This window comes from Rana temporaria, chromosome 4, assembly GCF_905171775.1.
Source record: "Rana temporaria chromosome 4, aRanTem1.1, whole genome shotgun sequence".
Classification (NCBI taxonomy): Eukaryota; Metazoa; Chordata; class Amphibia; order Anura; family Ranidae; genus Rana; species Rana temporaria.
Genome location: NC_053492.1, coordinates 50,255,395 through 50,327,483, shown reverse-complemented (window position 1 = coordinate 50,327,483; position 72,089 = coordinate 50,255,395). Strand labels below are relative to the sequence as shown.

Below are 72,089 nucleotides of genomic sequence, written 5' to 3'. Positions count from 1 at the left end.
GAATAATTTCGTATTTCGAAAATTAAAAAAATTGAAAATCGAAATTTCGAAAATTGAAAATTTCGAAAATTGAAAAATTCGATTTTTCGAATTTTTCTAAATTCGAATTTTTCACTTTTCCAATTTCGAATTTATCAAATTTTTCAATTTGGAATTTTTCAATTTTCCAATTTTCATATTTTCAAATCTTCCAATTTTCCGAATTTCGAAAATTGAAAAAATCGAAATTCGAAAATTTAAAAAATCGAAAATTGAAAAAAAAAATCAAATTTCGAATTTTTCAATTTCCGAATTTTCGTATTTTCGTATTTACGAATGTCGAATTTTTCAATTTTCGAATTTTTCAATTCGAAATTCGAAAATTTAAAAAATCGAAAATTGAAAAATTTCGAATTTTTCTATTTCCCAAATTTCCGAATATTTTCGTATTTCAGAATCTTCGTATTTCCGAATTTTCGTATTTCGAAATTTCGAAAATTAAAATAATTGAAAAATTTGAAAATCGAAACGACAATGACCTGGACCTTTTTGGTCCCCCCCCTTTTTTTTTTTTTTTTTTTTTGGGGGGGGAGGGGGGGAAGGAGAGGGGATGCTGGGAGGTGGGTGGAGGGGATATATGTATGGGTTATTCATAATATTTAGTTGTTAAGGTAAACAGTCACATACAGAAACTAGGATGTAGATAAGTTGAATATATTAATTTATGTAGTAACATACAGAAGCTATATTTGTGTGTAAATGTAACAACATAATATGGAGGAGTGTGAAAAAACAATAAAATAAAGAATAAAAAAAAAAATCGAAATTTCGAAAATTGAAAAATTCGAAAATCGAAAATTCGAAAACTGAAAAATGCAAAAATTCGAAAACTGAAAAATTCGAAATACGAAACTTCGAAAATTGAAATGTCAAAAATTCGATATTTGAAATTTCGAAAATTGAAAAATTCGAAAATCGAAATTACGAAAATTGAAAAATTAGAAATTCGAAATTTCGAAAATTGAAAAATTCGAAAAATTCGAAATTCAAAAATTGAAAAACTCGAAAATTGAAAAATTAGAAATTCTGAAAATTGAAAAATTAGAAATTTCATTTTTTTTTTTTTTTTCCGGAAATTCTGAAATTTAAACAAAAAAATTGTTTTATTCTTTTTTTTCGAAATTTCAGAATTTACGAAAAAATAAAAAAAACTAATGAAACAAAAACGGAAAAAAAGAATTTTTCGAATTTCCCGAATTTACGAAAAAAAAAAAAAATGAAAATAACATAAACGAAAAAAACAAATTTTTTGGCAGTGCACATGTCTACGGCAGCTTCAGCCAGGAATGGTTGTACGCAACCATGGCACCAACCTCCTCCCTGCCCTCCAACAATGACACTTGTTCCATGTTTGGCTCACGTCCTGAATTTGGTGGTGCAGCTGTCCTTGACCCGGTACCCAGGCTTACAAGATCTCCTGAGGCAGGCCAGAAAAGTCTGTGGTCATTTTCGCTGGTCATATAATGCCAGTGCTTGGCTGGCTGACATTCAAAGGGACTGCAACCTGCCCACCAACCGCCTCATTTGTGACATGCCCACCAGGTGGAACTCAACGTTGGCAATGCTTCAGCGGCTGCACACGCAGCAGAGGACCATCAATGAGTACCTAAATATGGCACCAGGACATGGTCAGTGGAGCTTGGCTTTTTTTTTACCACACTAGTGGCTACTGATCAAGGATGCATGCACTGCCCTGTCACCATTTGAGGAGGCCACAAGGATGGTGAGCAGTGACAATGCATGCATCATTGATACTGTCACTCTTGTCTTCCTGCTGGATTACACGCTTAGTGGAATAAGGCCGTGTACACACGATTGGTCAAAACCGATGAAAACAGACTGAAGGTCCATTTTCATCGGTCAAAACCGATCGTGTGTGGGCCCCATCGGTCAGTTATCCTTCGGTCAAAAAAATGAGAACTTTCTTTAAAATTTAACCGATGGACGCCTAACCGATAGGTCAAAACCGATCGTTAGTATGCAAAAGCATCGGTTAAAAACCTGTGCATGCTCAGAATCAAGTCGACGCATGCTTGGAAGCATTTTTTTCAGCACATAGTTGTGTTTTACGTCACCGCGTTCTGACACATCAGTTATTTAACCTATGGTGTGTAGGCACATCAGACCATCAGTCAGCTTCATCGGTTAACCGATGACAATGGTCCTTCGGATCATTCTCATCGGATGGACTAATCGTGTGTACGTGGCCTTATGGACAGGGCACAGGGCACTTTAGGCATAACATCGGGAGGACTTCCTTACAGTACCTCTCAAGGCCTACTTTATCCAGATAGTATTCCTGTGGGCCCGCCACAGGAATACTATCCACACAGGAAGAAGAGGAGGAGAAGGAGGATTGTGTCAGCATGGACGTGGAGGATAACACTCAGCAGCAGTCTTCAAGGGATCATTTTCAGTCCCCAGAAGGAGTTGTACGTGGCTGGGAGGAGGTAGTTGCGATCATGTGATCCTTAGTGATCCAGAGGACTCATGCCGCGTACACACGATAGTTTTTCGGCATAAAAAAAAACGTTGTTTTTCAGCATGTCCAAAAAACGAAGTTTTTCCAACTTCATCATTACAAACGATCTTGCCCACACACCATCGTTTTTGAAAAATGATGAACAAAGCGTGGTGACGTACAACACGTATGACGGCACTCTAAAGGGAAAGTTCTATTCGCCTTTGGGCTGCTTTCAGCTGATTCCTTGTTAGTAAAAGACGATTTGCGCTTTTTGTCTGTTACAGCGTGATGAATGTGCTTACTCCATTATGAATGGTAGTTTTACCAGAACGAGCGCTCCCGTCTCATAACTTGCTTCTGAGCATGCGCGGGTTTAAAACGTTGTTTTAGCCCACACACGATCATTTTTTACAACCCAAAAAACAACATTTTTAAAAACGACGTTAAAAAATGCAGCAGCATGAGCATAATCAGGCCCTTAATCAACCTCATAAGTGGAAAACCCAGCAAAGAAAAGAAAACTATTCATAGTGCAGACATCCCAAGAATTAGTTTAATAAAGGATAAAGAAGTCGATACACTCACATTTATGAAGTAAATATCAAGCAGATAAAAACTGAAGAAACGTCCAGCGCTTCTAACCATTAAGATGGCCACCGTGTCCCAGTACAAGCGTTGCGTCACACGTTAAAGGCTCCTCCCTACTAGTTTCATCATCACTAACGTCCCTGAAGATGTCATTGATGACAAAACTAGTAAGGAGGAGCCTGTAACGTGTGACACGATGCTGATTCAATTCCCATATAAGCGCTGCACCATTTTCTACAGGCCGTATAGTATATATACTGCTGTTCAGAGTATATAGGGCCAGGCGGGAACCCAAGCCTTTTTTTCTGGGTGCAGGGTTCCCCTTAATATCCATACCAGACCCAAAGGGCCTCGTAATGGACTGGGGGTGGGGGGGAACCCATGCCATTTTTCTCAAAGTTTTTTTATCTATATTGCTGGGACCTGACAATACATTACAGCCGCTAGCAATTTTAAATTACCTTTTTTTAGGGCTGTGGAAATTAACTATTAATTCCTCGATTAATCGCAAATTTTTATGATCGATCAAAGGAGTTCCGTCGGAGATCCGGTGACGTCACGGACACTGGCGGGGCTTGCCATGTTCATCTAAAGGGCTCCTTTGCTGTGCCTTCATATCTGCATGCTGGAAGGACCTTACTATATGCCACATGCAAGGGCTGTTACACTTCCCTCTATCACTTCCCTCTATCAACCTGGGATTCTACAACCATCCACTGGGAGTTGTGATAGTTCCCTTCACGGGACATCTACATGCTGATGGACTGATGTTAACACCTCCTCATCTGGATTCAGCAGTGGTATCGTTGTACACATTTTTATACCCGTATCATACTTAGCTACATGTTTTTATGACTGCTTTTGCTACCGTTTGGTATTACTCGCCCCATTTTTACAGTTTATGTAGCTACATCAATTTTATCTCCAGTGCAATATTTATTTTGTTACCTACTTGAAGACTATAAAAGTTCTAATGCTATTCCCATCGAGCGCTGCCTTTTTGTGTTTTTTGTATCCTGCTATCCATTTTTCCAGTGGTTGGTAGCTGCACTGGGAATCAGCCTGCAAGGAGATCAGCTAAAAGTAGTTGGATTTGTATGTGTGTTATAATTAATCAAAATTAGTCAATTAATCAATTTAAAAAAATCGATTAATCGAACACCAAAATTTTAATCAGTAACAGCCCTACTTTTTTTCCTTTAGAAATGTCATTTTGCTATGGTATCGTTCTAAACACGGGAAAACTGTTCCACTCTACAGACATACTATAGACACCCCACAAGCATGATATTTAAAGGAATATTTCATTTTTATTGTTTCACTTTAAGCATTATTAAAATCACTGCTCCCGAAAAAAACGTTAGTTTTTAAAACTTTTTTTGCATTGATACATGTCCCCTGGGACAAGCCCAAAGTCCCCAAACACTTTTTATGGCAATAACTTGCATATTAGCCTTTGAAATTAGCACTTTTGGGTTTTCACATTTGTGTCCCATAGACTTTAATGGTGTTTGCATGAAACTAACTTTCGAACTTCTGTGAACCGGGGAGGGGGGGGGGGTTTGTTAGGCTCATCCCTAATCCTTATAGTTACTTTTTTTTAATTACTATAGTGTAAGAAAAAAAAACTGAGAAATAATAATAATAAAAAAAAGAGAAAGATAGAGATTGCTTACCTTTCAGCCACCCTCTTCTTTATCTTTATTACAGATTATGAATTTAGGTGACACATTTATGCATTAACCACTTGCTTACTGGGCACATATACCCCCCTCCTGCCCAGGTGAAATTTCAGCTTTCGGCACTGCGTTGTTTTAACTAACAATTGCGCGGTCGTGCGATGTGGCTCCCAAACAAAATTGACGTCCTTTTTTCCCCACGAGTAGAGCTTTCTTTTGGTGGTATTTGACCGCCTGTGCGGTTTTTATTTTTTGCGCTATAAACAAAAAAGTGCGACAATTTTGAAAAAAATACAATATTTTTTACTTCTTGCTATAATAAATATCCCAATTTAAAAAAAAAAAAACACATTTTTTTTCTCAGTTTAGGCCGATGCGTATTCTTCTACATATTTTTGGTGAAAAAAAAAATAAATCGCAATAAGCGACTGGTTTGCGCAAAAGTTATAGCGCTTACAAAATAGGGGACAGAATTATTATTTTTATATTATTTTTTTTTACTAGAAATGGCGGCGATCTGTGATTTTTATTGGGACTGCGACGTTATGGCGGACACATCGGACACATTTTTGGCGCCATTCACATTTATACTGCGATCAGTGCTATAAATATGCACTAATTACAGTATAAATGTGACTGGCATTGAAGGGGTTAACACTAGGGGGTGAGGAAGGGGTTAAATATGTTTCCTATAAAGTGTTCTAACTGTAGGTGGAGGGGGGTGACTGGGGGGGGTGACCGATCTGTGTCTCTATGTACAAGGGACACAGATCGGTCTCCTCTCCAGAGACAGCACCGCTGTCTCTGTGTAAAACGGCAATGAGAGATGATCTCATATGTTTACATATGAGATCATCTCTCATTGGCCGCACAGATCGCATCGCAAACGGCCACTCTGATTGGCCGTTCGCGGCGATCTGTAATTGGCTGTGTCCAATTGACGTCCACTTGGATTTTGGGATCCGCGCTGTAGCCGTCAATTGACGGCTAGCGGGTCCCAAGTAGTTAAGCTGTTTTTTTTTCTTACAGGTTGATTTATGTCTGTTTCCCGGAGATTGCTTTTTAAAAAACAAATTACACCAAAGTGAAGTGTTCTCAGCCAAGTGTGACCCTTGTGACAAAACTTTCTTCATAAATTACCAGCTTTCTATTGTTATTTGTGCACTACCTAAATATCAATTAAAACTAAAAAGTCACCATGAACTTTTGTGAGAATAACACACAAAGAGTTCCATTAAATAGTTTTCACATAGAACTTGGCAGCAAAATCTGAAAACATGTGGCGTGTAGAGGTGTTTAAAGGGGGGGGGGGGGGGGTGGAGAGAATTTACTCCCCAGGTGATCAGCTGAGTCAGCCATGCAAGCCCAAATATTAGCAAATCTGATAGTTTGAACGTTGCTGATTGGTTTGTCAGCATGTGAAATTTCTGGTAGGCATCCCCCTTATGGTTGTCATCTTGAGGTAGATGACTGAAATTGGGGCAGACAATATTTAGTATAGTGGACAGACAGGAGAATTCTGATGATAGGGTAAGGTGGAAGAAAAAAATGACATATGACATTGAAAAATAGGTTTACCTTCATATATGGAAAGGCTTCTTCACTCTAATGCCACGTACACACGACCATTTTTCATGACGAGAAAAATGCAATTTTTTTAATTGGTCATTAAAAACGACCGTGTGTGGGCTCCAGAGCATTTTTCTTGTTGTAAAAAATGGGCATTAAAAATTTAGAACATGATCTAATTTTTCTTGTCTTGTCGTTGTGAAAATTGGTCGTGTGTAGGCATCAACGACGGGAAAAAAACGTGCATGCTCAGAAGCAAGTTATGAGACGGGAGCACTCGTTCTGGTAAAACTAGCGTTTGTAATGGAGATAGCACATTCGTCACGCTGTAACAGACTGAAAAGCACGAAGGTTGAAAAGCGCAAATCGTCTCTCACCAAACTTTTACTAACATGAAATTAGCAAAAGCGGGCCAAAGTGTGGGGCCATCCGAATGGAACTTTCCCTTTATAGTGCCGTCGTAGGTGTTGTACGTCACTGCGCTTTGACCAAGCATTTTTTTTTTCACGATCGTGTGTATGCAAGGCAGGCCTGACAAGAATCACGTTAAGAAAAACTTCGTTTTTTCCATGACATTAAAAATGGTGTTGTGTCCGCGGCATAAGAGCTGTGAAAATCTGAAATAGGTTCCTTTAAGATCTAGGTCTGGCCAGCTATATGGATTATTGTAATTACTAAATGCACAAAATATAACTGGATATTAACATTAATATGTATTATCACCAGATATATCCAGGAATATTTTAAAGCCTTCAGGATAGGAAAATCTGACCATGTTTTGTTATTTTTCTCCTCTGGATCAGCTGTGGGTATAGGAGTGTGTATATAGAGTTTTTCTTTTTATTTATTTTTTCTGTTGGCTGAACAAGATGGACTTGTGTCTTTTTTTTTTTAAAAAACTCAACTATGTAATTATGTAATTTGTAGATGCATTTTAACTGCTTGAGGACCGCCGCACGACGATATATGTCGACAAAATAGCACGGCTGGGCACAAGGGTGTACATGTATGTCCCCTTTAATATCCCAGCCATGGGTCACGAGCGCGCCGCCGGTGGCATGCTTGCGACCCGGTCCTCTTCTCCGTGAGCGTCCCTGCGGGAACAGCAGACCCGTTCGCCGCCGGTGTCCCGCGATCAGATCACAGAGAGGAAGAACAGGGAGAGGTAAGTGTAAAAAAACCTCTCCCCGTGCTTCCTAGTGAGCCTGTCACTGATCGTCTGTTCCCTGTCATAGGGAACGACGATCAGTGACGTCACACGTCCAGCCACGCCCCCCACAGTAAGAATCAAACATTAGGGGACACTTAACCCCTACAGTGCCCTCTCCTGGTTAACCCCTTCACTGCCAGTGTAATTTTTACAGTAACCAGTGCATTTTTATAGCACTGTTCGCTGTAAAAATGACAATGGTCCCAAAATAGTGTCAAAAGTGTCCGATGTGTCTGCCATAATGTCCCATTTACAATAAAAATCGCTGATGGCCGCCATTACTAGAATAAAAAATATTTATAAAAATGCAATAAAACTATCCCCTATAAGGTAGATGCTATAAATTTTATTGCGTTTTTTTACCAAAAAATATGTAGAAGAATACGTATCGGCCTAAACTGAGGAATAAAAAGTTTTTATATATTTTTGGGGGATATTTATTATAGCAAAAAGTAAAAAATATAGAATTTTTTCAAAATTGTAGCTCTATTTTTGTTTATAGCGCAGAAAATAAAAACAGCAGAGATGATCAAATACCACCAAAAGAAAGCTCTATTTGTGGGAAACAAAGGATGCTAATTTTGTTTGGGCGCCACGCACGACCACGCAATTGTCAGTGCCAAATCGCAAAAAGTGGCCTGGCCTTTAAGCTGCATAACACCGCTATTTTACCGCGATTTTAAGGCTCCGCTATAGGCGTATCCAGTGTGAAAGGGGTCTAATGAAGAAACATCTGTGGCTTTCCTAGCTTCATTCAGCAAGAGCCCACAGCGTAGCACTCGCCGCATGTCACTGGAGAGCACATTGAACACATTTTATAAGTGGTCAGAAACGTGTAAATAACTCATGAAATAATAAAGTTATGTTAAAACCAAGCACACCATTGTTTTTCTTGTGAAATTCCCAATAGGTTTGATGTGTCACACGACCCTCTTCCTATTGAAAAAACAAAAGTTGGATTCAAAATGGCCAACTTCAAAATGGCCGCCATGGTCACCACCCATCTTGAAAAGTCCCCCCCACCCCTCACATATACTAATGTGCCACAAACAGGAAGTTAATATCACCAACCATTCCCATTTTATTAAGGTGTATCCATATAAATGGCCTACCCTGTATATAGGAAGGGCACTGAAAGTTAGAATGAAAGAACACATATACAACATACATAAGGGCTATGTAAAACACCACCTTTCTAATCATTTCTGTAAGGTTCATAACAAAAGTAGGAAGGACATGCAATTTTGGGGCATAGAAACACGTAAAAGTCAATGGAGGGGTGACAATAAAATTAGGGAGCTGCGCAAAAAAGAATCAACGTAGATTCATGAACTGAGCACCCTGGCGACAAAAGGAATCAACAAAGAATTTGATCTGACATCAATGTCATCTGACATCTGAGTGAGGTAGAGAGAATTTTCCATTGCTATCCACCTTATTATTTACAGAGAATATTCCATAAATGTAATCTCACCTATTGGGGATTTATGTATTTAATTTTATATTAGTTGCCTCTATTTATGTTGTAGAGGATTAGAGATTAGAACAAGGGGGGAGTTTATCAAGTAAATATAGGTGTCATTTGGGAATAGTTAGACACATTTACATAGGATCTGGAGTGGTAAAAACTTAGCCCTAATGACACCATGTTAATACGTTGTTTTTAATAAAAAAAATAAAACATTGCTTTTTTTAATTTTTTTTTTTTTTTAGATTTTACTGGATTTATTTTTTTTAAAATATTTTATTATTCTATTGTTTTTGCATTTTACCTGCATTAGAAAATGTGGTCATATATAATAGCATGATTTCTATAACATTAAATGCTAACCACACATGGATAATCATAAAATTGGTGGAATATTGTTCATTGTTTATTATATGTCATTTGTTGATTGACACACTGGCAGGGTATCTCGTGGGGACACATATATGCAGCACAGACAAGATTGTGATGGGATTGTACATCAGATCTCACTGCGTGTTGTGTATAGAGCAGTATATGGAGCTTCGGATCCACAGAAAAATGGTGTTAACTCTGGCCACTAGAGGTCCGGTGACTAAGGCAAGATGGCCCCTTATGTTGTTGTGGAACCGGAGCTTCAGGAAAATGGCACCCAATCAGACTATATGTTTTATTTTATTTTGTTGTTTCAGGTACTTATAAAGTATACAGAATAATCCCGCGCTGCCTTTCAGATAAGCTGCTAACGCGATAAATAGCGAGAATGTGGAAACAAGAAGTGTATCGCTAATCATAAATGAAATAAACAAATGAATACCTAAAGACTTATGTAGTGCTCAAATGGTGAATATGAACAATAAGAATATGAATGTCCCCATAAGTACACAATTACATGTCTATATCAGGAAATTCTATACAAGTGCAAAATTGCACAACTGTCTGTCCATAAAGTGACAAAACATCAATATTTGCAAAGTTCAAAACTTGGTGATGGCTTCAAACAGAAACAAAGTGATGAAGGTGAAGAGGTGATGAAGTGAAGAAAACCACCACCGATAGGTAAAAGGCTTACCAGAACATTTGAACCCGAGAGAACATATGTTTAGAAGGTCAAACAGGCTTTGTGTGGTGGAAACACAGTGGGACCTGGACAAACCTATATACTTCAAGTTGCTGTGCTGGGGATAACCAAACGCCAGTAGGATGGAATAAACCACCGAAGAGGGTGACTTCTTAACAGGTTATCTCATGAGAAGTGGTGGTCCGGGAAATCCTGAATTGATATGGAAGGGTGTGTATCATAAAATGGGAGAAACAAAACACTTACATTTATGATGATATAAAAGTGCTTTGCAAAGTGATGTGGCACTGTTGTCACTTTATGGACAGACACTTTATGGACTCCGCTGTTGCCACATCACTTTGCAAAGCACTTTTATACCATCATAAATGAAAGTGTTTTTGGCAGATACAGGATTAACTAAACATGGACATGCCTATGTGTTGGTAACTACATTTAAATGCTATAACTGCATTCAGTGTAATGTTAAGAAGAGGATTCTCAGCAGCTGGTTACACATATGGACTCAGGGACACTAGTGTGGGCCATAAGAACAACCTTTTTAGGGTGTCCAACACAGGTGATTCAGTGGATACTTGGGGTGATTCTATGTGTGAAACTTGACCAAAATAGATAAATGTTCCAGCTTTGGTAAGGGATACAATCATGTGTTCAGCTTGTAAACTCTGCCAAAACAGACAATTGTACCACACGGGCAAACAAATGTTTCATATTCCTCTTTCTGGCCTCAAATATTATTTTGCTAAAGTATACCTTTTGTTTCATTTTCATAAGGGGTTCAAAGAGTTTCAAGACTGGAGCCCAGGAACCCCACACCTCCAAGAGACCCCCAACCAAAGGATGTGGAGGAAGGAGAAGTGGAGGAAGGAGAGGTGGAGGAAGTGGTGAAAACTGGCACCACAACAGGTCAGTCTGATACACCACAGATTCTGGTAATAGATGTATGCCTGCATATTTACAATACATGGTGTGTTTTTGATTTTTAGGTGATGTTCTGCTTGTGGAACAAGAACCTACCCCTTTCACAAGTCATAGTGCCCAGTTAATGACCCAGGACATAATGTTATGCTGTATAGATTTGGACATTATGAATGAAAACAAAAGCAGGTGCAACAAAAACTCAAAAACATGATAGATGTTCTAGGGGAGGATCTAAATTTGCCAAAAACCCCAGTTTTCTTTGTGTTGTTTTATAATGTTCTTAAATTTTTTGTAAATGTAAAAGCCACATTTTAGAGATGCCCACAGTGTGTCAACATGTGCTATCTGCTATCAGGGGATATCAATGGACGTGTTTTGTGAGTGCAACCCCTTCCTCGCAACTGAAGTAGGTGAGAGGAAGGGGTTGCACCCCCAAAACACATCCATTGATCCCCCATGATGGCAGATAGCACATGTTGACATTTAGGCATGGGATCAGGATGCAAATCCCCTTTTTTACTACACCATGTTTTAGTCATCTTCAAAATTTGGCTTTTTTAGGGGTGACATTACCCCATCTTTTTTGAAGGCAAGATAAAAACATTTTAAACAGAATAGAATGTCTGATCTTGCCTTAAAATTGTACATGTTTGACTTTATAAGCCAGAGTTGAAAATGTTTTTATGTTTTAAAACATACCTGTTTATGCGTTTTACCCAAAACTTTACAACAAATCTTTTGTAACAAAAGTTCTATTTTCTATTCCAAAAATAAAAAAACACAATTTAAATGTGCAAGGAGTAAAGGCTTTGGTACTCAACAATGTGTGCTTCTTTTATATCACTCTTCAATAAAAATGTTATGGTTATTTACTATAGGAAAATACACTTGGCACTACAAGTGCACTAGAAGAACCTAGGCTAGGAGATAGCTAAAAGAAAAGCAAGCAAAAAATTTAATTCAAGATGCTTTCAGCACAATTTTTTTTATTTCCAACAAATCAAGATTAGTCTGGCATAACAATGGCCCCCTTACCCATAAAATAGTCAACATATTGTTGGAGCACATTACAGGCGCTTTGGGGGAAAATCCAGTACGGCCAACTTCCAGGGCCGGCAATGGATTTTGGCCCTAAAGTGCGGCCTCAGGCCCAACGGATGACATATAATTTGGGGAATGTTCCCTTAAAAAAATGTGCAGCACACAGCATGCCATTACAACATGGTTGAGTTTATACTCAGCAAGATTGATGGAGGTCTGAAACACGCGGAACCGGCTGGCCATTCTGCCAAATGCATTTTCAACCACTCTTCTGGCTCTGGCTAGCCGGTAATTAAACACCCTCCTCTCAGGGGTGAGGGTCCTTTGGGGAAATGGCCTCATAAGATGTTAAAGGAGAAAACTTACCTTAATATAGTCCTCCTGCAGAACTTGAATTATGGCAGAACAGGTCTCTGGTATAATGATCCCCAGAGGTGACTATCCTCTGCTCAGCAGTGATGGCTTCCCGCATCATGGTGTCCTGCCTCGTGATATAGGAGGGACACCAAAGCCAACAGATGCTGAAAAATGAGGTCCGTCATACGGAGAAAATTCCTGGATCTCACGCAAAAAAGGCATGTGACAGGCTCAGTCAATATGTTGCTAGGAGCAGGGCCGGGAAGTTAGCCGCTATGTCCTTAACAACGAATGAGTCATCAGCTGTCAGATGTCAAATCGAAAAAAAAAACACAGAGTGGGGTCCTCCACAAATGCCATACCAGGCCCTTATCCCAGTACGCAGCCTGGCAGGTCAGGAAAAGGGGGGTTGCCTCCCCCTCCTGAACCATACCAGGCCACATGCCCTCAACATGGGGGGTGGGTGCTTTGGGGACAATGGCTTCCACCCAACAAGCCTGGGCTGGGGTTGTGGGGGTCTGTGAGCAGAGGAGTTATCAGAATCTGGAAGCCCCTGTTAACAAGGGGGCCCCCAGTTCCTGGCACCCCATGTGAATGAGTATGGGTTACATTGTACCCCCACCCATTCACCAAAAAAAGTGTAAAAAACAATGTTTTTTTTTTGACAATTCCTTTATTAAAAAATAAATAAAAAAACAATGTGCCCCCAATGTAGATCCACCACAAACCGCCACTGCTGGACCAGAAAAAAAAAACAGGGTGGACCGACTCAGCATGCACCAGTCGGTGATGTCACAAAGAGGCAGAGTCACCAGGTAACGTCGCCAGGTGGCTCCATACCTTACTTATTCAAGTACTGTCAAACAGCGGAGCCTGCAGTATGCAGTCAGCCTTCATTGACAGTAGAACGTTCTTTTCTTCTTTTTTTGGGGGGGTTCAGCGGTGGCGGCAGGCGTTGGATCTACATCAGGGGACATTATTATTTTTTTTTAAATAAAGGAATTAAAATAAAAATGTTTTGCATTGATACGTGTCCCCCAGGACAGTTCCCAAGCCCCCATAACCTTTTTATGGCTAATAACTTGCATATAAGCCTTCAAAATGCAGACTTTTGATTTTTCAAGTTCGGGTCCTATAGACTTCAATGGGGTTTCGGTGTTGAGGTTCGAACTTTTTGGTGATGATCGGTTGTTCTGGTGAGAACTGAACCAGGGGTGTTCGGCTCATCTCTAGTAATAAACAACTAACTTTTTTTTTTAACCACTTACGGACCACCCGCCGTCGTTATACGTAGCTACTTTGACGTTAAATACTGTTGTTAGGGCAGCAGCTAGCTGCCATAACCCTAGTATTTAAAAAAAAGGCCGGCGAGCGTCTTTCAGATAAAAGTGGTCTCAGCAGGGGATTTGCCGCAAGATCACTTCTATCTTGCCGAGCTCCAGTTGTCTCCGCAGCTTATCGGAGCCATCGGTAGCAGTGGAGACGATCGCATTTTTTCTCCTCACTGCCTGGATGCCAAGTGAGGGAGTGATGGCCCCCCGCTCGGCTCCATAGCAATGGAGGGTGGAAGCAACGTCAAACGTTACTTCCACCCAATACTCTTAAACAACGTATGAAAACGTTGTTCAAACCACACATGTGAGGTATCGCAAAGCAAGAGCAATAATTCTAGCACTAGACCTCCTCTGTAACTCTAAACATGTAACCTGTAGAAATTTTTAAACGTCACCTATGGAGATTTTTAAGGGTAAAAGTTTGTCGCCATTCCACGAGCGGACACAATTTTGAAGCGTGACATGTTGGGTATCAGTTTACTCAGCATAACATTATCTTTCACAATAAAAATAATTGGGCTAACTTTACTGATGTCTTATTTTTTAACTAAAAAAAGTGTATCTTTTCCAAAAAAGTGTGCTTGTAAGACCGCTGTGCACATACGGTGTGACAAAGTATTGCAATGACAGCCATTTTATTCTCTAGGGTGTAAGAAAAATATATATGATGGGCCTGATTCCCAAAAGTGATACGCAGGCGGAACTGCTGTTCAGTCTGTGCCTAACTTTGGAAACGATCCTCAAAAGGCTTTTTCCAAAGTTAGGCAGAAAATCTGACATGTGTAAGACACTTACACGGTCAGATCTTAGGATGCAGTACCGCATCCGCCACTGGGGGCATTTCTCATTGAAATGCAGCTTTGAGTATGCAAATGAGGACTTAAGCAGATCCACAACGCTTTTCATCAGCTTTTCATCCTTGTGATTTCTGCGTAAGTTCTGATTTGCTTGCGAAAAACTAGGGCTGGTTTTACAATGTGGAAAGTTAGTCACACCTTGTAAAGGCCCATTCAAGCGACGGCATTTGGTATGCATTCCCGAGGGAGAACTCCACGGCAATTTGTAAAATCAAAACCGGCATGGGTTCCCCCCCAGGAGCATACCAGGCCCTTAGGTCTGGTATGGGTTGTAAGGAGACCCCCCCACACCGAAAATTCGACGTAGGGGGTCCCCCCTTGCCATTGGTTGTCGGGGTCTGCGGGCGGGGGCTTATCGGAATCTGGGAGATTCCGGCCCCCCACCCTAAGTGAATGGATATGGGGTACATCGTACCCCTACCCATTCACCTGGAGGCAAAAAGTAAAAGTTAGTAAACACACAACACAAGGGTTTTTAAAATAATTTATTAGTCTGCTCCGGAGGCCCCCCCTGTCTTCTTTATTAGCTCTAATACCAGGGGGGGCTTCTTCTTCCACTCTCCGGGGGTCTTTTCCGCTCTCCGGGGGGGGGTTTCTTCTTCCGCTCTCCGGTGGGGGGCTTCTCCGCTCTCCGGGGGTCTTCTTCTCTCTTCGCCGCTCTCCGCTGTTGACTCTGCGAACCCCGGTTCTTCTGCAGCTGTCCGGTGCCCTCTTCTTCAGCGCTGGCTGCCTGCTATCTTCGTGTGTTAGCTCAATTACTAACAGGCAGCCAGCGCGGTCTTCTGTGACGTCAGGTTCTTCTTCTCCCCTCTTCCGATGTTGACTCGTCGCCTCTTGTCACTGCAATGATGGAAGCGCGCCTTGCATCCCATTTATATAGGCATCACCGTCCCATCATGCTCCGGCAGGTACCCACATGGTGGGTGCCTACCCACGTGCACCCACCACGTGGGTACCTACCGGAGCATGATGGGACGGTGATGCCTATATAAATGGGATGCAAGGCGCGCTTCCATCATTGCAGTGACAAGAGACGACGAGTCAACATCGGAAGAGGGGAGAAGAACAGAAGAGAAGAACCTGACGTCACAGAAGACCGCGATGGCTGCCTGCTAGTAATTGAGCTAACACACGAAGATAGCAGGCAGCCAGCGCTGAAGAAGAAGGCACCGGACAGCTGCAGAAGAACCGGGGTTCGCCGAGTCAACAGCGGAGAGCGGCGAAGAGAGAAGAAGACCCCCGGAGAGCGGAGAAGCCCCCCACCGGAGAGCGGAAGAAGAAACCCCCCCCGGAGAGCGGAGAAGACCCCCGGAGAGCGGAAGAAGAAGCCCCCCCTGGTATTAGAGCTAATAAAGAAGACAGGGGGGGCCTCCGGAGCAGACTAATAAATTATTTTAAAAACCCTTGTGTTGCGTGTTTACTAACTTTTACTTTTTGCCTCCAGGTAAATGGGTAGGGGTACGATGTACCCCATATCCATTCACTTAGGGTGGGGGGCCGGTATCTGGGGGCCCCCTTATTTGAGGGGACTCCCAGATTCCGATAAGCCCCCGCCCGCAGACCCCGACAACCAACGGCAAGGGTTGTCGGGAAGAGGTCCTGTCCTCATCAACATGGGGACCCCCTGCCCCAGAGCACCCAACCCCCCCATGTTGAGGGCATGCAGCCTGGCACGGCTCAGGAGGGGGGGGGCGCTCGCTTGTCCCCACTCCCATTCCTGACCGGCCGGGTAGCGTGCTTTGGATACGGGTCTGGTATGGATTGTAGGGGGACCCCCTACGTCGAATTTTCGGCGTGGGGGGGGTCTCCTTACAACCCATACCAGACCTAAGGGCCTGGTATGCTCCTGGGGGGGGAACCCATGCCGTTTTTTTCTTTGAAAATTGGCATGGAGTTCTCCCTCTCAGGAATGCATGCTGAGCGACGCTGTTATTTTTTTTTATAATTGTTTGTTTTCCCGGCGCGTATACTTTTTTTCACCCGTCGCAACTTTAGTGTCCCGTCGCAATCCACAAAGCCCGGCGTCAATTACGTTCGCGCGCTGCACGTCGGGAAAATGATGTCACACGCATGCGCAGTACGGCCGGCGCGGGAGCGCGCCTCATTTAAATTTTAAACGCCCCCCGGAGAGGAGGACCGCCTTGCGACGGAGGCACTTAAGTTACACGGCCTGAAATTTCTAGGTAAGTGCTTTGTGGATCAGGCACTTAGGTAGAAACTTTGGGCCAGATCCACAAAAACCTGACGTAACTTAAAAAATCCAATTTAAGTTACACTGCCTTAAAGTTTCTACCTAAGTGCCTGATCCACAAAGCACTTATCTAGAAATTTCAGGCTGTGTAACTAAAATTCCGCCGGCGCAAGGCGTTCCTATTCAAATGGGGCGAGTCCCATTTAAATGAGGCGCGCTCCCGCGCCGGCCGTACTGCGCATGCGCGAAGTTACGTTACGCCGAGTTTTGAGGATCGCGACGGCTTAAAGTTGCGTCGGGGATAAAAAAAATGACAGCGGCATGCATTCCTGAGGGAGAACTCCATGCCCATTTTCAAAGAAAAAAACGGCATGGGTTCCCCCCCCAGGAGCATACCAGGCCCTTAGGTCTGGCATGGGTTGTAAGGAGACCCCCCCACGCCGAAAAATTGACGTAGGGGGTCCCCCTACAATCCATACCAGACCCGTATCCAAAGCACGCTACCCGGCCGGCCAGGAAGGGAGTGGGGACGAGCAAGCGCCCACCCCCTCCTGAGCCGTGCCAGGCCGCATGCCCTCAACATGGGGGGGTTGGGTGCTCTGGGGCAGGGGGGCGCACTGCGGGCCCCCCCACCCCAGAGCACCCTGTCCCCATGTTGATGAGGACAGGACCTCTTCCCGACAACCCTTGCCATTGGTTGTCGGGGTCTGCGGGCGGAGGCTTATCGGAATCTGGGAGTCCCCTTTAATAAGGGGGCCCCCAGATACCGGCCCCCCACCCTAAGTGAATGGATATGGGGTACATCGTACCCCTATCCATTCACCTGGAGGCAAAAAGTAAAAGTTAATAAACACACAACACAAGGCTTTTTAAAATATTTTATTATTCTGCTCCGGACGCCCCCCCTGTCTTCGTTATTAGCTCAATTACCAGGGGGGGCTTCTTCTTCCGCTCTCCGGGGGTCTTCTCCGCTCTCCGGGGGGGGTTTCTTCTTCCGCTCTCCGGGGGGGGGCTTCTCCGGACTCCGGGGGTCTTCTTCCATCTTCTCCCCTCTTCCGCTCTTGACTCGGCGAACCCCGGTTCTTCTGCAGCTCTCCGGTGCCTTCTTCTTCAGCGCTGGCTGCCTGCTATGTTTGTGTGTTAGCTCGATTTCTAACAGGCAGCCAGCGCGGTCTTCTGTGACGCCAGGGTCTTCTCTTCCTTTCTTCCGATGTTGCCTCGTCGCCTCTTGTCGCTGTAATGATGGAAGCGCGCCTTGCATCCCATTTATATAGGCATCACCGTCCCATCATGCTCCGGTAGGTACCCACGTGGTGGGTGCACGTGGGTAGGCACCCACCACGTGGGTACCTGCCGGAGCATGATGGGACGGTGATGCCTATATAAATGTGATGCAAGGCGCGCTTCCATCATTACAGCGACAAGAGGCGACGAGGCAACATCGGAAGAAAGGAAGAGAAGACCCTGGCGTCACAGAAGACCGCGCTGGCTGCCTGTTAGAAATCGAGCTAACACACAAACATAGCAGGCAGCCAGCGCTGAAGAAGAAGGCACCGGAGAGCTGCAGAAGAACCGGGGTTCGCCGAGTCAAGAGCGGAAGAGGGGAGAAGATGGAAGAAGACCCCCGGAGTCCGGAGAAGCCCCCCCCCGGAGAGCGGAAGAAGAAACCCCCCCCGGAGAGCGGAGAAGACCCCCGGAGAGCGGAAGAAGAAGCCCCCCCTGGTAATTGAGCTAATAACGAAGACAGGGGGGGCGTCCTGAGCAGAATAATAAAATATTTTAAAAAGCCTTGTGTTGTGTGTTTATTAACTTTTACTTTTTGCCTCCAGGTGAATGGATAGGGGTACGATGTACCCCATATCCATTCACTTAGGGTGGGGGGCCGGTATCTGGGGGCCCCCTTATTAAAGGGGACTCCCAGATTCCGATAAGCCCCCGCCCGCATACCCCGACAACCAATGGCAAGGGTTGTCGGGAAGAGGTCCTGTCCTCATCAACATGGGGACAGGGTGCTCTGGGGTGGGGGGGCCCGCAGTGCGCCCCCCTGCCCCAGAGCACCCAACCCCCCCATGTTGAGGGCATGCGGCCTGGCACGGCTCAGGAGGGGGGGGGGCGCTCGCTCGTCCCCACTCCCTTCCTGGCTGGCCGGGTAGCGTGCTTTGGATACGGGTCTGGTATGGATTGTAGGGGACCCCCTACGTCGATTTTTCGGCGTAGGGGGGGTCCCCTTACAACCCATACCAGACCTAAGGGCCTGGTATGCTCCTGGGGGGGAACCCATGCCGGTTTTGTTTTTTACAAATTGACGTGGAGTTCTCCCTCGGGAAAGCATACCAAATGCCGTCGCTGGAATGGGCCTTTACAAGGTGTGACTAACTTTACACTTTGTAAAACGAGCCCTAATTTTACACTTGCAAAATAACACTTACGGCGCAAAAAGGAAGCTAGAAAGCTTTGTGGATCGCCTTAAGTGCTAATTTGCATACTAGCAACGGCATTTCGACTCGAAATGCCCCCAGCGGCGGATGCGGTACTGCATCCTAAAATTAGGCAGTGTAATTCAATTACACATGCCGGATCTTCTGTGTAACTTTGGAAAAAGCCTTTTGAGGATCGTTTCCAAAGTTACACACAGACTGAACAGCAGTTAAGTCGGAGTATCTCTTTTGAGGATAACCCCCTTTAAGTCAGTGTAACTTAACTGCTGAAAGTTAAGTTAGTCAGCTTTTTTGGGAATCAGGCCCATAATGTTTGGGGGTTCTAAGTAATTTTCTAGCAAAAATTAATAAAAATGATTTTAACTTGTAAACACTGAGGGGCAGATCCACGGACCTTCGCGCAAGAATCCACCGGGCGCAGCGTATCTAAGATACACTACGTCGCCGTAACTTATTTTTTTTCTCGAATCCTCAAAGAATTTGTGTCGTAAGTTACGGCGGCGTAGTGTATCTTTGGCGTCGTAATGGCGTGCCATTCAAATCTCTGTGATGGGGGCGTGTTTTATGTAAATACGTCATGACCCGACGTAAACGCTGTTTTTTTTTAACTGCGCATGCGCCGTCTGTGGGGATATCCCAGTGTGCATGCTCGAAATTAACCCGGAACAAGCCAATGTTATCCGACGGTGACGTCATTCTACGCAAATCCCTATTCGCGAACGACTTACGCAAACAACGTAAAAATTTCAAATTTCTACGTGGGAACGACGGCCATACTTAACATTGAGTACGCCTCATAACAGCAGCTTTAACTATACGCCGGAAAAAGCCGAACGCAAACGGCGTAAAAAATGCGCCGGCCGGACGTACGTTCGTGGATCGCCGTAACTAGCTAATTTACATACTCGGAATTCGACTGAAACACTACCTAGCGGCCGCCGAAAAATTGCATCTGAGATCCGACGGCGTACTAAGACCTACGCCTGTCGGATCGACCCGAGATGCCGTCGTATCTTGTTTTGTGGATACAAAACAAAGATACAATGCGGGAAATTTAAAATTACGCCGGCGTATCAATAGATACGCCGGCGTAATTCTTTTGTGGATCTGCCTCTGAGTCTGAAAAATTGGTCAGTGGTTAAATAAAATACCGTTTTCACCTTTTTTTAAATTCTTTGTTGCATCTCAGTGCTGCTAATCTTGTGCAGCTTCTTTGCAGCTTCTTCCTTTCTAATATGCACTCCATGTATGACAACAAAGGGCTATAAATGTGTAAGTTGTATTGAAATGGCCAGTCTCCATTGGACAACACAGGAGCACAATTTGAAAACAGGAAAAGAGCATTGTCACCCTACAAAAGGAAGTGTCTAAACAAGGACATTTATGGCAAGGTTGCTGAGTATTATTTTATTGAAAGCTGCAGATTTAAAAATATTGAAAATCAATTTTGAAATTACATTGTCATGGTAATGATTAAATGAGATTCTAGCACTTAGGCCGCGTACACACGATCAGTCGTCCATCCGATGAGAATGGTCTGATGGACCATTTTCATCGGTCCAAACCGATCGTGTGTGAGCCCCATAGGTTAGTTAACCTTCGGTCAAAATAATAGGAACTTGCTTTAAAATTTAACCGATGGACACCTAACCGATAGGTCAAAACCGATCGTTAGTACGCACGGCCATCGGTTAAAAATCCACGCATGCTCAGACTAAATAAGGGGACGGGAGCGCTCGTTCTTGTAAAACTAGCGTTCATTATGGAGATAGCTCATCACGCTGTAACAGACAGAAAAGCTCAAATCGTCTTTTACTAACACAAAATCAGCTAAAGCAACCCCAAGGGTGCCGCCATTGGATTTGAACTTCCCCTTTATAGTGCTGTCGTACATGGTTTACGTGTCCCCGTTCTGACACGATCGGTTATTTAACCTATGGTGTGTAGGCACATCAGACCATCAGTCAGCTTCATCGGTTAACCGATAAGAACGGTCCTTTGGACCGTTCTCATCGGATGGACTGATCGTGTGTACACGGCCTTAGTGTTACATGCACTTTAATCAAATACTAAAGGCAAAACAATCACACAAATTGAATCTGACATCCAACTTTATTTTTTTTATTTCCCATGAATATTTTAATGCGTTCTGCTTTGCAATTTTAATTGCTTTTGGTATACACGATCTTTAAAGGTAAGAGATGTCTAATACAGTTGCCTATTGTTTCCCAGTTGCCTATTGCAGAGACAAGTTTCTTCACATATATTTCTCACTTTGAAGTCTTCTTCCATACTTTCTTCTGAAGCATCACACATGTCCTCCATATCTTTACACTCTTCATAAACATCGAGGTACCAGCAGTAATTGGCTGAAATCATTGAAGCACAGTTTTATTTCTGATGTACACTTGACACAAAACTAAACTCTCTCAATCAACTACCAACTACTCAACATTAACTATTTGTAATCCTTAAATGGCTAGCATTATTAAATAAGATAAGTATTACATTGCTTTAGCCTTTTTTCTTTTAGATTTCTTCACTTGCTCCCTGTTTTCCAGCCAAGGCCAAAATGATGTCATACACCCTCGGAGTCTTCATGGGCATTTTGGGCCAGATTCACAAAAGAGATACGACGGCGTTTCTCCTGATACGCCGTTGTATCTCTGTTTCTATCTATGCGACTGATTCATAGAATCAGTTACGCATAGATAGCCCTAAGATCTGACAGGTGTAATTGTTTTACACTGTCGGATCTTAGGATGCAGTACCGCGGCCGCCGCTGGGGGGAGTTTGCGTCGTAAACCAGCGTCGGGTATGCAAATTAGTTACGGCGGACTTTCTAAGCTAAACACATCATATTGCCTGCATGCCTGAGTTACGGGCAGGAAGTAAATGGCAGGAAGGTTTGAAGCCAGTGGCGGTTGGTGCTCAATTTTTTTTGGGGGGGCGCAAACAAACTGAAAAATTCTAAAGAAAACAAACATCAAACGCTGCCACTATACCATCAAACGCTGCCACTGTGCCCATCAAACGCTGCCACTGTGCCCATCAAGAGCTGCCACTGTGCTCTTTAAAAGCTGCCACTGTGCCCCAAATACTGCCAGTGTGTCCATCAAACGCTGCCACTGTGCCCATTGAACGCTGCCACTGTGCCCATTGAACGCTGCCATTGTGCCCCAAATGCTGCAACTGTGTCCATCAAACGCTGCTACTGTGTCCATCAAACACTGCCACTGTGCCCCAAATGCAATTTTTTTGGGGGTGCAAACAAACTAAAAAATTCAGAAAAAAAACATCAAACGCTGACACTGTGCCCATTGAATGCTGCCACTGTGCACATTGAATTATGCCACTGTTCCCCAAATGCTGCCACTGCGCCCATCAAACACTGCAACTGTGCCCCAAATGCTGCCAGTCACTTTGCCCATCAAATGCTGCCACTATGCCCCAAATGCTGCCACTGCGCCCATCAAACACTGCCACTGTGCCCATCAAACGCTGCCTCCATGCCAATCAAATGCTGTCACTGTGCCTATCAAAAGCTGCCACTGTGCCCCAAATGCTGCCACTGTGTCCATCAAACACTGCCACTGTGTCTATTGAACACTGCCACTGCGCCCATCAAACACTGCCACTGTGTCCAATGAATTCTGCCACTGTGCCCCAAACGCTGCCACTGTGTCCATCAAACGCTGGCACTGTGCCTCAAATGCTGCCACTGTGCCCCTCAAACGCTACCACTGTGCCCCTCAAACGCTACCACTGTGCCCATCAAATGCTGGCACTATGCCCCAAATGCTGCCACTGTGCTTATCAAACGCTGCCACTGTGCCCATCAAACAATGTCACTGTGCCCATCTCCCGCAAGCTCCTCCTGTCCTCTCCAATGATTGAATTCCTGATAGGTGTCCAAATCACAGTGCCTGTCGTTTCAGCCAATCGGGTTACAGGTAACAGACCCGAGCACCTGATTGGCGGAGAGGCGGTTCAGTGTTTGCTAACACACAGCTGAGTGAACTGCGAGCACCCAGTATGGCGCTCGCTGTTCACCTTTTTTGATGCCAATCAGTGCTAATGGCTCTAATTAGGTGCTTCAAAGAAAAAATATACTTATGGACGCACTGCCACTGTTTGAAACTCTATAATGCCCCATCTTAGTGCATGGATGGGTAAAACCCACTCATGCACAGGCGAGCCACCGGGCTCACTGAGGTCCCGCAAATGTCATTCTTGCCTAGGCACTAATAATTGTCCCAGATAAAAATAAATGCATACATTGATATCCAGGCATGGGGGAGGAGGCAGGGCAATATAAATATACACTATGGTGAAGGTCCGCCTTAATTACCTGTAGCACATTCTAGTGTACCTAGTTGGTAGGAAAATGTTGTTGACTCACAATAACTTAAGTGAGTCTGTGCAATTGCTGTGGATCCAGATTTAGGACCATTGGCAGACTTTGCAGGCTGAGAATTTATTACCTACCCCATCTTCTGGAAAGTTCCAGAACTTAGTGAGAGGGAGTGTAGAGTGGAAAGTCTGAATATTCAAGGGATCTCTGCCAATCCCTGGGCAAGGACGACTCAGAAGGTGGGGGGCGGCCCTTAAATATTGAAGAGCCTGGCCAGTGTTTTTTTTTGCTGGTTGGAGGATGGAGTGCTGAGCTGAGGATCGTGAGGCCTGGGAGGGGACCCTGGGGCTGGGTGGGGGAATGTGTGGACTCAGGAAAGGAAGCAGAAGAAGCTGATTAGGGGGATCTTCACTAGTGTTGAGCGGAATACGCCATATTCGATTTCGCGATATATCACGAATATATAGCCGAATATTCGTGAAATATTCGCTAAAATCGAATATTCGTGATATTTTATCAAAAAAAAATTTGCGAAATTTCGCTAATGCGAATGCGAAACTGATTGCGAAATTTCGCTAATGCGAATGCGAAATTGATTGCGAAATTTTGAAACATTCAATTTCACCTGCCCTTTGGAAAAAGTGTGGTTTTACGTAATGGACCCTGCAACTACCAAGGTATTAATAAAATAAATACATTATTATATAGATTTGAGGGTTTACTTTGACCAATTTGTATATTGATTAGTTTAATAAATATTGAATAACCATAGATTTGGAAAATACAAGTAAACCGTTTACGTTGACATCTCTTAAATGTCTTTATGTTAAACAGTTATTATTCTCATTAAAGAGGTGAAATGCAAATGATGATGACACGGGACAAAAGATGGAAAATTCTTTGAAGATGTGATACACTGGAAAAACGCACAGAAACACTCCACTCTCTCCTATGACAACTGTGGTAGGAGAACTCTGATTGGCTCTGATGCAAAAGAAGGGCGGAGAAAGTATTCGCGAATATTCGGAAATCTAATATTCGCGATTGCGAATATTTGGCAACATAAAATGATCGCCTCAGCTTAGCTACTCGGCCCAGGGTCTCTAATCATACCAGCAATGCTTTTAGACGTCGATGGAGATCACTAGGATGTGATCTGTTTTAAAAATAAAATTGAAAAAATACGAATATTCGGAATAGCGAATATTGGCCGCGAAATTTGAGTTATTCGCGAATATTCGAATATGCCATATTCGTAACGAATATTCGCAATGCGAATATTCGTGAGCAACACTAATCTTCACCACCCTTCAGTCTTATTCGGCAGACACTCTGTCTAGCATGGGAGGACCTGTACAGCAGGAGGCCTGCTCAGCAGTCTAAGCCAAAACAGCAGAAGTTAAAGGGACAGCGAGAGAAGGCAGCCAGATGCAATATTCAGCCAGCCAGAAATGTGTTGCAAATTTTATGTTGATTTGCCTCCATTATCTCTAGTGGAAAAAAAAAGGACTTACTGCATAAACCTTCCTCTGTACAGGCACCTGCACAGTTTTCACATAGTTGTCCTGGAATATAAGGGATATTGATATATTTCTGTTCATTTCCTCTGTAATAAACGAAAAAAAAATTGACTTTACTTTGGATTTATTTACAAGAGCACAAACATACAAATTAAGAGAAATAGAACCACATCACCCCAAGCATACCAACTAGGGCTAAATAATAATTACTCAACGCAAGACAAAATGGGTCCCACACATAGCTTCACTGCTATAATCAAATCTCATTGTTTCTTGATTGATCTTTGTCTGTGAAGGTTCTCACGTATCCAGGTCATGGTATACAGCATCTAGTAATAGATGGTTTCATTTAAATGGACTTATTCTGTAATGTTGAAGGTGTAGTGCAAGCTTTGAGTGTCTATCCCCTTACACTGTATGTAAACCTAAAACTTTTTGTCCTTACCATAGAGTACAGGAAACAGGAATCGTTTTTTAGACCATAGGTTATAGAGCGCAACCTTCAAGTGACTAGACACTGGAAAAAGCTTTTGCTGGGTCTTCCCCATAGTGCATCCATTAACTCCCCCCCCCTCCCCACAACATGAATCTTCAGTTTTTTGCAAGTGTCCTTAGGTTAGGGTGACCAGACATCCCGGAGGGAATATTTCTTCAGTTTCGGGCGCATGCCCATTCATCTCCGCTCAAATGTTATTCTGCCTTGGTTCAAGTCCCGGCCAGCCGCCTGCCTATCTCCTTGCCTTCCCTGGCGGAGTGATCTTCCTCCACTCCCCACCCAGTAGTAGCCGGGCGCGGAGAGTAAGACTTGACAGGCTGTGAGGCGGTTGGCGGCAGGGGATGGGCAGAGAGTCGCTGATTGCCGCCATTACTAGTACAAAAATAAATATGTCCCCGGATTTCATTTAAAAAATATGGTCACCTTACCTTAGGTGATGGACCACTTCTCCGCTTAGGGAACAGTTTATTATTATTTTTCACCAGATTTCTTTTACCATATTTTGACTGACACTTCTATCAAAATCGAACTGCTTATGCCTTTATGGCTCACTAGCAGTTTTCTGATTGGTTACCATTTTTTAAATTTCGTAAATTCGTAAATTAAAAAAAAAATAAAAATTGAAAATTTGGAATTTGCATTTTCAAATTTTCGAGTTTACGAAGTTCCGAATTACGAATTTTCAAATGTACGAATTTTCGAATTTCTGAAAAAAGCAAAAAAAACTAATGAAACGAAAACGAAACCAAACAAATTTTTAGGCAGTGCACATGTCTAGTCTTGACTGTTGTTGGTGCTTCCATTCTCTCCCCTGCAGCAAAAGCTCTTTTTTTTTTACACAAGTTAGGCAGGATAGTTAGCAGGAGTAGATAGGGAACCTTTTTAGGGATAGTTAGTGTTAGGCTTGAATTCCACTTTAATATACTATAATATACCACACAATGTATTAAAAGACTCTAACCCATAAAAGCATTTAAAGTGGCTGTAAACCTTTTTTTATTTTATATTCAAACAAACAGGACTATACTTACCTGCTCTGTGCAATAGTTTTGCACAGAGCAGCCCCAATCCTCTTCTTCTGGATTCCCCTGCTGGTGCTCCAGGCCCAGCCTCTTCATCGGGTGCCCGCACTGAAACTGGGGGTACCCAGGTGGGCTCACTCCGAGTCACACTGCTGCATCCATTGACACAGACAGCAGGACTCGGCCTCAACCTCCGCTCCCGTGTCACAGGATTTGAGGAGGCTGCAGGAAAAGAGGAGGGGGGGTGAGAGAGCGCCCCCCTCCTGAACCGTACCAGACCAAATGTCCTCAACATAAGGAGGATGTCTTGGGGTCTTACCCCAAAGCACCTTGTCCCCATGTTGACAGGGACAAGGGCTTTCATCCCCACAACCCTTGCCCGGTGGTTGTGGGGGTCTGCAGGTGGGATCTTATCAGAATCACTTTTTTTGTGAAATGGTAGGGGTACAATGTACTTGTTACCAATTCACATGGGAGGCGGGATCTGGGGGTACCCTTGTTAAAGGGGGCTTCCAGATTCTGATAAGCCCCCCACTGGCAGACCCCCACAACCATCGGGCAAGGGTTGTGGGGATGAGGCCCTTGTTCCCATCAACATGGGGACAGGGTGCTTTGGGGTCAGACCCAAGTTGAGGGCATGTGGCCTGGTATGGTTCAGGAGGGGGCGCTCTCTCGTCCCCCCTCTTTTCCTTCAGCCTGCCAGGTTGCGTGCTCAGCTAAGGGTCTGGTATGGATTTTTGGGGGACCCCTACACCATTTTTTTTCATTTTGGCACAGGGTTCCCCTTAAAATCCATACCAGACCTGAAGGGCCTGGTATGGATTTTGGGGGGACCCCACGCAATTTTTATTTTATTTTGGTTTGGGGTTCCCCTTAATATACGTACCAGACCCAAAGGGCCTGGTAATGGACTGGGGAGGAACCCATGCCATTTTTTTCAATTAATTTTATGTGTATTGCTGAGACTAGACAATTCATTACACCCACAATCAGTTTTAAATTACTTTTTTTTTCTTTAGAAATGTAATTTTGCTGCGGGACTGTTCTAAACACGGGAAAAATGTGCCACTTTACAGGCATACTTTAGACACCCCCCAGGTACAAAATTTAAAGGAATATTTCACTTTTATTGTTTCACTTTAAGCATTATTAACCACTTGCTTACTGGGCGCATATACCCCCTTTCTGCCCAGGCGAAATTTCAGCTTTCAGCACTGTCACACTTTGAATGACAATTGCGCGGTCGTGCAACGTGGCTCCCAAACAAAATTGACATCCTTTTTTTCCCACAAATAGAGCTTTCTTTTGGTGGTATTTGATCATCTCTGCGGTTAAATTTTTTTGCGCTATAAACAAAAATAGAGCGACAATTTTGTTACAATAAATATCCAATTTTTTTCTCAGTTTAGGGCGATACATATTCTTCTACATATTTTTGATAAAAAAATCGCAATAAGCGTATAGTGATTGATTTGCGCAAACGTTATAGCGCCTACAAAATAGGGGATAGAATTATGAAATTCATTTTTATTATTTTTTTTACTAGTAATGGCGGCGATCTGCGATTTTTGTCATGGCTGCCATATTACGGCGGACACATTGGACAATTTTGACACATTTTTGGGACCATTCACATTTATACAGCGAACAGTGCTATAAATATGCACTGATTACTGTATAAATGTGACTGGCAGGGAAGGGGTTAACACTAGGGGGCGATCAAGGGGTTAAATGTGTGCCCTGCTAGGTGATTCTTACTGTGGGGGAGGGGACTAACTGGGGAGGTGACCGATGGTTGTCCCTATGTACAAGGGACACACCATCGGTCTCCTCTCCCTGACAGGATGTGGATCTCTGTGTTTACACACAGAGATCCACGTCCTTGGCTCTGTGACTGCCGATCGCGGGTGCCTGCCCGACATCGCGGGCCGCCAGGCTTGTGCATGGGCACCTGAGTGAAGCACCTGAGTGGAGGCCGGAGGCCGGATATTGACGGCCTCCCGGAATTTTAGAGCCACCTTGTGGCCGTAAAAACTCGATCTGCGGATGGGAAGTGGTTAAAATCACTGGTCCTGAAAAACTGCCTTTTTTTAAAAAAAATTTGCATTGATACATGTTCCCTGGGGCAGGACCCATGTCCCTAAACACTTTTTATGACAATATCATGCATATAAGACTTTAAAATTAGCACTTTTGTTTTTTCATGTTTGTGTCCCATTGACTTTAACGGTGTTCGCGTGTTCGAACAAATTTTTTGCCTGTTCGCAAGTTCTGGTGCAAACTGTACCGGGGGGGTGTTCGGCTCATCCTTAATGTGGAATAAGAGGATCTGATTCACAATTGGTACTCCTGTTCATCCCTATGGTGTTCAGTAGATGGGAGGTCAGGGCTCTATATAGGCAACTTGTGTTCCTCCTTGCTAAGCTGGTCATACAAAGTCTTCATGGAGCTGGCTTTGTGCACAGTGACACAGTCATGTTGTAACAGAAAAGGGCCCTCTTTAAACTGGCAAACTGGTGCCACAAGTTCAAAAACAAACAATAGTCTAAACTGTCCTTGTACTCTGTAACATTATCAGTCCGCTTCACTTGAACTCAATAATTTGGAGTGGTGTCCACATACTATTCATCATATAGTAAGTGTAATTGTCTATGGGACTCGAACATTTGAAATCTAAAGTGTTAATTTTAAAGGCTAATATGCAAATTATTGTCCTAAAAAGTGTTTGGGGACCTGGGTCCTGCCCCAGGAAACATGTATCAATGCAACATTTTTTTTTAAAACGTCCGTTTTTTCAGGAGCAGTGAATTTAATAATGCTAAAAGTGAAACAATAAAAGTGTAATATTACTTTAAATTTCGTACCTAGGGGGGGTGTAAAGTCAGCATGTGAAATAGCGCATGTTTCCCGTACATAGAACTGTCCCTGCACAAAGTGTCATTTCTGAAAGAAAAACAGCCATTTAAAACTGGCTTTGCGGCTCTAATGAATTGTCGGCTCTTTCAATTACAGAGATGATTCATTTATAATGGAAAAAAAAAAAAAATTACGTACGGTTCCCCGCAAATATCCACACCAGGCCCTTCAGGTCTGGTGTGGATTTTAAGGGGAACTCCACCCCAAATAAAAAAAAAATGGCGTGGAGTCCCCCTAAAAATCCACACCAGACCCTTATCCGAGCACGTTAACCTGGCCGGCCGCAGAAAAGAGGGGGGAACAGAGTGCGGCCCCCCCCCTCTCCTGAACCGCACCAGGCCACATGCCCTCAACATGGGGAGGATGTCCCCATGTTGATGGGGACAAGGGCTTCATCCCCACAACCCTTGCCCGGTGGTTGTGGGGGGCTGCGGGCGGGGGGCTTATCAGAATCTAGAAGACCCCTTTAACAAAGGGGACCCCCAGATCCTGGCCCCCCCCTATGTGAATTGGTAATGGGGTACACTGTACCTCTACCATTTCACGAATTTTAGAGCCACCTTGTGGCCGTAAAAACTCGATCTGCGGATGGGAAGTGGTTAAAATCACTGGTCCTGAAAAACTGCCTTTTTTAAAAAAAAATTTGCATTGATACATGTTCCCTGGGGCAGGACCCATGTCCCTAAACACTTTTTATGACAATATCATGCATATAAGACTTTAAAATTAGCACTTTTGTTTTTTCATGTTTGTGTCCCATTGACTTTAACGGTGTTCGCGTGTTCGAACAAATTTTTTGCCTGTTCGCAAGTTCTGGTGCTAACTGTACCGGGGGGGTGTTCGGCTCATCCTTAATGTGGAATAAGAGGATCTGATTCACAATTGGTACTCCTGTTCATCCCTATGGTGTTCAGTAGATGGGAGGTCAGGGCTCTATATAGGCAACTTGTGTTCCTCCTTGCTAAGCTGGTCATACAAAGTCTTCATGGAGCTGGCTTTGTGCACAGTGACACAGTCATGTTGTAACAGAAAAGGGCCCTCTTTAAACTGGCAAACTGGTGCCACAAGTTCAAAAACAAACAATAGTCTAAACTGTCCTTGTACTCTGTAACATTATCAGTCCGCTTCACTTGAACTCAATAATTTGGAGTGGTGTCCACATCATATAGTAAGTGTAATTGTCAGGTCTCCATATCTATCTACCTACTAAGTTCCTGGAGTGGCCTAGCCAGTCTCCAGACCTTAATCCCATAGAAAATATGTGAGGGGAGCTGAAAGTTCAAGTTACCAAACGTCAGCCTTGAAACCTTAAAGACTCGAAGAAGATCTGCAAAGAGGAGAAGGAATAAATCCTTCTTGAGATATGTGCAAACCAGTGTTAATTTTGTTGACTAAAATTACTAAAACATTTTAGTCGACTAAATGAATACTATTTTAGTCAACTAAAATACAACTAAAACTAAAACAATCGAGATGACTAAAATATGACTAAAACTAAAATGGCATTTTATTCAAAAGACCTCATACCTCAAAACCATAAATAATAACATATGAGATTTTTCACTTCAGCAGTATATAATGAGTTTGGTTATTGTAGAGAAATGTTCACTAATGCATTACAATTTAATTACACCCATTCGATTTTAGTTGACTAAAATGTACTGGAGATTTTAGTGGACTAAAACGTAGGGCATTTTAGTCGACTAAAATGCACTGCAGATTTAGTCGACTAAACACGACTAAAACTAAAACAACTGCAGAAGACTAAAATGGGACTAACACTAAAATGCCATTTAAGTCCTAAGACTAATGGCGCGTACGCACAACCGTTTTTCATGACGAAAAAAAAAATTTCATTTTTTAAATTGGTCATTAAAAACGATCGTTTGTAATGGAGATAGCACATTAGTCACGCTGTAACAGACTGAAAAGCACAAAGACTGAAAAGCGCGAATCGTCTCTCACCAATCTTTATTTTTTCCACGATCGTGTGTATGAGGGCAGACTTGACAAGAGTCACGTCAAGAAAAACGTGTTTTTTTCCATGACATTAAAAACGGTTGTGTGTACGCGGCATAAGACTAAAAACTAAATAAAAATTTGCTGCCAAAATTAACACAGGTGCAAACCTGTTGGCCAACTGCAAGAAACGTCTGACCTCTGTGATTGCCAACAAGGGTTTTGCCAACAAGTACAGTATTAAGTCATGTTTTTGAAAGGGGGTCAAATACTTATTTCACTTATTAAAATACAAATCAATTTATAACTTTTTTGAAATGCGTTTTTCTGGATTTTGTTGTTGCTATTCTGTCTCTCACTGATAAAACTAAACCTACCATTAAAATTATAGACTGATCATTTCTTTGTCAGTGGGCAAACGTTCAAAATCAGCAAGGGATCAAATACTTGTTGGTCTTGGACACGTTATTTTCCCATAATAGCCAATCTGCTTTTCCCTTTAAGCATCTGGTGACAGGTTATAAAAAAAAAACCTCAGACCTGTTGGTATAAAATATTATGTTAATGTCATTCAGGTAAAAGAAAAAATGAGTTGCACTTACGAAGGGCAGTAGTGGCACACGTAGACATAACTGAAAGAATTCTGGGGACAAAAATGTAAAGCGCAACCTAATTGAAAAGATTTGTGCCAGACAAACTGCAATGAATAGAAAAAAAAACATCATTATCAAAGTAGATTACCATCACTCTTAACCTAAAGAGTCAATTGATAACTATCATTTTTTTTTTTAATCAAATAGATGTTTATTGAGAGAACAACATATATACAAAAAAAGACACAGTACAGTACATACATTTGTTTGTACACAGGAAAAGTACACCTCTTATGCAAAGACACTTAACAACGTACATCGTCCACATCGGCAATGTAGTTCTGGTCATACATCAAAGAGGGTATCACACATACACTTGGAATAAAATAAAAGTAAACAGTAGCAGCAACCAGACCAAAAAATAAAACCAAAAACTTTTGAAAACAGTAAACCCGCCACATGCCTTGTACACACGACCGGTTTTCCCGGCATGATAACTGCCATGAGAGCTTTTGGTTAGGGAATCCCGGGCATGTGTATGCTCCATCGCAGTTTTCCCGACAGGAAAAAGAAAACATGTTGTTTTTTTTCCCGCCGGGATTCCCGGCGGACCTTTTACCGTCGGGAAAACCGGTCGTGTGTATGCTTTCCCGAGGGGAAAAAACGTGCATGCTTAGAATCAAGTATGAGACGGGAGCGCTCGTTCTGTAAAACTAGCGTTCGGAATGGAGATAGCACACTCACCAAACTTTTACTAACATGAGGATCAGCAAAAGCAGCCCAAAGGGTGGTGCCGTTTGATTGGCACTTCCCCTTTATATTCCCGTCGTACGTGGTGTACGTCACGATATTTGGCCTGAACGTGTGTATGCAAGGCAGGCTTGAGAGGAATTCCGTCGGGAAAACAACGTTTTTTTTCCTGCCGAGAAAACCAGTTGTGTGTACGGGCAAAAGACCTACATGGGGGGGAGATCACTCCTGGTGCCATACTCCCTCCCATACCTACGCATTTTCCCCTTACACAAGCAGGTGGTCCATAATCAGATCAACCGGAGCCAGACCCGGAACCTCCAACCATCGTGCCCAAATTTTTTCAAATTTGTTCACACTCCCTTTATGTTGATATATGTATTTCTCTAATCTAATAGTGTCTCCCATGTGATTCCGCCATTCCCTCACCATAGGGGGTTCCTCCAACTTCCAGTGCCGCAGAATAAGTGGGACTCTGTACCCAGTTGTCACCATCCGATTGGGCCCTGACTGCATGTTGGAGTTGGAAATAATAGAACTGCATAGAGACAGGGAGCTGAAATTCCTCCTGCAAGGCCGGGAATGGGCGCAGTTTACCATCTCTGAAAATTTGTATCATATATGTAATCCTGTAGTGTTGCCATCTCATACTGAACTGTAATTTTTCCAACTCCAAATATGGTTTGTTCCCCCAGATGGGACTATACCTAGTGAAACCTTCAATTTGTTGCAATGCTTTTTCCATATTTTCTGCATGATATCTATCAGTTTAATGTAAAATGTTTCTTACATCTGTCAGGGACTCATGGTGGTGATACATCTAGGCCTGAGTTTCCAGAACCTTCTCCATTACTTGGTGGTCCTACTTTCCCTCTTTGATATATTTCTCATGAAAATCTTAATCGTTAGGGTATTTTACTGACCCACTGGCTTTAAAGTGGTATTGAAGTCAAAAGTTTAATTCTGCCCTAGAGGTAAGCTTTTAAAAAGTCTTACCTGTAGTTGCTTTTGAAATGGCCCGAACTTGTGCTGTTTAGCAGGTACTGACTGACTCCAGTAGCTGATGTCACTGGAACATGTGCAGTACTCTCTGCATTCACGGAATACTGAGTGTGCTGTGAATGCAGAGAGTATTGTGTCGCGGTGGTGACACCTGTGCTCATGCATGGGAGTGACATCATCACAGACTGATCATTCAAATACTTGGAGAACACGTAACTGGAAGGAAGACCAAGGGAAGATGAAAGTGCTGGGAGCAGTGACAGCGCAGCACTGGAGGGCAACATTTGAATAGTGAGTTGGTCAAATTGTGCTAGGATGTAGTGCATTTTGATCAATTTGTTTATTTTTTGTAGAGTATACTACCGCTTTAATACTTATTGAGTCCCTAAACTGGAACAAGCGTGTAGACCGGGAAAAATTGTCAAAGCTGGAGCTCTTTATTTGCATACTTACCACTGGGACCTATGGCAGAACAGTCCTCAACAGATTTAAAAAGTGGAGAAAAAGGTCCAGTAGGAGTAGAAACTGTCATGGGAATAGTATTTCATTACTGGCATCAGTGGGAGGAATGGTGTTCCTTCATTGGTATCAGTGGGCAGAAGGGTGCCCCATCATTGGTATCCGTGGGAGGAATAGTGTACCATCATTGGTATCAGTGGGAGAAATAGTGTCCCATCATTAGTGTCAGTGGATGGAAGTGTGCCCATCATTGGTATCATTGGGAGAAATAGTGCTCCATTGTTGGTGTCAGTGGCAGGAACTATGCCCCTGATTGTTAGTGTCAGAAGGATAAATAGTGCCTCAAGGGCCAGATAAAGGCAAGATAAGGGCCGCATCTGGCCCCCAGGCTACTGTTTGGAGACCACTGGTGAAGAGGATGTTGGCAATGCATCACACCCATTTGGATCAGCATTTGGAAGTGGGATATAAACTCCAAATAAGTACACATATGTTTTCATTTTTTAATAGTACATTGGTTACCCACTGACTTACTGAAAAGTGAGACATTATACTTAAGCCCCCATTCACACCGGTGCAATTTGTCATGCAATGTGACAGTTCCAAATTGCATGAGATGTTGCAGCTCATTGCTGGCAATGGAACCATTCAAATAGCCACGACTCATGTTGCGGCGACATTGAAAAAGGTTCCTGCAGTACTTTTTTTACCCGATTTCACTGCAACTTGCATTGACTTTGGTTCAATGAAGTCACGAGCCACCATGACATTGGCAGTACAAATCGCACTGATGTGTGGTTTTGAAATCTCGCTGAAGTAGCGCCATTTCAATGCCAAACCAGTGTGAACGGGATATTAAAGTAGAGAAAGGGGAACTGCCGCTCTAGGTTAGTGCACTCAGCAATCAGTGTCCTCTCAGAAGCGTGGGTGCTGGCAAAGCACAAAGCGAAGACCGGAGAAAAGACTGGACAGCCGCACTTCCACGAAATTCTTAAAAAGTTGCTTTTAATTGTAAAAAATGGAAACAGCACTACAAGTCACAGCAGACAGTGGGGTGGATAGCTGACACGTTTCGCACTGGGGTATCAGCACGTGGAAGTGTGGCTGTCCAGTCTTTTCTCCGGTCTTCGGGATATTAAAGTAGTTGCATTGAAGTTTCATGCTGTAAGAGCAGGTTATATGCACGTGGATAATGGATCAATGGTCGCATGAAGCAGTTCAGCAATCCAGGTAAACAATTTTGATTAAGCTAGTCAATAAAGATGTTCAAAAGTGTGATCATAAACAAAATAAAGTGAACTAAATTGTAGAAGATACTATATATACCTGGGTATAATGGCCAATAACTTTGCCTTCTGCTACTGCTCCTTTTCCATATTCAAAGTCATCCTTTTCACCCCACCAGCCTAGCAAAACCTTAAGCCAGCTGACAAGTCTGCTAGAAAAGTAAAGGTTCTCTCCGCAGCCCCAATCTGAAGGAAAAAGTTTAACATATATAAAATATAAGTTATAAATTTAAGATATAAAATTATTCATAAACCTTTTGTTTATTACATTAGTATCCACCACGCCCAGGGCCATCTTTAAGGCAGGGCAAATGGGGCAGCTGGTCCCTGTCATTGTTGTGGAGCCCAAAGCAGCTGCCTCATACTTGCCAACTATCCCAGTTTAAATTCCTCTGTTCCTTTAGTTCTTTACTGTGTCCTGATACCTCAGTGTGAAGTGATGCTACTAATGCTGACCAGCTCTGCTCTATTGTTGTGTACAGATGACTCACCTTCAGACCCGGGGTTTACATGTAAATAACCATCATTCATATGTAAATAACGGAAACATTGATATGAAAATAGCTGTGGCATTTATATGTAAATAGTTGTGGAATTCATATGTAAATAGCTCAGGCCGGCAGCATTTAACAACAAGAAGAAATCATGTGCTGTAACCTCTAGCAACCCGGCAGTAAGTGGTAATGATATGCTGTAACCTCTGGCAACCAATTGCAATCACTGCCTGATCTGATACAGTAAATTGATTTTAAGTCTAGCTATATTTATTGTATGACTCAGAGCAGGTGGAGAGCAAAATTGCATGGGGAGGCCCCAAGAAAATGTTTGCCCGGGGTCCAATCAACATTAAAGATGGCCCTGACCACGCCCCAGCAGCTTAGGGGGTCACACAAGTCCATCATTCTCAGATACTTTCTACATGGCCCACAGCAGATTCCTTCTAACAGGTATTCAGGTGTATGGTGGTGAGCTGATTTTAGGAAACCCACTGAAGGTTTGATAGTGTATACCAACTTTTCTCAACCTTTTTAATATGGAGGAACTCTCGAAATAACTTTCTGGTCTTAGGGATCTCCCCGAAGGAGCCGCTGATTAGTTTGGGATCGGCTTACTGAGTTACCTTCTTGATTTGGTCTAGGGGTGATTTCTGCGAGTGTGAATAAAGAGCAAGTGTCCAGACATCAATTTAGTTTTCAATGCTTTATTCCAAGGCCCAACACGGCCAACATGAACATAGCGCATGACAGAAAAAGGTTGATGAGCGTAGAGAAACTTTAGTATCAGGCCTTGGATATGAAGAGAGAGCAAGCCTGCTCTCAGCAATGATATAGCTCAATTCGTCGCCACCCCAATCAGGGTGGGTAAAGTGCCCCCGGACAGGCGGTTATCTGAGGCCTGGCAGCCAGAGCGTCACTTGTGGATCACTGGGAGGAAACAGACCTCTGCCACAGGCCTGACTCTGGGCCTCTGCCACAGGCCGGACAACTTGGGTTTTGTGAGATCAATTTGAGCAAATCCTCCCAGTTAGTTCAATCAGTGTCACCCACTGACAGCTTGAGCATACCTGTCATATGGTGTGGTGACCGGATCCCCGATGGTTCATCTAGGCCTCCTGGACAAGCTCTAGTTCTAGGTTCCCCTGAGCTGATCCCCCATCGCACAGCCTCCAGCTTAGGATCCTCTTAACAAAAGGTTGGGACCCAGCAAGTCGCTGGGGCCCCTCTCAATGTCAGGATGAGGCTCGGCATGGTGCACAACCTCAGCGAAGCAGGCCGCGGTGGCGGGGCCCATGGATGCGCATACCCTGAAGGTGGGTACCGCACCTGGAACCCGGGCCCCGCATAGAACAACCCGCCAAAAGCGGCTGCCCCAGATATATCCCCCTCCTAGCATGCCCATTGAGGGAAGAACTCCTCTGATTGGCTGCTGGGATAAGGTGGGTCCGTCAGAACCCCTCTAGCGCCAACTGCCACCCAGGGGTGATAGCATACCCCTGGAGTGCAGACTGACCTACAGGACCGATTCTGAAGTGGGCAGCAGCCTGAGTTTCCATAAATCACGAATGGGAGTAAAACTAACCCTTCCATTCCCCACTAACTTTAGTGTAGCGCCCGCACTGAAAGTAAGGGGGGCGCTACACTAGGAATTACTCTATCTAGAGCTCACAGCACATTAGTGCCATGGTAACTTGGAAGGATGCTTCTTACATTTGTGGTCATTGGGATGAACCCCCCTTACAGAGAGATCAGTGCTGTCAGTGGTTAGTTATCTAACGCCTCGTACACATAATCGGAATTTAAAAAGAAAGTCAGACGGAATTTTTTCATCGGATATTCTGACCGTGTGTATGCCTCATCTAACTTTTTACGTCGGAAATTCTGACGGAGTTAGAAAGAGAACATGTTCTCTTTTTTTCCGACTGAAAAAAAAAGTTCTATTGGAAATTCCATTTGTCTGTATGGGACTCCGATGGAGAAAAAAACACGCATGCTCGGAAGCATTGAACTTCATTTTTCTAGGCTCGTCGTAGTGTTGTACGTCACCGTGTTTTTGTCGGAATTTGGTGTGTCTGCGTGTATGCAAGACAGCTTGAACGGTATTCCGTCGGAAAAACCCATCAGAGTTTATTCAGACGGAAACTCAGATCGTGTGTACAGGGCATAAGAGGTAGAAATTGCTCATTGTTCAAGGAACCCCTAGCAAACTCTGAAGGAAGCATAGGGTTTCATGGAACCCTGGTTGAGAAAGGCTGGTGTAGGCTGTAGAGGGTTTTTTGCTCAGCTGGTAGAATATTTCTAATCTGGAATATAATGAGCTGGTAAAGGGGTCCATTGAACCCCTTACTACATCTTTTAGGAGCCCACCCCCTACTGCACAAACCCCAATGACCTCTGCAACAAAAACAAAGCAGGATCTCATTAAATCTTGCACATTCATGGACTGCCAAGAGGTCCAAAGGATTTGAGCAATTCCCACTGCGGATCGTCTCTCTTTGCAGAGCCAGTCAGCAATCCGTCATGAACATCTACTTAGGGCAAATCAACCATGCTTGCTTTACATCACAAAATGAAATATCCTAATACTATTAAATCGAGAGGGGGCTTCCAGTTTTATAATATTCTTGACAAACATTAGCAAACACTGAACCCCTTACTACATCTTTTAGGAGCCCAGTTTTATAATATTCATACTAAACTCATTCTTGACAAACTCATCACAAAACAAAATATCCTATTACTATTAAATCGGGAGGGGGCTTCCAGTTGTATACTATTCTTGAGGACCAATCTATCTACCACCACCATTTCTTTTGAAGGACAGGGATAACATGCAAACTCCATTATTATTATTATAAAAAAATGCTTATAAATGCAGTCTTACCCATGGACCTCGATGTGTATGACTATAATGAGCAGGGAGATTCTGATCGTCTTAATCTAGCTCCCTTACTGGCCAGGATGCAGTGACCTATAAGCCCCCATAACACTTCTGGAAGAGCAAGGTCTTCAAACTCTTCCTGATGCCTAGCAAATTGGTGGTGTTTTTTAGGCCCAACAGTAAATCATTCCATACCTTACCCCCCTGCACCCCCCTGCAACGAGAAACCATGCTTATAGATTACTTATTTAGAGTTGAACCTGGAGCCCCAGTGCTACAAGGCAGATGTGCTTATCACTAAACAAAGCCACTATTCTGCTGTGACTACTGGGAGCCCACCCTTTTATAGTGAGGGGCTGGCCTGTCTATTCCTTAATAGTATCTGACTAGAGAAAAAAGCAACTCATTGCATTGTGGGTATGGGTGTAAATTTAAATTAACTACCGCATAACTGAGAGATTCACTTTGAAACCATGGTGGCTCTGAACCCAAACTTCATCCCAAATGGTTACTTACTACTAGTTCTCCGAATCTCTATTTTGCTGTGGCCAGTAGGACATGCTTTAGCCCAACTCCGTGCATTATCTGCTGCTGGTTCATGCCATTCCTTAAAAAACAAAGACAAACATTAAAGGTTAATTTATGACCTGCTGCTTTAGATCTTGAAGTGCAGCCAGTGGCGTACCAAGTGGGGGGTGGGGGGGTGGGCTGCCCCGGATGCCACCCACTGGGGGGTGTCAGGCCAGCGCCCCCTCCCTCCGACTGCAGTGGAGACAGCAGGCGGGTTTAGGCAGCGGCAGGCACCAGGCTCTGTGACTGAAGCGGAGACAGCAGGCGAGATTAGGCAGCACCAGGCACCCCCCCTCCCCCTCCACTGAGCGGGACTGAGCGGGCGGGTGTAGGCAGTGAGGGGGTTTAGGTAGCGGCGCGCAATGACAGCGCACGCATGGAGAGAGCCTGAGGTAGACAGGTAGTGGCTTTGCGGGGGGGATGTGCGAGCCGCACTGGAGTTACAGCCATCGCATTCCCTTCTCTCGGTGGTTGGGGGCGGCTCTGATCAGTCTCGGCACAGAGTGAAGCCCCCTCCCCCTCCCCTTTTATGTCGACACAGGGGGAGGGGACCCGACCAGACCAGTCCACTAGTGCTGTGCATGTCCCGATCATCTGAGGTACATTATGGGACTGTGGGGGGGGGACTGTATTTGTACACACAGGAGCGAACCTCATCTGATGGGGGCATGTCATCACTTTGACTGATACCTGGGGCATGACACCAGGCTATACCTGTCATATGTGATCATACCAAGAGGCACACATCACTCGGGCACCGCTTCTCTGTCATCACTCTCTAAAGTCTGTTCATGGATGACTTCTTCACATTGCCCACTTGGACGACAACGGCTGTGAAATTAATTGGAAGTGACATCACCCATAGAGTTATTATGGGTCTTCTGTTGTCCTCCTCTGCAACCGCCTACATAGACATGCTGACAGCTCAGCGTGGGATCCAGTCTTAGCGCGTCAGATCGGCTTTCAAAAAAGTATGTATACTCCTTTTTTCTTTACAGGGATAGAGAGGTGAGTGTTAGATCCCTGGTGTCTATAAATGCAGGGATTTTAGATTTTGCATGGACTTCCACTTTAATTCCAACTATTCAGCTGGCTAGTGTTGGGGCCCAGTTGTACTTTAGTGCACATGAGAATAATCCCAGTCAAGACTCCAGGCAGCAATAAGACTATAAGAATGCTGTATGGTCAGTTCTTACCACTTTTAAACCAGGCATTTTTCTGACATTTTTTATTTGTTATTTTTTGCTAGAAAATCACTTTTAGCAGAGACCCTAGAATATAAAATGGCAGTTGTTGCAATATTTTATGTCACACTGGTTTTGCACAATGGTTGTTCAAACGTAAATGTTTTGGAAAAAATCAAAACCAAAAACATTTTTTCACTCGTGGTTAGTGTTTGGCTGAAGCCATTTATTATCAATCAACTGTGTTTACTCTTTTTAAATCATAATGGCAACAGAAACGACCCAAATGACCCTGATCAAAAGTTTACATACCCTGGTGATTTTGGCCTGATAACACGCACACAAGTTGACACAAATGGGTTTGAATGCCTACTAAAAAGGTAACCATCCTCACCGGTAATCTGTTTTCTTGTAATTAGTGTGTGTGTATATAAAAAGTCAATGAGTTTCTGGACTCCTGACAGACCCTTGTATCTTTCATCCAGTGCTGCGCTGACGTTTCTGGATTCTGAGAAAGCAAAAGAATTGTCAAAGGATTTGCGGGAAAAGGTAGTTGAACTGTATAAAACAGGAAAGGGATATAAAAAGATGTCCAAGTAATTGAGAATGCCAATCAGCAGTGTTCAAACTCTAGTCAAGAAGTGGAAAATTAGGGGTTCTGTTGAAGCAAACCATAGTCAGGTAGCACAATAAGGAGGTACTTGAAGAAAGATGGGCTGCATGGTCGAGTAGCCAGAAGAATATTGTGGTAGTGCCAAGAAATGAATGGAAAAAGAAACTATGCCCACTTCTCTAATTAAAGAACAACAGGGATAAAATTCACTTCCAAGGATCAGACCGGTGGAAAAACTCACATGGATAAGCTCATGAAATCCGGATCGGGAACAGACACAAAGGGCGCCCTACGACCAAGATAGAGACCACAGACCTAGAAACCCCTCACATTCCTTATATCTAGAGAAGGAGGGGAAGGATTGAGCAAGCAAAAACAAGGAGGGAAAACAACAACAACAAAAATCTGATCCGGATTTCATGAGCCTCTCCATGTAAGTTTTTCCACCTGTCTGATCCTTGGCAGCTAATTTTATCCCTGTTTTCTTAAATTGGATGCTATTGGTGACTGTTCAAGAAGTACATGGTTAGAATGTAATTAATTTAAAGCATTGTGATTAATGACAAGTTTATTCACATGCAATTTTCTTACATGCAACGTATTTTGATTGTTTTGACTGTTTTTATTACGTTTTAGATAACAATGTACTTCACCATTATCCCCTGAAGATAAGGTTTCATCATTTTCAACCTTGAAATGCGTCTGACTTTTTCTGTCCTAGTCCAATTGTCAGGACAGAGCCAAGTGGTTTTATTGTAAAAGGAAAAAGAGATGCGCCAATCTAAGTGCAGTAAGCATAAGATTTATTAAAGGAATAACATATCACAGACAGCCAAATGACTACTCACAAGCATGAAAGGTAAAAAGGGCATGTAGATAGTGATGCAGGCCCGATGTCACTAAGGTGGTCAGCAGTTCCTTGGTCCTGATCCACATTTGCAGGAGCGTTGGAGCGCTAGATGTAGCTGGAGCGGTGGATGTACTGGGAGTCCAGTATCTCAGGACCCTCAGGGAGCCACCGGGAAGCAGGGAGCCAGATGCGCCGCTCGAGATGGCGTGCGTGTCAGTGTGGAACGCAGCGTGCCATTGTTGCACCGAAAGTGATGTGGGGAGCCGGGCCAGCCAATGGGATGACGCGTTTCACAGCCTCTGCTGTTTCATCAGATCCAGTGGTTTTATTGTATCCATTTTACCATGTTACCATTTTCTTGTTATTTTCACCTACTGCTTTGTGTATATGTATTTGATTTTTTACCCAATATATCATATATTTTAACCTATTCCAATAAATTCTAATTTGACACAATTTAACTGTTCTCAAGACTCTCTGATTATGATGTAAAAAGAGTAAACACAGTTGATTGATAATAAATGGCTTCAGTCAAACACTAACCATGAGTGAAAGAAAAGTTTTTGTGTTATCATTCATATTCTCTGAAAAATGGCCAAGAAATCATAAATTCTGCCAGGGTATGAGCACAACTGTCAAACCCTCTGATCTCCTCTCTTTCTCATTCTGTCCCTGTCATACACTCCAAACTAATTTCCTGCACATACTGGGCCAGATCCTCAAAAGAGATACAGCGGAGTAACTGCTGTTACTCCGTCGTATCCCTGGTCCTAACTATGGAACTGATCCACAGACTCAGGGCCAGATTCTCAAAGGCGTTACGACGGCGCAACACCATTAGCGCCGTCGTAACACCTCATCTGGCCCCGGGTATCTATGCGACTGATTCTCAGAATCAGTTGCGCATAGGTACCCATTAGATCTGACATGCGTAAGGCTGTTACGCTGTCAGATCTTAAAAGTAATTTTTTTTCCCGCCGCTAGGTGTCGCATCGTCGCTTTTCCCCGTCGTCTATGCAAATGAGGTAAGTACGGCGATTCCCGAACATACGCGAGGTCGACGCAGCGAATTAACGTCGTTTGCGTAGCGTACCCGACGCGTAAGGTTGCCCCTGCTAATTAACAGGCGCAACCAATGTTAACGATGGCCGTCGTTCCCGCGTCGAATTCAATAAAAATTACGTCGTTTGCGTAAGACGTCCGTGAATGGCGCTGGACGCCATTTACGTATACATCTAGGCAAATGACGTCGGGGCGACGTCATTTAGCGCAATGCACGTCGGGTAATTTACCCGACGGAGCATGCGCAGTACGCTCGGCGCGGGAGCGCGCCTAATTTAAATGGTGCCCGCCCCATTTGAATTGGGCGGGCTTGCGACGAGCAATCTAACGCTACACCGCCGCAAGTTTACAGGTAAGTGTTCTGAGAATCAGGATGTAAACCTGTAGACCTGCGGCGGTGTAACGTAGATCTCATATATTACGCTGCCCAGGAGCAGCGCGAATGTATGAGAATCTGGCCCTAAGTTTCCCATAGTTAGGACGAAGATCCGACATGTGTAATTGAATTACACTGTCGGATCTTAAGGATGCAATTCTAGGCCGGCCGCTAGGTGGCGAGGCCATTGAGGCCGGCGTAGAATATGCAAATGACCAGTTACGGCGATCCACGAACGCTCCGACGGGCCCGACGCTATAAATCTACGTCGTTTACGTCGAGTTCCGCCGCGTAAAACTAGGGCTAAGCCCTAGTTGTCTTAAGCCATGTTAAGTATGGCCGTCGTTCGCGCGTCGAATTTTAAATTCTACGTCGTTTGCGTAAGACGTCCGTGAATGGCGCTGGACGCCATTTACGTTAACGTCTAAGCAAATGACGTCGGAGCGACGTCAGTTAGCGCAATGCACGTCGGGTAATTTACCCGACGGAGCATGCGCAGTACGTCCGGCGCGGGAGCGCGCCTAATTTAAATGGGACTCGCCCATTTGAATAGGAACGCCTTGCGCCGGACGGATTTAAGTTACAGCGCCGCAAAATTCCAGGTAAGTGCTTTGTGGATCGGCACCTAACTTGGGAATTTTGCGGCGGAGTAACTTAAATCCGAAAAGTTACGTTGCGCCGCGGCTTTGTGGATAACCCCCACTATTCTTGTCATATGCAATGGGTTTCTCTCCTGCACAAACCGCCCTGTAATACCCTCCATACTTTTCTTTGCACATACTGCCCCTGTCATACCCTTCTCTCCTGTACATGTTGCCTGCTGTCAGATTTGGTCAGCATACTGTACATGTTTTGCTCATCATTACAATTATGTGCTAAATGTATGGTCACGTACAATTTTCAACAACAACAAAAATTACCATCTTAAGCATATTTGCAGGGGGTGGTTGGACCAAGCTCCTCAGTTCATTGTGTTTGTCCACAATAAAGGACCTGATGTCCACATTGTCACATGAATACTTTGAATAGAATTCCTCCTGGAAGACAAATAACAAGAAATGCTTAATTGTTTGTGATCAGGCATATTTACTTGCTTGGCTTTTTTGATATAGTCTCGAAATCCTTGAACATTTAAATCGGCATCACTTTGTATCAAGTCACATGTTAAATGTTTTATCAGTTTGTCATTGTAAAACAATACATAATGTTCTATCTTAAATATAAACTTATGCAAAAGACACCTTCTAAGGCCTAGTCTGTGATGAAAGTATGGCAATTTGCCGACTGGACAATATCCACAGGCAGTTTGAACTCACCAAGAAGCCGGGCCGGCGCTACCACTAGGCGGACTAGGCAACCGCCTAGGGCGCACTGCTGCCTAGGGCGCCCGGCCGCTGGTTATTCTACTCCCACACTATCCACAGAGCTTACAACTATCCACCAGGCTGTCATGTGTAACGCAGCAAACCCCCCCCCTGCGCGCACCGCTCTCCGCTCTGACATGTTTCCAGAAACCACCCAGCCCCCCCCCCCAGCAGGGCGCTTTCCGCTCTGATGTGTGTACAGTTTCCAGCAATCCCACCCCCTCTCCGCTCTGAGATCACTCCCCGATCTCGCCCCTCCTGTGTGCTCCATCCAATCCACCTCCAGCATGTACGTCCCAATCAGCTTCACATTTCTCCCGAGTACCGCCCCTCCTGTGTGCTTTATCCAATCTGCCTCCAACATGTCTGTCCCAATCAGCTTCACGCTTCTCCCCTCTCTCTCGCTGACCCCCCTCTCTCTCTCTGACCTCCCTCTCTCTCTCTCTGACCCCCTCTCTCTCTCTCTCTGACCCCCATCTCTCTCTGACCCCCCTCCCTCTCTCTCTCTGACCTCCCCCTCTATCTCTCTCTCTCCCTGACCTCTCTCTCTCCCCAACTTCTCGCTCTCTCTCCCCAACCTCTCACTCTCTCTTTCTCTCTCTCTCTACTTGCCCACAACAATCTGTTTATCTGTTTATCTCCACTTAAAGTGGTATTAAAGCAAAGCAACATAATTATTATACTGCAGTTTACCAATTCTTAGATATTCATCTGGTGATCATTCTAGTACGTCTGTTGTTTTTCAAATCAGCTGTCTTGCACATGTAGTAGGTATAGGGTTGAATCAAACCATTTTACACTGGCAACGGGGGTGGAGTCAGGGGCAGAGCCAGAGGGGGCAGTAAAATGAGGTTCTGCCTAGGGTGTCAAAAACCCTTGCACCGGCCCTGCCAAGAAGACACATAAGTGGTATCCAGCATAGTTTTATTATAACTCAGCAGTACATGTTTAGATGTTTTTAATGTTTTTTCTTGGTTAAAAAGACATTCCTATCTCAAAGCCTTCTAATTCACCAAGGGCAAATAAACAGAAACTCGACCAAAAGATGGAAAGACTTTCCTCCTCCTATGTTTCCTTTTATTTCTATAGCACAGCACACCTATGTGGACAAGTATTTTCTTTTGTATTATGTGAATTACACTTTTTCTCTTTCCTGTGACATTTGTTAGCTCGCTTACTTGGTAATCACTTTTGTTACAAATGTAATGCCTAATGTGCCTTGTACACTGCTTGTACTTCAGATATTTTGAATAAGCATTTTTTTCTTGTAAAAAAGATGGAAAGACTGGAAATATCTAACTAGGGCTAATCTATTTAAAAACAAAACAGAGGGTTTACAAGAACATAGTAATACACAATAGATTCGTAATATAGAACAGGCTGCTGTGACAACACACCTCACATGCAGATTGGTGCGATTTTGCAAGAAAGTCAGTTTATGTCCTTGAACTTTGTTTACCAAACCAAAATAATGATGATGGCTCAGTACACAATGTAGAGGAGATTGTACATGCTGCTTATAAAGTTTGGCTCCACACTTTCACACATACCATATATACTCGAGTATACTATTTCCAATTTATAAACTCCGACGGAAAAAAGTCCGATGGGGCCCACACATGGTCGGAATATTCGATGAAATAATTTCTTCTGACTTTTTTCATCAGAAATTACGATCGTGTGTACAAGGCATAACAGTTTGATAGTATAGTTTGTAAGGTTTATTTTTTTATTTTTATATATCACACTTCATTATCTTAAAAGTTGAAAAAAAAGTCAAAACAGAATGCACAAAAACACTTCACAACACCACTGCACAGTCTCTGCTGCATGAAAGCTAGTGGGGACTGGAGAATGGGGAATGCGTATGGCGGAGGCATGGACACTTGAGAGAGAAATGTCTACAGAGGAAATGTGGACACTGAAGAATGGAAATTGTTTACAGAGGGAACATGGACACAGAAGAATGAGAAATGTCTACAGAGTGGATATTGGCATTGGAGAATGATGAATTTTACAAAAGGGATCTGGATACTGGAGTATAATGTTTATTGAGGTGGCATGGGCACTTGAGAAGGAAAAATGTCCATGGAGGAGGGATGGGCACTAGAACATGAGAAATGTATACACATTTCAAGAATGAGAACTGGTTACAGATGGGACGTGGACACTGGAGTATATGAAACATCAACTGAGGAGGCAAGGACTATTGAGAATGCGGAATGCATATGGCAGATGGATGGATACCAGACCATGAGAAATGTATACACTGGATAGTGTGGAATATCTACAGTAGGACCATCAACATAGGATATTGAAGAACATCAATGAAGGATGAAATGACACTGGACCATGCATGAAACCCAAATTGTCTGTTATTGATAAATCCTTCCTTGCCTTTCTTTAAACAATGCTGCACAGGGTACTGCTGGGATAAAGCAATATAGAATGATGATATTGCAACCTAAAGCCATTGTCAACTAATATGGCAATGTATACTGAGTAGTCATTTGTAGACATGTGCACACTGAAATATTTCATTTAGGAATTTCGTTTTCGTCCAGAAAAAAAAATGATTTAGTTATTTTCTGAAATTCGTTTTTAATTATTTTGTTTTTCGTTGGAAATTGCATTCGTCCGAAAATCCGAACAAATTAAAGGGGAGGTTCACCCTAAAAACTACTTTTTAGTATTACATTTGCCTCCCACATTACAATACAATTTTGCCTATTATGTTTTTTTGTATGCTGTACATACCTTGGTACAGCTAATTCACCCGTGGCTTCCGGGTTGCGAGTCCCGCGGGAGTGGGCATTCCTAACATGCTGGTGATTGACGTGATGACAAAAAAACGAGCTCCCCCCATCGCGTAAGCTGCGTCACGATTGGCGAAAGGAGCCGAACGGCGAGTCGGCGCTATACTGCGCCTGCGCACCGCCGTTCGGCTCCTTTCGGCAATCGTGATGCAGCTTACGCGACGGGGGGGCTCGTTTTTGGTCATCACGTCAATCAACAGCATGTTAGGAACGCCCACTCCCGCGGGACTCGCAACCCGGAAGCCACGGGTGAATTAGCTGTACCAAGGTATGTACAGCATACAAAAAAACATAATAGGCATAATTGTATTGTAATGTGGGGGGCCAATGTAATACTAGAAAGTCGTTTTTAGGGTGAACCTCCCCTTTAAGGTTGAATCTGTCATTGAAGGCTTATGGTGTCTGACTGTCTGTCGAATGTTCAAAGAAGATTCAACGGAGCAGCGAAACTGTACGATGCCGCAATCATACTGTTCCACCTACAAGCTATAGTATAATTCTAATGTTGTATGACACTAGTAATAATTATATTTATTAATTATTATTACTAGTCAACCAACATTAGAATTTTTCTATAGCCTATGGGCCGAGCATTTGACCGGAAATTTACAATTGCAGCGCCGTACAGTTTAGCTGCTCCGTCGAATTCTTAGAACTATCAACAGACACCATAAGCCTTCAATGACAGATTCGACGTTTGTATGTTTTTTGATGCTTTGTCGAATCTTCGTCGTTTATGTTGAATTGTCAAGTTAATTCTAGCTATTTTACTGCTCGTCCCCTTTGGTTACAATCAGCCAATAACATTCATCATCATCATTATTTTTATTTTACTTCCCCCACCCAATTCCAGCAGCAATCTTTTCTCTCTATAATGTCGAATCTTTTTTCTCTATAATGTGGAATCTTTTCTCTCTATAATGTCGAATCTTTTTTCTCTATAATGTGGAATATTTTCTCTCTATAATGTCGAATCTTTTCTCTCTATGTAGAATAATCTTGGACTAATAGGGTTAAGGTTAGGCACATTCGACCAACAAAAACAAAAATAAAGCATTTGTTTATGTCGGATCTTTTGGTTTTCGTATTCTGTACGTTTGTTTTCATTTGTTAAAACAATAACGAAAATACCTGAAATTCGGATGAAAATGCATTCGGTCAAAAACGAATGCACATGTCTATTCATTTGTAGTGTTATCTGCATGAGTAACAAACACATACAATCACCCTATTTGAAGCTGCAGCTACAAACCATCAATTAACTGACGGATTACAAACAAGGAACTGCTTGCAAGAGATTCACCAACATTAACTTACCTGACAAACCAATTCTTGAAAGCACAGGATGAAAAACAAAGAGAAGCACGAAAGGGATGTGAGCAAGTTCATCTGTAAGCAGAATAAATATAATAAATCATTGCTTCAAAATAATAATTGATACGTCATATATAAATTAAAAGATTTGTGTGTTTTATATGAGGCAAAATCATTAAAGGGAAACTGGAGCAAGCATCCCTAAATAGTGGAAGGGTTCCTTGAACATCACCTATTACCCATATGAAATGCCATTTTTACGTTTTTACTACAGCAATTTGACAGCAAATGACACCAGCAGTCACCTAAGGTATATGCCCTTTGCTTATAGCAGCTCAGCTGAGACATTTTTTAAATAGAACACACTCTTGCTTTTATGGTGTCACTCCCTTACTGGCCAAAATGCTGAAAAATCTCATTTGCATTGAGGAAGCAAGGGTAGAGAGAGAGAAGAGGTTAGTGGTCTCTTCGCTCTCCTGGAAATGCTGTCTTTTGGTCACTTACCGCCAATGACAGGATCTATTGTCTAATATTGTCCACACTCAAACAATTAGCACCTGTCCTAGCCTTCAGGGCACAAAGATGATTTGATTATGTAATTAGAACACAATGTTTTTTTTTTTCATTAATCATTATCATGCTTCCATTGCAGAAGGTAACAAAAGTCAAAGCGGACATGACTGGGGACAACTGTGAAAAACGATAGGTTTAAAGTGATTGTAAAGCGTTCTTTTTTTTTAAATAACAATGTCATACTTACCTTCACTGTGCAGCTAGTTTTGCACAGAGTGGTCCCGATCCTCAACTTCTGGGGTCCCCATCTGCGACTCTCGTGGCTCCTCCCCGCATCAGATAACCCCCATAGGAGAGGTACTCTCCCAGGGGGTTACCTTGTGGGTGCGCTCCCGAGTCCAGCATTTGCGTTCGTAGGAACAAATGCAGGACTCGGCCCCGCACCTGGCGCCCGCATCATTGGATTTGATTGACATCAGTGGGAGCCAATGGCTGTGCTGCTATCAATCTATCCAATTATCAGCGCCTCTCCGCCGAGGGAAAATCAGGGCTAAGGTAAGTAAAACAGGGGGGCTGAAGGGCCGGTCGCTGCCAAAAGTTTTTTCACCTTAATGCATGTAACGTGAAAAAACATTAGGGTTTACAACCCCTTTAACTATTTTTTAAAGCCTGCAGCAGATTGGGCTTTAAATTCATCTTTTCACACTCCTGCACTACCTCAGGCTGAATGATACCAAAAATAATTATCCTATTGTATGACAGTGCTAGGCCTTCTGGCCTAGTTCTGAGCAAAGGACTGCTACTTAACATGTGCAATTCGTTTCAAATTAGTTTTTCGACTAAATTCAACTAGTTTGGAAAATTTGAATTAACGAAAACCCCTTTAATAAAGGTTTCCAAAAATCCAAAAGTTTGAAGATTCAGAATTTCGAAAAATTTGGAAATTCGAAAAGTCGGAAAAAAAAAACGAAAATTCGAAAAGAATGAAAATCCAAAAATTCAAAAGAATGAAAATCTGAAATAATAACTAACTAATAATAACTATTGAATTATAGGTATTGGAATTTCCTTTCACGTTTGGCTGTTAGTGAATGTAATGAATACACATTTATCTGAAGGTACGAATTATCTGAAATAACTAATGCCGCATCTAAATGAATAGAACATAACAAATTAATAATAATAATAACAATGTTTTATTGTTATTTAAAAATTTTAACGTTCCCTTTATTTAAATGCCGAATTCGTTATTTCACATAATTCGTAACTTTGGATAAATTTGTGTTTGTTACATTCACCAACAGCCAAATTTGAAAGGAAATTCCAATACCTATAATTTAATAGTTATTATTAGTCAGTTATTATTTGAGATTTTCCATTTTTTTTTTTGGATTTTTGTTCTTTCGAATTTTCCTATTTTCAAATTTTTGGTTTTTTCGGATCTTCGAATTTCCAAATTTTTGGATTTTTCGAATTTCCGACTTTCTAAATTTTCTAAATTTTCATATTTTGAATTTAAGAATTTTTTTATTTTCGAATTTATTCAAAATAATGAATTTTGATCATAACGAATGACCCGAAAAAGAACAAATGAAATGAAAACAAAAATGTTGTCAGTGCACATGTCTAACTGCTACAGACACGTATATACAAAGGGGTGGAATTACTAAAATGCCAGTGCAAATTTTGGTGCAGCTGTGCATGGTAGCCAATCAGCCTTAACTTCATCTTGTCCAAATAAGCTTGGAGAAAATAAACCTGAAAGCTGATTGGTTTCTATGCAGAGCTGCACTGCAGATTTTGCACCCTCCAATCTTAGTAAATCAACCCCAAAGTGTCTTTGAACACTTCATATAAGTAGCGCCATGCAAAGCTTCCAAGTTGGAATGCACTCTGGAATGTACTCAGAGCAGGTGGAACGCACGCCAATGTCTAGCGGTTCCCTGCGTTCTTAAAGGGTCACTAAAGGAAAAACATTTTTTTGCTGAAATGACTGTTTATTGGGTATATAGACATAAAAGTTAACTGATTGCTTTTAAAAATGATTAAAAATTGAATTTAATCTATCATATAATGTGCCTCTAGTTTCACTTTCGATTTTAAAGGACATACATGAAGTTCCGGGTGAGAGGTGAGTCGGGAAGACTCACAGAACAAAAACAAACAAATCCAGGGCAGTGTTTTGTTTTTAAAATTAATCTGATTGGTTCTGAGGAGTTTTAGACACACAGTAATGACAGCTTAGACCACCGTGAAAATCTCCCAGTATGATGGTTATAAGGAAACAGGCAACCAGGAAGTGTGGAGATCACAGCAGAATTACAGCTACTTCAAAGCAAAAACGAACAATAAGGACATGAAACCAGTACTGCAGTAAGGTAAAGGAAGCTATTTAGCTAAAAAAAAAAATTCCTTTAGTGACCCTTTAACTGCTTGGATTTTATGCATGTCTAGCCACAATTGGAGTTTTTAACAATAAATAGAGGCCTTTTCTCTTCTTCTTTTTTTCTTCCACCTTTAAACCTTGCCACTGAAACATTGGGCTCAACTATCACAAGATAAAGGCACCAGAGAGCCACTGGAGGATATCCCTTGGCCACGGGCAACCATTTAAGCAATATTCATAAGACAAGAGGGTCCAGGCGATCTGATGAGTAGGGACCTTTACTTTACATGTGGTGATTTGGGGCACACCGAGCAAGGATCAGTGTTGCAGATACAGCATGGCACTATTTCACATGTCAAAAAGGATTCACTAACTTGGATATCATTGCACTTGGATTTCACTTTGTTTTCATTTTAGGACTTTTTGGGCTTTTATTTCTTTCATAATTTTATGTTGAAGTAATTGTATATTATTATTTCACATGCAAGTGCTTGACACATTAAGCACACCCTCTTTCCGTTAATAGGTTTGATTATAAGCCATGCAACACTACTTGGCTGTCATATTAGAGAAGGAATTCCCATTTGCACTAAGATTCACCTCACTTTGCTGTCATAGCTTGAACAAATTGGTGAACTGACACTTTACACACTGGCTGAAAATGTATTAAATGTTATGTGTGTCTATGACAAGCTAAGTAAGGGATACAGGCATACCCCACTTTTAAGTACACAATGGGGTTTATTTACTAAAGCTGGAAAGTGTAAAATCAGGCTCATGTCTGCTTAGAAACCAATGAGCTTTCGGGTTTTATTACCAGGCTTATTTGAACAAGCTGGGGTTAGAAGCTCATTGGTTTCTATGCAGAAGTGAGCCTGATTTTGCACTTTCCATCTTTAGTAAATAAACCCCATTGTGCACTTAAAAGTGGTGTATGCCTGTATTCTGATGTGCATAGGAGTAACAGGGGCCACACCCATTGGCTAAGATTTAAAGTGTATTTCCAGGTATTACTCATGTCTCTTCCAAACCTCCATCTACCCCTCCAAAGCATCCTGGCATTATTTAAATGTATCTTACTTTGTTCCTTGTAGCAAGAACCAGATTTTATTACTCCGTTTGTAAAGGTCTTGTAGGGGTAGCTGATGGCCTTTGATACAATTGACCATCTCCTCCTCCTCAAAAAATTCCACTATCTTGGCCTTTAAGACTCTTCTCTTTCCTGATTCTCTTCCTACCTAAAACAGGTTCAGTGTTAACTACAATACTGTCTCCTTCTCTCCACTTTGTGTAGGGATCCCCCAAGGTTTTGTCATTTGAGCAGGGGTGGCCCCTGCATTAAGGGCACACCACCCCCCTCTATGAATAATGGATAGATTCATGCATAGCATGAATCTATCTATGGTCACCACTGCCACCCCCTATTCAGGCGCCCGGACCCTTTTCGGATGCAGGGTGCCTGAATTACAGCTGTGGAGATGGATGGACTCAGTGCGCAGAGCATTGCACTCGGAATCCACCCTGATGTGTTAGAAAAGAAAATTAATATTTGCTTTTCTAACACTGAATTGCCTCTCCACCAATCATGAAGTCTGTTACCCGTTTCCTGATTGGCTGAAAGATTAGGCGATCCTATTGGACTCCTAAGAGGAGGGGAGGAGATGCACAGCATAAGCCGATATGATCTCAGAAGGGAAGAGGACATGGAAGATGCTGAAAAATGCCTGCCACAGCCTGTCCCCCTGCCCGATGATCCCCGATGTGCCCGCTGATTGGGTGAGTGCTGGTGGACCGGCAAACGCGTGGGGGGCATGCATAGTGGTGAGCGTACATTCCACCCAACCAGTTTCATCACAACTGAAGTCATCGGGGGCACGCATGCACACCTCACCATGCATATATTTTAAATATATCTTTTTAGTTTGCATGGATATATTAATGTGATTCATATAATCTCACAAGATTGATATTTGTATGATCTGTACTATGTGACATGATACTGAGAAAGGATCTTTATATTTGATTCCCGCTGCGCTAATTTAATGATAACTCTATGCTGTTTGGGGACTTATCTTTTATTTATTTACATTCAGTCTGGGTTCACACCATTGCAAATTGGATCCAATTCACAATTGCAGGATATCTTGACTGACTCTTTATGGAGCCGGTTCACATATCTCTGCAGTGGGTCTGGTGAGATTTTGGTCCATATCAGGTCCAAATTTAGCCAAAAATTCAGGCTAAAATCAGACCTGAACCAGTACGCACTGGACCCCTTTTGTGAGCTCATATGATACGGCTCATATGTGAACCCAGCCTAAGTGTCATCTCAAATTTTCCAACAAGGTGGCAGTAAAATTACCCTTCTAGTATACATACTTTCGATGTAATAAGGTGAGTTTCTAAGCAATCGCTGTGATCCTTCCTGTGGAGAGTGTCTATATAAAGTGCATGGTGAAGTGTGTGTGCGTGCCCCTGATGACGTCAGTTGTGACGAAACCGGTCGGGCAAAAAAAATTCATACAACTACGCATGAGTGGTTGCAAGTCAGCCATCTTTGATTCTGGAGTTTTCGGATTGTCGGTGTTTGCAACACCAGAACATGGTTGTAGCATTATCTGAAATGTGAGTGTATTTATGCCTTGTTTTTAAATACATTTATGGTTTTAGCGATATCACACTATTGTGGCCATTTTTTACATTTAAACATCCGGACCTGTTTGGAGTGGACCTCGCCTTACTGGAGTACCTTTGACCTGTGGTCTGTACTCTATGGTGGCTGCTTTAAACAGTGTGACTGCTGAGCTGGTTATACACACAAGCGTTTATTGAGGTGTCACCGGGCTTGCCCTAGAAATCCTACCTATCACCACAGTTGTGGGACTGTTTTTCCACCAAAGTTTCATATCTGGGACTTTTCATCTTTATTTGATTTTCATTGATTGTTATATATGTAGTGCTGCACTATTTGTACTTATATTTTTTTTGTTTTGTATCTTGGCACAGTGCATTGTAGCTTTTATAAGTTATACAATTTCTCTAACGCAGATTTATTTGGAACTTTTTATACAATTTATACAGCACTGAAAGGTGGCACATGTTTTAGCGAAAGAAATAGTCCATTTGGACCAGCTTGATCTTTTGGAGTTAAATGAAACCTGAGGTCCAACAAATTTCTTGATCTGCTTTTTTATAAAAAAAAAATATTTTATAAAGAAATATATTGATATGTAATGTAGTTCCTGCAGATACAAAAAAAGAGGATTTTTGTTAATACTAGAGATAAATCAAGGTGCATTTTACCTGGATTATATTAACATAATCCTCAACATATTATACATCAGTGTAGAATCTGTTTCATTAAGTCAAACAACATTCTGGAAGAAAAGTTAGGTGAAGGCAAACAAAGGCATGCTCTGATTAGCTGATGACATTTAATGTAGCTAGAATGATTATGGGATTTGAGCATAACGAGTTCATATCCTGGAGGCACTCACTGTATTTGTTTTGTTATACAATGGACACAGAAGTTAAAGTCACATCTCTAGATTCCAAATCTGATTAATCTTTACTTTATGACAGTTCACCTTTGTGTTACTAGCTTTAAAGCAAAGTTTACAAAATGTTCAAACATACAATTACCAGGTGGCCTTGTTGGTACTCTAGCACTCTAGCCTAGTTACTGTATGTTTGCTTGTTATTTTTTAGTTTCCACTCCTGTTCTGTCTGCATGGAGCTTTGTATTTGTGGGTTTCCTCCAAATGACCCTGCTTTCCCACTGTCTAAATCCAGTCCAACCTTGCAAGTTCAAAACCAACTCCAGCTTTTTTTTTTCTTCTAATTTTGGATGGAATGGAGAAGGAAAAGTGGAATAGCTTTGCCGTTTGTGACCCCAGTGGGGGGAGTTCTATTCATGGTCTCTGGGACAGGGTGCATGAGGATGTTCTCCAATGAGGACCAAGCCAGCCAAAAAAAAAAAAAAACATTTAATAGAGTTGGTAGTGGACTAGAACCCTTTTCATTTTTTGCATTAATATCAGCATCAAATTGAACAATTTTCTGCATTGTTGCAGGGCTAGAAGTTACTTCATATTCACTGTTCTACATATGAAAGGAAAGAGCTGGCTTAATTGGAAGATTTCCTGAAACCTATCTGAGTGATAAGCTCATTAATACCTCCTAAGAGATCAGAAACTGTACATGGAACCATGACTTCTGCCCAAGTTGAGCTGAAAGTAAATCTAAAGGCAAAACTTTTATTTTTATTTTGGATAGCGCAAGGGAGGGTTAGGACCCTTGTAAGGTTTATTTTTGCCTTATGTGTTCTATTGGGTAGATTTCCCTTCACGTCCTGTTCCATAGCCAAAGGAAAAAGTGATCGGAAATCCCTAATTGTCACAAGAGTCACCAGTGCTATGCCCCTATTGGAAGATTTCCGCTTTTTTACTGTTCTGTGGACAACCCAAAATTTGTGATTTTCTATTACTTTCACTTTAATGGGAAACATGAAAAATAGAGAAAGTTAATCTCCCTAACTGGGGCACTTTAACCTCGGTGGCACGATAGCTCTCTTGTTCTGAGAGGACGTCATATGACGTCCTCGTCTTTCAGAGCCACTAGGGGGTGCGCGCGCTGGCTGCGGCGCGCGCGCTCACCCGCCACGTTACTGGGAACCCGATTCGTGTGCCGGATGGCTACGATGGCCGCCGGGCACCCGCAATTGCCCAGTAACTGAGCAGGTCACCTCCCCCAGTCAGTCCCATTCCCCCACAGTTCGAAACACTATGCAGGGCACACATTTAACCCCTTTCTCGCCCCCTAGTATTAACCCTTTCCCTGCCAGTCACATTTATACAGTAATCAGTGCATATTTATAGCACTGATCGCTGTATAAATGTGAATGGTCTCAAAAATGTGTCAAAAGTGTCCAATGTGTCCGCCATAATGTCGCAGTCCCAATAAAATTTTGCAGATCGCCTCCATTTACTAGTAAAAAAAAAAAATCATAATTATGTCCCCTATTTTGTTTTGCGCAAACCAGTCACTATACGCTTATTGCGATTTTTTTTACCAAAAATATGTAGAATAATACGTATTGGCCTAAACTGAGAATTGTTTTTTTTTTTAAATATAAAAAAAAATAAAAAATTGGGATATTTATTATAGCAAAAAGTTAAAAATAATGGGCTAGATTCACATAGATTTCAGATTAGATTATCTCAGATAATGCGAAGGGGAGGAGCCTATCGTGACGAGACCATCGGAGTTCCCGAGTGAGGATCTCATGTGTTACTGAGCGGCTTTAAGTCTGAAGCCCCATACACACTATCAGTTTTCCTGATGGTTTTCTCTTCAGGTTTACCAAAACCATCTAATATGAGGTCAAACCTTAAGCGTTTCAATTTGAATGCAATCAGGCAGGTCCTTGTACTACATGGTTTTGGTAAACCTGAAGAGAAAACCAGCAAGAAAACTGATAGTGTGTATGGGGCTTGAGGGGAATTTGTGAGTGTATCAGCTTATACCTATCGCATTGGTTCCCCAAGTGTTACAATATTATGCTATATTGTTTCTCTTTTTCACATGTCTTGTGGAATCCTATGGAGTGGAGGGGAAGCTGCCTAATTATATACATCCCATTGCTCGTGTTGCAAGATTGACTTTCACTTATGGTGCTTTATTTCAACACGCTGATGGTTATGCATTGTCAGTAGTTGAGCATGTTGCAGTGATTGCTTATATGTGGACACACTATTATTATTTATTCATTATGTGCATTTGATGTCTTTTCACTGGTATCATTAGTTATTCACACTGTTGGATATTTGTGTGTATCCATTGTTTAAGTCACTATTGATTGCACTTGTTTTTTTGTACTGTAATCACATTATTAGTTGTTTTTAGCGCATTATTTACAATTATTCACATTTCTTTATACTATCTCCAAAACCATCAATGGCCATGTATCACTTCACACCCTTCTTCAAGCCATCTCCAAAAACATCAATGGTCAATCGTCATTTCTCACTAAATGGCCACTCATCAATTTTTTACCCTTCTTCAAAGCCTCATGTCACTTGTTGTCTTCATACACTTAGACACTTAGGGGTTGATTTACTAAAGACAAATATACTGTGCACTTTGCAATGTGCAGTTGCAATCTGCAAGTGTAATTGCTCCAGAGCTTAATAAATGAAGTAAAGCTTCACTTTGCAAAGAATACCCAATCACATCCAAGGAAAACAAAAAAACTGTCAATTGTGCTTACACATGGTTAGATTATGGAAGTCAGCAGATCTTCTGCTCATTTACTAAGCTCTGGAGCAACTGCTCTTTCAGAGTACAACTGCACTTTGCAAAGTGCACAGTCTATTTGTCTTTAGTAAATCAACCCCTGAGGCCTCGTACACGCGACCGAGAAACTCGTCGTAAAAGAAACATCGTTTTCCTCGACGAGTTTCTTGTCAGGCTTGTCGAGAATCTTGTCAAGCTTTCCTTGCATACACACTGTCAAGACAAAATCTCGTCGTTCTCAAACACGGTGACGTGCAACACATACGACGGCACTATAAAGGGGAAGTTTGATTCCACTGGCACAACCCTTGGGGCTGCTTTTGCTAATCTCATGTTACTGCGTGTTAAGTAAAAGTTTGGTGAGAGATGATTCGCGCTTTTCAGTCTGTCACAGCGTGATAAATGTGCTATCTCCATTACGAACATTACTTTTACCGAAGGTGCGCTCCCGTCTCATACTTTATTCTGAGCATGCACGGGTTTCTAAGCATACACACAAACGTGTTTCTCGTTGTAATCCAGCCATACGAGAAACACGACGAGGAATTTGAGACTCCCGACGAGAACCACGACAGTTTTCTCGACGGAAAACATACATACAACTGTTTTCCTCGGCAAAAAAGCTCTGCAAGCAAGTTTCTTGATGGATTTTGTCGAGGAAAACGGTCGTGTGTACGAGGCCTCAGTTCTTTCTTACATATTTTTCTATCTTATAGAATGCATCAGCCAGTTGTCAGCTATGCCACTATTCTTACAAACATTTGTGTTCAGCAGTACTTTAACCCCCCTGGCGGTATTCCCGAGTCTGACTCAGGGTGAGATTTTTGTTGGCTACGATCGGTAACCCCGAGTCAGACTCGGGCTCGTCTCGCAGAATCCACAGGCTTGGTTTACTTACCTTGTCCCTGGATCCAGCGATGCCACCGCGCTGTGTGAGCGAGTGGGTCTTTACTCGATTCACACAGTGCCTCTGTGTGCCACCGAGCTCTGTTCCCTGCGACGTTACGACGCACGTGGCGGAGAACGGTGCCAAATTCAAAAAGGTAAACAAACACCTTACATACAGTATACTGTAATCTTATAGATTACAGTACTATATGTAAAAAATACACACCCCCCTTGTCCCTAGTGGTCTGCCCAGTGCCCTACATGTTCTTTTATATAATAAAAACTGTTCTTTCTGCCTGCAAACTGTAGATTGTCCATAGCAACCAAAAGTGTCCCTTTATGTCAAAAATGGTTTTAGAGCAGCTAGAAAACAGCGATAATAAATTATAATCACTTGCAGAATTGTGTGATAAGGATTTGTGGGGAAATTTGTCATAAAAAAATAAAAGTAATGACAGCGACAATTCTGCAACTGAGCAAATTTCAGTGATTTTGAGTTGATTACATTATTGAATAATTTTTATTATAATTATATTATTATTTGTTATAATTATTTATAATTATTTATTATATTATAATTTATAATTTTGTTTTAAAAAAAATGTCATACCCGGGATGCCTACTAGACTCTTGTTTGGACAGAGTTATTCCTAAGAATTACAGGCCTACAGTATAAAACGCCAAATATCCTTGCAAATAATGGTACCGCTTTCAGCACCTTTTTTCTGAAATAATCATACCGCTAGGGGGGTTAAACTTCCACTTGTTGCAGTGTTGTTATGGTAATGTGTTTTAGTAATAAAATAATGTTTTTTTTTTTTGTGTTTTTAAAAAAGGCACAATGCAAAAATTGTTGTAGGTTGTTATCAAACGTAGGTTTCTTATGTGTTGAAAGATGTCTTATGTCAATAGTTTTCTATTTCCTAATGATTACATCAGTTGCACACACCCGACCTCTTCCCAGGAAGCACTTTGTTGGACTATGATAAACCATCTCCAAATATGACCATTACACAGCCAAGTCTAGTCCATACTGTGATTTCTCAATTGTCCCCTAATGGGACGCCAGAGTATGAGTAACAGCAAAGAACTATAGCAATTCTTCCCCCAGAGAGCCATTGTTTAATAAAGACAGCATTGCTAGCAAAATGACCATATACAAACACACTTATGCCGTGTACACACAATCGGACATTCCGACATCAAAACCGTGGATATTTTTTTTTTGACGGATTGTTCGCTCAAACTTGTCTTGCATACACACGGTCACACAAATGTTGTCGGAAATTCTGAACGTCTAGAACACAGTCACGTACAACACTACGACGAGACGAGAAAAGTGAAATGATTTGGAGCATGCGTCTAATTGATTCCGAGCATGCGTAGGATTTTTGTGCGTCGGAATTGGCTACAGATGATCAGAATTTCCAACAAGAACTTTTGTTGTCGGAAAAAATTGAGAACCAGCTCTCAAACTTTTGTTGTCAGAAATTCCGTCAGCAAATGTCCGATGTAGCATACACACGGTCAGATTTTCCGACAACAAGCTCACATCGAACATTTGTTGTCGGAAATTCCGACTGTGTGTACGTGGCATTAGGATCAAAATAGTACTCTGTTATCGACTGCTGTTGGTTTTGAGTAAGATAAGGAGGGTTATTACCAAAAGAGTTGAGAATCCGTACTCAAAAAATTGTGTGAATTTTCACTTAATTTTTGCAGTTATGTTAAAAAAAAAACATCAATTGACTTTTTATGATTACATAAATGCAATTAATATTCACACAATTTTTTGATTCACGTCTTTGCCTTGAACCCCATCAAAGTATATAGGGAGAAAACCTATTATTTAATTACACATTTTTATAAGACACAGAACGTTCACTATTATTTCCAACACACTGCTGCAAGCCCACCCTATTATAGTAAGGGGTTTTCCATTCTTTTAAATTACTGGCTCTTTTAACTCAGCTGACCAAGGCAAAGGTTTTTGCACCACAATAGATTTCTGTAGGTGAACCTGCAAACTTTTTGTCCAAAGCAAACCTTAACCTCACCTGTACATACAAGTATATAGATCCAAATACTTCTGATTCATGCCTTGAATCTTTAATTATACCCTGATGTTACTACTCAATAGCATCAGAACAAATGTATTTACCCCACAGAAAAGGCATTGTTTTTTTTATTAAAACCACAGTGGTGTAGTGGTTAGCAATTTTGTCTAGCAGCAAAAAGGGTCGCTGGTTCAAATGCCACCCAAGACACTACCTGCTTGGAGTTTGCTTGTTCTCTCTGTGCCTGAGTGGGTTTCATCCTACACCGGTGCTGGTAGGTTAATTGAATCCTGTCTAAATTGGCCCTGCTATGTGTATGTATGAATGTGAGTTAGTGACCTTAGATTGTAAGCTCCTTGAGGGTAGGGACTGATGTGAATGTACAATGTACAATGTATATGTAAAGCGCTGCGTAAATTGACGGCACTGTATAAGTACCTGAAATAAATTATTAAACCAGAGCATGCAAAATCTTCTGCAGGTTAATTGAACAAGCTGAAGTTAGATGCTGATTTTCTACCATGCACAGCTGCACCAGATTCTAAGTGCCCTGGTTTTAAAATATGGGCCAAAAATTGGGCGGTATCAGTAGGTTCAATAGAAATTGGCTGACATTCAGCGCATGTGTACGGCAGCCAGTTTGACAGAAGCTGGTCAAACGTCGGACTTCTGTCGAAAGGACATGACCAAAAAAGGTCTGCCAAACAACATCTGATCGGCGCTCTCAGCCATCGGCGCTTTCAGCCATCGGCTGAGAGTGATGATTGGATTCCAATCGGTAGACTGGTGTGTTCTGACAGAGAGGAATTCCCTCTGTCAGAACACAATAGCTTAGCGAGGGAGATTGATGTACTAACATCAGATAATTAGTACAGTGAGCTCCTCTCAAGCTCTTCCATTTTTTTTTCGTTCAGCCTGCTGGGTTGAACAAAAAAAAACTGCTAGTGTTTACCAGGGTTTAGTAAATCACCCCATCTTTAATTAAGCCAGCCTCAGATAGTTACAAGTCAATGTGCATGATGGTGCCATCAATTACATACCTTTAGATTATGAAACAAGAAAAGTAGGAGGTGACTGTGGGCCAATAGGGAAAGCAGGAGAAAGAGGAAATGCTCAAAAAGGAACCAGCTGAACCCTAGAGAGGTGGTGAAAAAGATGGTATCTAAAGAGTGACATGTTTGTTATGGTGTTGGGCAAGGGACATTGATCCAAACATTTTGGGGCAAATATCACCACTCAAGTATCAATAAGATTTGATAAATAAGCCTTTGTTTAATAAAGCAAAACTCTCATTTCTGGCATTATCTTTATCCTTCTCTCTCTCTTTTTCTCTCTCTCCCTCTCTATATATATATATATATAAAAAAAAAAAAAAAAAAAAAATATATATATATATATATATATATATATATATATATATATATATATATATATATATATATATATATATATATATATATATATATATATATATGTATATAGATATAGATATAGATATAGATATAGATATACACAATATATACATAACATTTTTAAAACTACATATTAGTATGTGAATTTTGGAAAACGTTTAAACAAAAAAGAGTTTAAAAATGTTTTTGAAAAAATACTAGCGGTGGGTGCTATATGCGCCAGATATGTTGAAAGTAACCATTAATAGTGATTACAGGCATACCCCACTTTTAAGTACACAATGGGCTTTATTTACTATAGCTGGAGAGTGCAAAATCAGGCTCACTTCTTCATAGAAACCAATGAGCTTCTAACCCCAGCTTATTCAATTAAGCTTTGGCAATAAAACCTGAAAGCTCATTGGTTTCTCTGAAGAAGTGAGCCTGATTTTGCACTCTCCAGCTATAGTAAATAAAGTCCATTGTGTACTTAAAAGTGGGGTATGCCTGTACTGATAAAATATCCATTAGAGAATTTTGTGACCTGTCCAACGCTGTCTTCTTAACATGAAAAATTATAGCGTTTTTTGTTTTCAAATCAACCTTGATAAAAGTGCAAATACTGGTTCAATTTACTAGCCACGGACAATATATCATGCCTTGCAATCTTTCTATCAATTAATGTAACCATATTGTGAAATCAATACATTTACCATAGGAAAAAACGTACCTTTGGTGGAAAGTCGCCTTGATAATTTGTTGCAGAGTGCCAAACAAGAATTTCTTGAAATTAAATGGTTTATATACTACAACAAGAATCTAGATACAATAATGGGTGTGGGCAATGAGCCTATTCATAGTAAGTACTGTGAAAATAAACTGAATGAAATATCATAAATGTTAAGTGACATACACGTTAATACAAAAGATTAATGCTAAGTCATCACTAAAACACACAGATTAGAAATTAATCTGGTTGTAGCAAAATCTTTGTGTCGGGATTTGTAATGGTAAACCGACACAGACTTTGGTTATGGCCTAATGCATGAAGAATTTGGCAGACCATTTTTTTGATTTCCATAATATTTGAATACCCCTCCTATTTTACTACCCTTTACATTGTGTGTTGAACAAAACTACTGAAAAAAGTAGAACATATTTTACATAGAATCATTTTCAGGTTTTTACATGTATCAGGAGAAGAGGGTGACTCTGTGGGTGAATATTTTCCTAATGATGTTCTTTTACACTGCATGGCCAAAGTTTGTGGACACCTGATTGGTTCATAAGTATATGCATTTGAGTGGATGAGGAGGGGTGGAGCCCATATCCACCTTCTTGTTCAAGTATTTGTGGTATATGAGTTAGTGGAGGGCTCCCCCACCAAATTACAGGGACACATGCTTAAACCTTGCAGGACTCTACAACATGGCTCTTGTTGTGTGAACCTGACCAAGACCAAGCTCATATTGTACCATCCCTTCCCCAAGCAAAGTATACGTACCCATCCATTCTTCTTCTACCCCTCCTCAACTCTTGCAGCTGCCACCCTTATGACACACCTTGCACATGCAAATCTGTTCAAGATTGTCAAAAAGGATGGGTGACAAGGGCATCCCAGGAGGCTGCTATGCAGGGCCAAATCTAACCTATCTGATCTGGGGGTGCAGTAAAAATTGTTAGGGGGCATAATGTCATAACTGTGTGAATTACTGACAATCTGTCACACAATGTGAGAGAGATACAGGGAGCCAGTATTACCTATTCACTTAGCACACTTCTGTATGCCAAGTCATGACCTTGAGGTAACATTTGCCAGGTAGTACATAGGTGATACAGGAGTGAACAGGGAACAGGCTGTCATTAGATTAGGATACTTAAACAGAACCTGTGCCCCTTTATAGCAGGTGTCCCAGTCAGAGTCCCCATCAGAGACCCCCCACATCAAGATCCCCATTAGAGTCCCTCCCACATAAATGTTCCTCATCAGAATTCCCTCTTACATCACTTGTCCCAATCAAAGTACACCCTTACATCAACTGTCTTCATTAGAGTGCTCCTTACAACAACTGACCCCACTAGACTGTCCCCTTACATTAACTGTCCTCATCAGAGTGTCCCCTTACATAATTTGTCACTATCAGAGTTACATTTACATCAGGGTCCCCATTAAATCAGATGTTCTCATCACAGTGCCCCTGTATATCAGCTATCTTTATTAAAGTGCCCCCATAATTGAACTGTCTTTATCAGAGTACCCCCTTACATCAACTTCCCCCCTCCAAGCCCACCCTATATTAATAGCCCCCATCAAAGTATCCCCTTTACATAAATTGCCCCTATTAAAGTCCCCCTTACATCAATTGCCTCCATCAGGTAGGCTCATGGTTCAGTGGATGCACTCTCAGAGGCCTAGGGGGCACAACTAAAATCTGGGGAGCACAGCCCACCCTGGTACCCACCTAGATCTGGACCTCCTTCAATGTAATTTTACCTAGGCAAGTAAGGCATCACAGTTGTGTACTGATCTTCATTGTTGTGGATTTGCGCTGGACTTTATCATTATTTGCACAGGTCGACTAAGTTGTATATGTATGACCTGGTAAATAGTTTTATGCACAGAAAGCACCTCCCATCACAGTCTGATCTTCATTGTTGGAGATCTGCACTATGGATTGGCCTCCCGTTTTTTGCACAATTATATAAATTGATAAATTGCTATTTTGCACATAATTATTTTATTAATTGTATGTGGTTGTTTTTTAGCACTTTTGATATAATGTTTGCACATTTTCATGCTGAAATATTAGGTATATGACTTATGCTTTGTAGGTTATATAGGTTCTTAAAGGTACAGACACCTTATTTAATTTAAATGTTTCAAAATTGTTGGTATTTTTTATGTTTATAGCATAAAAAATTTAAACCGAATTGTTGATCAAATGACACAAAAAGAAATCTCTATTTGTGGGGGAAAAAAAAGACATCAGTTTTATTTGGGTACAGCATCACACGTCAGTGCAATTGTCAGTTAAAGCCACGCAATGCTGTATCGCAAAAAAACGGCCTGGTCATTTAGGGGTCATCTGGGGCTCAAGTGGTTAAGAAAGGTAAAAGTAGTGACTTCTTTATTAAAAGCATGGGTTTGGAAAACAAAATTGCAATTGTGTGAAGGAGGAGAGGAAGCAAATTGCTGAATTTTACCTTTCACCTGAGACTCTTCAAGACCAAAAAAGTAAATGAAGAGGCAATGATACAATAGATACGTTGTTGTCTACTTAAAAGCTGTACATAGCATAAGTTATCAGTTCATTTTTTGAATGCCAAAGCATTAAGGGGTTCTAGTTATCAATATTTTCACCAACTAGTTACACAACATTCACTCAAAATTCACACATTTTTCTAATTAGCTCTTATACAAAAATTGATAAATCTTGGGTGAATTTTGAGTGAATCTTGGGTGAAAACATTGACAAATAGCCCCCTATACTACTTTAATGAGTGATTCCTAAAATTGTATTCAGTTAGTTTTATATTACTTCATCTAAGTACATTTACATAAACAAGCATAACATTCTTAACATAGTAACCATTACAAAAGTGTCACTGTCCATAGAAAACAAAAATTATGTCTATATTTAATCTGAGATTACTAGAGAAAAATGCAGATCATGAACAGAACATCCTTACTGACAACACAGCTTTCCGATTCATGGATCAGGGCACACTGGAAATAATACATGCAAAACAAATACCGCTGGCATTTCAACATCTGCTTGGTCTTTGTAGATGACGTATGATACTCCTACTGAGGTGCTTAAGGGAACATAGAAGAGACTTTTAGTTCAGTATATGAAAATTTCTACTGATCTGGGTGCAGGTCCAGCTTCCCCCCATATACTGTAACTTGAATTTTCCAACCATTGACGTTGGAATTTTTTGTTTAAATTAGTATATTTTAACATGCAATCTTGAACATTTATTACATTCAGGCAAACCAAATATTGAAGTAAGAATAGCTTCAACATTTTTCTATTAAACTGTGCTGAGCCCCTAAGCATTTCACCAGTTCAGAGTTACTTTATAATGGCTAATTAGTTCATCTAAATTGTCTTCAAAATTCTGGACTAGTAATATAAAAAATGACTTCCCTATACTTCTTTAAGGAACAAACACAGCTACGCAGAGTCTTGGGTGCCCTTTTTCAGAGAACATGTGAATTAAATGTCATCAAAAAGAATTTCCTTCTAAATGGATGGGTCAACATACGTAATATTTCAGTTAGAGTAGACTTTCTCAACTTTTCAATACAGAGGAACCCTTGAAATAACTTTCTGTTCTCAGGGAACCCCTGTTAAAAATGACCACCGTATTTATTGGCGTATAACACGCACAGGCGTATAACACGCACCCTAACTTTAAGAGGGAAGTTTCAGGAAAAAAACGTTCCACCGCCCCCTGCGTATAACACGCAGGCACAGTTTACCCTCTATTTTCAGGGTAAAAAAGTGAGTGTTATACGCCAATAAATACAGTATATCTACAACTCATGATCATGATCATGTCTTTACACTTGTGGTCATTGGGAAAAATTACCCCCTTACAGATAGCTAAAAAGATTAATGTTGTCAGTGGGAATGTATTTGAGAAGCAGGAATCCATAGTAACCTCTAGAGGAACCCTAAGGCCGCGTACACACGGTCGGACAAAACCGATGAGAATAGACCGAGGTTCGGTTTCATCGGTCCAAACCGACCGTGTGTATAGCCCATCGGTCTGTTGTCCTTCGGTCCTAAATTTTAAAACATGCTTCAAAATCGAACTGATGGCCCGCTGCCCGATCGGTCCAAACCGATGGTTAGTACAGAAAGCATCGATTCAAAACCCGCGCATGCTCAGAATCAAGTCGACGCATGCTTGGAAGCATTGAACTTTGTTTTATTCAGCACGTCGTGTGTTTGACGTCACCGCGTTCTGACCCGATCGTTTTTTGGAACGATGGTGTTTACGCAATTCAGACCATCAGGCCACTTCAGCGGTGAACCGATGGAAATGGCCCGTCGGACCATTCTCATTGGTTTGGAACAACCGTGTGTACGCGGCCTAAGGCTTTCAAGAGTCGATCATGACAGTTAATCTGAAATCATCCGAAGGAACAAACAAAAAAAATTCCTGTATGATTCCAGATGGTACGATTTTTGTTTAATCAGTACAGTTTTCATCTGAAAATACAATACGAATACAATACAGTACATTACATCACTTCTGAAGTTGTATTCTGTCGTACAAGACTTTCGTAAATTGAGTAACCTCTTTATTTTCTATATGGAGTCTAGCATGCAAAAAATGGACAATCATTCGTCCGATATTTTCAACATGTGTATGAGGCTTAACTCACTCTATTGAAAACAAAAAAAGTTTGGTATAACATTGGGCCTTACTTTTTGTTGGAAATAATACAGCTATGTCCTCATCTTTTATACCATATGTAAGAATGGCCAGAGCAAAAAGACAAAGAACATAAGCATAGCGCCACATAACAGGGTTGAAGGGGTCCCTGGAAACTAGGTAATAGAAACAGGGGTCTCGGAGGAAGGGTTTCATGAGCCAATCTGTAGAGAGAGGCATGGTAGGGGCATTTTCAGCTTTACCAGTGTCCAAAGAGCTTCCCATCTGCCCACTTGTAATTTTGTTATTTGTAATTTGGTTGTGTCTATTGGGGGCAGTTTTTTTATGTGGTTTTGAGGGTCTTTGAAGGCATCATTTGTGTGAAAGTGGGTGAGCACCCATCTAAGGTATAACATTCTAGTTAAGTGCAGTCCAGTTGTTGTGACAAATGGGTATTCTGCATCAGGTTTCTGTTATCATCCCCAAGGTGGTGTAGTGTGGCTAAGGCCCCATACACACGACCAGTTTCCTCGGCAGAATTCAGCTTCCGACCGAGTTTCTGGCTGAATTCTGCCGAGGAAACTGGCCGTGTGTACACTTTCGACCGAGGAAGCCGACGAGGAGCTCGACGAGGAAATAGAGAACATGTTCTCTATTTCCTCGTTGTTCTATGGGAGCTCTCGTCCCGCCGAGCTCCTCGGCGGCTTCAGTGCTGAACTGGCCGAGGAACTCGATGTGTTTGGCACGTCGAGTTCCTCGGCCGTGTGTACGAGGCCTAAGAGAACTAACAGATTTTTGTCCACAGTAACAATGTTCTGGTTGGATAGCTTTAATTATGGTGACCTCAAGGACCATCAACTAATCTTTTCCTATTTAGTAGCATTGTGTGTAAGCAGATTGAAATAACCAAATAGGCACTGTCCCGGCCAGGAGGGTAGGAGTTTTTTTTTTTAACCACTTCAGACTCCACCAAAAAGGAACACGATACCTGCTCACGTTTTAAATGCTTATATCGTCTCTACTATGGTTTTGCATCAAGTGTGGTTTTCCCTCTTTTTCTTTCCCTTCTTTTTCTTTTTTTTTTTTTCTTTCCTTATTATTAATGTCAATTCATTCTTAGTTAATTATTCATTATTGCACATGCCGACATTATTAATAAAACCCAATTCCTCGGAGCAGCATACATCTAAAGTATTAATCTATCTCTTCATTCTTTTTCCCCCTTCCATGAACCTAACACCCACCCCCCCTGATCTGTCTCTCACGCTTCATATTTCACATATTTATTTATTTTTTCACCTGTCTGTTTCTGTCATTCCCTGCGCCAATTTTTCTGATGTTTTAAAAGCTCTCCATTTCTCCTATATTACTCTATATCTTTCATTCCATCCCAACTCACCCCGACCTAGGTATTCCATTTCAGCTATATAGTCTACTCGGTGTATCCACTCTTTTATAGATGGCCTCGTTGGGTGTAACCAATTTTTTGGAATTAAGCCCTTTGCCGCGTTCAGCAGGACGGGGACCAAAGTTTTTCTGTACTGTTTTTTTGTTTTATTTGTACCGTGAAATAAACAAGTCAGGGGGTTTTGTGAAATCTTCTCCCCTGTTATTTCATCTATATACTCTAAGGCCCCATACACACGAGAGGATTTATCCGCGGATACGGTCCAGCGGACCGTTTCCACGGATAAATCCTCTCAAAGATTTCCGCAGATTTCGATGCGATGGAGTGTACACACCATCGCATTGAAATCCGCGCGGAAATCCTCTGGCGATGACGTCTCGCGCCGTCGCCGCGATTATGACGCGGCGACGGGCGCGACGCTGTCATATAAGGAATTCCACGCATGCGTCAAATCATTACGACGCGTGCGGGGAATCCCTTTGGACGAATGGATCCGGTAAGTCTGTACAGACGAGCGGATCCATCCGTTGGAATGGATTCCAGCAGATGGATTTGTTGTGCATCACAGCAAATATCCGATCTGCTGGAATCCATCCCAGAGGAGATTTCTCCGCGGAAACAGATCCGCTGGCGTGTACACACCATAGGATCTATCCGCAGAAACCCATTTGCTGGGATTTATCTGCGGATGGATTCTATCGTGTGTACGGGGCCTAATACTTCTTCCCAGTATTCTTGTATTCTCGGGCAATCCCACCAAATGTGCATGGTCGTTCCTTTTTGCTTACAGTTCCTCCAACAAAACAAGGAATTGTTTGAATGGATTTTACTCATTCTCTCTGGAGTCAAGTGCCAGCTTACCATATACTTATAATTTGCTTCAATTGTCGCAATATCGGATGCCAAGTTGAATACTGCCCCTATCATTTGTGAATCTTCCAACTTTTTACCCATATCGTGTCCCCATTTTTCTATACATGTCAATGTTCCCTGTGTTTCTAAATCAGTCAATATTCCATATAATTGCGATATTCCATGTTTTAATGGTTTTTCCATGGAGCAGAGCTTTTCTACTGGGTTTAATGTTTTACCATCTCTAATTGGCTGTGGTATAGTGCTCACAAAGTGCTTTAACTGAAAATACTCCCATTCATTAAAGTGCTAATCCCCCTATACTGTTTTTACATCTTGTCTTAACCTTATTTTCCCTTGTGTGACAATGTCCCTTAGCTGTGTAGCTCCCAATTGCTTTCCCATCTGTGTCATATTCCCTGGTAAGAAAAAATTTGTGCCGGCTAGTGGAATTATTGGTGAGTTGTACTTCCATTTTTCACGCCTGTGAATTATGTCCCATATTTTAAATACATTTTTCGTTATGCTGTGAGTGTCCGTGCCCAATTTTCTAAATTTAGGAGGTATCCAAACGTTTTTATATAATTGTATCGTTCTTAATGTGTCTTATATCTGTACCCACTTCTTTTTAGTGTATACATTTGTCCATTCTGCTAATCTTGCTAATATTACCACGTGGTAGTATCTCTTTATATCTGGGAGTGCCAGCTCCACATTTTTTTTTTCCGACTTGGAAGTGTATAATTTACTCTGGCCTTTTTACCCTGCCAAATATATTTCAAGATTATAGTTTTAATTATCTTAAAGAAACTTTGTGGTAATCTTATGGGAAGCATTTGAAATGTATAGATTATTTTCGGTAGTATCATCATTTTGAATGCGTTGACCCTACCTACCCATGAGATAGGTTTCCTCGCTAAGTTTTTCATATCTTGTTTTATTTCATTGATTAAGGGGATAACGTTGTCTAAATAGGGTTTTTCTACTGTGGGTGTGATCTTTATTCCTAGGTATGTTAAAGTTTTTTTCTCCCAAGTGAATGGGAATTCTTTCTGTAGTTTTTTTTCTTCTTTTTTATCTAGACCCAAGTTTAAGATTACCGTTTTTATAGGGTTAATTTTGAAATTGGAAAGTTCCCCGTTTTTTTTAATTTCTTTTATTACGTTGGGTAATGATAATCTGGATTTAGTCAAAAATAGGAGTATCTCGTCTGCATACGCAGCCACCTTATGTTCCTCCTCCCCCACTCTCACCCCTCCTATATCCAGACTATTTCGAATTTTAGCTAATAATGGTTCCAATGAAATTACTTACAGGAGGGGTGAGAGTGGGCATCCCTATAGGAGTTAATACCTTTTGGAGTTCTTTGGTCTTTTGGTGGGTTCTTCTCTGGTCTGGCCCACTAATCATGTGATATATAAATATGGGACAGTGGGATCGGGAATGGAGAGCCAAAAGAGAGAGAGAAAGCAGAGCCCTGGGCCCGTAAGGGAGAGGGACAGAGAATGATACCCGCGAGAAGCAGAAAGAGCTTATATATCATATCTGGAATGTAAAGGCATCAGAACCTGGGGTTTGCCCTGAAGACACCAGCACTGAAGTATGCCTCTGAAGGACTATAATTGCTGAACTTCACCTTTGCAGGTATTCCTTGGCAGCACAAGCCTGTAATTAGGAGTAGGGACATAGGAAAACCCTGTTATTGTTTATTGGACTTTGGAATGATAATTATGCACTTTTTTTAAAATAAAGTATTGAACCATTGTCCTTTCCTGGTCTGAAGTTATGGAAAGA

General features: G+C 42.0%; 1 protein-coding gene across 1 annotated transcript; it reads right to left on the bottom strand.

The window, feature by feature from the left end:
• Positions 1-21,327: 21,327 nt before the first annotated feature.
• LOC120936201 (serotriflin-like) lies at positions 21,328-63,485 on the bottom strand. The gene is made up of 8 exons (XM_040348378.1): positions 63,378-63,485; positions 49,122-49,193; positions 44,545-44,661; positions 39,486-39,576; positions 35,632-35,777; positions 32,104-32,198; positions 25,103-25,194; positions 21,328-21,603 (listed from the first exon to the last, which is right to left on the bottom strand). The coding sequence occupies exons 2-8, from the start codon at positions 49,191-49,193 to the stop codon at positions 21,440-21,442; spliced, it is 777 nt and encodes a 258-aa protein (XP_040204312.1). The 5' UTR covers positions 63,378-63,485; the 3' UTR covers positions 21,328-21,439.
• Positions 63,486-72,089: the final 8,604 nt, after the last annotated feature.

Bases quoted from the DNA above. Each gene is read 5' to 3' on its own strand.
- LOC120936201 (XM_040348378.1), bottom strand. From the start codon at position 49,193: ATGAACTTGCTCACATCCCTTTCGTGCTTCTCTTTGTTTTTCATCCTG. The intron at 32,199-35,631 runs GTATATATAGTA...TATTCATTGCAG, and splicing joins TTATTGGCCATTATACCCAG to TTTGTCTGGCACAAATCTTT. The intron at 21,604-25,102 runs GTAAGTCCTTTT...CAATGATTTCAG, and splicing joins TACAGAGGAAGGTTTATGCA to CCAATTACTGCTGGTACCTC.